Genomic DNA, 72,089 nt, shown 5'->3' with positions numbered 1-72,089 from the left:
TGAGCATATGTACCTGAACCCTGTGTGTGTGTTCAGTTGTGCGCACGCCTGCGCTTCTCAGCCTGTGAGTGTGTGTGTATCCAGCAGCCCCTCACTCCATCTTGCTGGCTGCTTAAGAATCCAGTCACATCTCTTGCTAGCAGGCAGGCAGTAAGGCACTTTCACTCACAGGTTTGCTTTGGTTGTCTAATAACCCCTCCTCTTTGCGTGTGTGTGTGTGCGTATCTGAACTTGTGCGCGTGTGATTTAACCTGTGTGTGTCTGCTTGTCTGTGTGTGTGTGTGCTTCTGTGTGTGTGTGTATTATCCCCACTCTTTGTGTTTTGGGCGGGGGGGGGGGGGGGGGGGGGGGGCTCCACGCCGGACTGATAAACCCACTTAGGCTTGGTCCTGATCCGTCAGCCCAGGGCTGGCAGCCCTGCTTTAGCTGGGAGCTGATCTGTGACGGCCTGCCACTCAAAAGCCAGCACCACTGAGACACAGCACAAAGGAGGAGAGGAGAGAGGGAGGAGGGGTGGAGGAGGGGAGGATGAGCACGAAGAGAGGGGAGAAGAAGCAGGAGAGGGTATCAGTGTTTTTCGTGAGCGTGCTAGCTCTCCCTCTCGCTGGCTGTCTCTTTATCTCCCTCGCCCCCTCTCTCACTCACTTGTTTTGCTTCTGTCTCTTTCTCTTTCCCTCTCCCTCTCTCTCTCTGGCTACATTGCAACATCTCCTCTCAGCTCTCCTCTCAGCTCTCCTCTCAGTTTGCTCTCTCTTGCACACACGCTCACGTCTCTCTTCTGAGAAGCAGAAAAAAAGAGGGAGGGGAGGAGGGAAAAGAGGATAGTATCGGTAGTCGGATGAATGACAAGGTTGTGCTGGACTGCTATCACAGTTGAGAGCCCCTGGGAAGGTGTGAGAGAGAGAGAGAGAGAGAGAGAGAGAGAGAGAGAGAGAGAGAGAGAGAGAGAGAGAGAGAGAGAGAGAGAGAGAGAGAGAGAGAGAGAGAGAGAGAGAGAGAGAGAGAGAGAGAGAGAGAGAGAGAGAGAGAGAGAGAGAGAGAGAGAGAGAGAGAGAGAGAGAGAGAGAGAGAGAGAGAGAGAGAGAGAGAGAGAGAGAGAGAGAGAGAGAGAGAGAGAGAGAGAGAGAGAGAGAGAGAGAGAGAGAGAGAGAACAGAGAAATGTCATTCTTCATATTTGTCTGCAGAGGCTGTATCTCTGGACTGCAGCTACTCAACACACACACACACACACACACACACACACACACACACACACAGCTATCCCTCTGCTGGTATTTTATTTGAATCTACATAAGTTTAGGCATGGTCTGTGAAAATCAGAATTCTGGTGCTGGAGGGCCAGTAAGGGACACTTCCTTCTGGTCGGAAAGCTGACGGGGATACTTCCCTGCAAGGGGTGCCGTCCTGTGGGCAATGTTACACCAAGGACCTCACTCTGTTAATACATGGGAACTAAATGTTCCATGACACTCGTGGCAGTGTTAACCCCAGTGTCCTGGCTGAAGTCCAATTCACAGTACGTCACCTAATTATCCCCAGCTTCTTGTTGGCACAACCACTGTTCGGCTCGCCACTGCCTGTGTGTGGTGAGTGTTCTGGCACAAAATGGCTGCTGTGCCTCACCTGGGTGGGCAGGTCAGATTGATGTGGTTGGTAGGGTGAGTTACTTGCATGCATCAGCCGGGCCTAACTCAAAAGCCTGGGAGAGTGAGGGGGAGACAGGAAAACGAGCAGAGAAGAGAGAGTGAAGGGAAGTGATCCCGAAAGAGACGGGAGAAAAAACAGATAAGAGAAATGATATAAACGGAGTTGAAGAAGAGATGAGAGGGAAGGGGGGAGGAAGCCAGAGAAAAGAGGAAGAGAGAGAGAGAAGACTTTAGAGCCAACTTTGCTCGGAGAAAGAGTCAGCTCAGCAGTATAGAGTTAGCCCAGGGTTACTGCATAGGGTTCCTCATCAGCATCTTCTGCTATGAATATCAATGGCGCATCACTGCTACAGCACACCAACTCCTTCATCCTCATCATCCTCATCATCCTCATCCTCAGGACCTAACACATAACCTCTAGATGATCATCCCCATCTTCCCCAATGCACTGGCCCAAATACTTTGAGTAACCTCTTCTTCTTTACCATCTTCTTCTTCATCCTCCTCCTCATCCTCACCAATGACAAAAGACAACGATTAGCTTGTTTCAATACAGTAATTTTCATCAATTGCTAGGTGAAGTTCACTTGGCAAATGGCAAGGTTTATTGGACTTCTCTCCCAGACCTATACACATCTGCCCCTGAAGCAGAGTAAAAGGGAGAATAACTATGCCTGCCTGCCTGCCTCTCTCTCTCTCTCTCTCTCTCTCTCTCTCTCTCTCTCTTTCTATCTCTCTCTCTCTCTCCATTTTTAATTACAGAAAAGCAAAGAACTGCATAAAACCTGCTACTAATTACACAGCCCCTGCCTCTCTCTCCCTTTCCCCTCGATCTGCATCTCTTCTCTCTTCCTCTCTTAATTCCATCTCTCTCCTCTCTTTCCTTTTCCCTTCTGAGCTCCATTGGCTCAATGCCAACAGCCTGTGGAATCACTCACTCGCTGCTGAGATGAGGACACACTCTCACACACAAACATACACACACACTGATGCCACACAAAAATAAAAGCTCAAGCATATGTGTGTGTGTGTGTGTGTGTGTGTGTGTGCATAAGCGAGCGTGTGTGAGGGGGCAGGCACGAGGCTGATCAGCTCCCTAATGAGAGAGAACACTAATCATATTTCACACTGACACAAAAACAATCACAACATCTGTATCTGCTGCCTGCGACCCTCCTCCTCCCCTCTCCACCTCCCTCCTTCCCCCCCTCTTCACCTCCCTCCCTCCTTCCCTCCCTCTCTAGGATAGAGAGTCTTGGGAATGATGATCACGATGCCTCCACTGAACACCTGAGACAAGATCAACTCTGAACAACATACAAACTCCTTTTTCCCAGGTGGCCACACTCCCGCTCTCCCTCCCTCTCCCTCCTTCTCCTTCTCCACCTCCCTCAATCCATCTCCTTATCGCTCATTTTCACTCTTCCCTTCTCTCTCTTCCTCTCCCCCTCTATCCCTCTCTTGTCCTCCCCATGTCCCTCCTTCTCTCTCTCTCGATCTCAATATAGAGGAGTGTTTTTATTTAAGCTTGGGGGTGGAGGCGACACACTGTAATTTACCCATGGGTAGTCCTATCCATCACACAGACAATGTACACACTCTACTGCCATGCATCACTTGGGTCTGCAGGAGAACTGTATAACGGTGTGTGTGTGTGTGTGTGTGTGTGTGTGTGTGTGTGTGTGTGTGTGTGTGTGTGTGTGTGTGTGTGTGCGTGTGCGTGTGTTTGAGAGAGAGAGAGAGAGAGAGAGAGAGAGAGAGAGAGAGAGAGAGAGAGAGGAAGGGGAGGAGACAAATGGAAGAAAGGAGAGGTTGTGAGTGAATGAGTAGAGAGAGCTTTAGAATAAAGGGAAAATACAGAGATAAGTTGATGGAGAACACAGAGACAGTATAGAAACAGATCCAGGGAGAGAGTAAATAGAGAGCCCAGAGACAACAAGAGGAGGGATAGAGAAGTGATAGAAGATAGAGGAGTGTAGTTGGACAGCAGGAGTGGGTGGTACGCAGAAGCCCCTCTGCTGCAATCAAGGCTCTGTCACCATCTGGACGCCATTTTAAAACCATCAGCTTCAGCTCCCCATATAAACAAGGGCGCGACCTCAAACATGGCCTCCTTTCTAAATGGCTCCGCTTTTCTGTAATGGACCCGAAATGGCTGACTGTGCTGTACAGGGGTTAGTCTATAATGGAGCCAACATGGCCGACTGTGAGGTACAGGGGTTAGTCTATAATGGAGCCAACATGGCTGACTTTGTGAGATAGGGGTTAGTCGATAATGGATCCAACATGGCTGACTGTGAGGTACTCTGCACAAAACAGAAACTTACCTCATTGGTTAAGTTTAGGAATTAATTCCGAGGCTTTGGTTAAATTTAGGCAACAGTGTTAAATGTAGGCATTCATTCTGAGTGGTTAAGGTAAGGGTTAAAGTATGGGATAGGGTTAAAACTCATCTCGCTCACCCAGAAGTAAAATTATTTAGGGAAAGTTGTCATTTCCTGTTTTACAAAGATTGTTGACATAATATATATAATATTTGTATCTAAAAGCATAATTGAGAAATAATTGATCATATTTTGCATATTTATGACATTGTGGCCTTACCCACTACCCACTACTCCATAATGTTTCAAAGCTAAAAGTAAAACTTGATGTCATATAAAGCTTTACTGCTTGTTCTGTAATATCAATAGTTTTTTTATTTCAATGCCAATTTTCTTACATTAATATTGAACAATTATAGACATGAATAATAAAAATGAACATTTTTGATGTACATTTGTTTCAAGTTTCAAGTTTTTAATGTCACATGCACGAGCACAGTGAAATGACTTTCTTGCATACTCAAAACCCAACAATGCAATAATCAATTAAATGTAATACTAGAAAAAACACACAAAAAATAAGAAGAAATATTAAGAACACAGTAAGTAAGTAAGTATACTATATACAAAGTCAGTTCCATTACCATATTTACAATGTGCAGGGACAGTAGATCGATAGATGTAGATACTGTATATAGAGGGGTGAGGTGGCAAGGCAACAGGAAATAAGATAAACAGAGTAGCAACTGCTTGTGTTTGAGTGAGTGTGCGTGTGTGTAGAGTCAGTATAAATGTATGTGCATATTATGTGTGAGTGAGCAGATGATGGAATGAGTATATGTGTGTGTGTGTAGGGCCCTGTGAGTGTGTAGGGCCCTGTGAGTGCGTAGGACCCTGTGAGTGTGTAGGGCCCTGTGAGTGTGTAGGGCCCTGTGAGTGTGTAGGGCCCTGTGAGTGTGTAGGCCCTGTGAGTGTGTAGGACCCTGTGTGTGTGTAGGACCCTGTGAGTGTGCACAGAGAGTGCAAAACTAAAACTAAATAATACAGATACAAAGTTAACTCAGATAGTCTGTGTAGTCTTATTGCTTGTGGATAGAAGCTGTTCAAGAGCCTGTTGGTGCCAAGACTTGATGCACCAGTACCGCCTGCCGTGCGGAAGCAGAGAGAATAGTCTATGGCTTGGGGGGTTGGAGTCTTTAACAAATTTCCAAGCCTTTCTTCCACACCGCCTGATATAGATGTCCTGAATGGCCGGCAGCTCAACCCCAGTGATATGGGGGTGATATAGCCATGCCAGGCAGTGATGTACCACCCTCTGTAGCGCCATGCGATCGAGGGCGGTGATATAGCCATGCCAGGCAGTGATGTACCACCCTCTGTAGCGCCATGCGATCGAGGGCGGTGATATAGCCATGCCAGGCAGTGATGTACCACCCTCTGTAGCGCCATGCGATCGAGGGCGGTGATATAGCCATGCCAGGCAGTGATGTACCACCCTCTGTAGCGCCATGCGATCGAGGGCGGTGATATAGCCATGCCAGGCAGTGATGTAGCCAGTCAAGATGCTGTCAATGATACAGCTGTAAAACCTTTTTCAACCTGCTGAGGCCATTTGAAGTCTAAAGTCATTTGGACACAGAGGAACTCGTAGCTCTCGATCTGCTCCGCTGCAGCCCCGTCGATGTGGAGGGGGCGAACTCGCCCGCCCGTTTCCTGTAGTACACGATCAGCTCCCTGGTCATACTGACGGCCATGTTGGCTGATGATTTTGAGGATGTGCAATGAGACAATTAAAAGGGAGGCTGTGAATAGTTACATTGACTAATATGACAATGTATCTGTATAAAATCGACCATAACTTTAAAACTAGCAGACATCCCACGCTGGGACTTTGATATGCCCGTAGAGTATATATATCCAAATCACTTTAGACTGAAAACGGTCCAAACACACACCTCAGGAGGTTGAAAAAGGTTCTACAGCTGTACCATTGAAACCATCTTGACTGGCTACATCACTGCCTGGCATGGCTATATCACCGCCCTCGATCGCATGGCACTACAGAGGGAGGTACATCACTGCCTGGCATGGCTATATCACCGCCCTCGATCGCATGACGCTACAGAGGGAGGTACATCACTGCCTGGCATGGCTATATCACCGCCCTCGATCGCATGGCGCTACAGACGGTGACCATTTTGAATCCATTTTCACATTCATTCTGTTGGTAATGCTTACAAATTGGATCATCAATCTAAAAGTAGCAGAGGTCCCACTCTGGAACTTATGCCAGTAGAGTATACAGTATTATGTTCAACAATATATTGAATAATTAGACAAATAAAACATTTCGTTTTTTTAATAATCATGTTTATATGTAAGGAAATGATTATTGAACTCAAAATACTACTCATATTACAGAGCAAGTGGTAAAGCTTCATATGGCACATATGTAGCACCTACAGATGAAACATTATTACGAGGCCTGTGTAAGGCCAAAACGTCATTAATATGCCAACGTTGATCAATTATTTTTCAATTATGCGTTTAAATACAATAGTCAAATATATGGCAACAATCCATACTCCAAAGGACCATTCTATTGATTAAATCTTGTGGAAATCCCAAAAGTCATGGTTTCTTTTTGTCCTGGTTTCTTGAGAAATCACTCCATTTCAAACATGCATTATTAGCTCGTAATCCAATAGAGTCTGGCTTGATAAACCAGCAAGTATACCTGCTTTAACAGTCAAAAGTACAACACAGAGAATGGATTTCTTAGGTCCATCCATCCATTAAAAATAAGTGGCCATCATGAAATGGACATTGCACTAATGGGAAAGTGCTAATTGCTGTTATTTCAATTAGCATACTGGCATTATCAATGTCACAATACTATGTTTACATGAAAAGAGGAGAGACAATATACGAAAGAGAAAAAGAGTGTCAGAGAGAGAAAGAGAGAGGGGGGATAGAGATAGAGAGAGGGAGGGAGAGGGAGAGAGAGAGATAGAGAGAGAGAGAGAAAGAAAGAAAGAAAGAAAGGGATAGAGAGAGAGTTGATGATCTGATACTGAGTCCACACACACCATCACAGGCAGCGGTAAGGTAATGACATGGAAATTATATGGTAATGATATGGTAATCTGGCAGAGTTATTCTACTCACCAGAGACAGAGAGGGAGAGGAACTGCCACACGCTGTATACACACACAGACACACACAAGCATACACACACACACACACACACACACACACACACACACACACACAAGCAAGCATACACACACACACACACACACGCACGCACGCGCACACACACACACACACGCACGCACGCACGCACGCACACACAAACGCACGCGCACGCACGCACGCACGCACACAAACACACACAGAGCACAGAGCACAAACTAACTGACTGAGAGAATAAAGAGACTATAGGGACGGGAGGTAGGGGAGGTGTGCTATCAAGTTGTAAGAAAGGAGAATGCTGAAAGCTGGGGTAGTGAGGATAGTTTGAATGCTCTTCTCAGCAAAGAAGTCAGTGGACTTATAGCCAAACAGTGTGTGTTAAGACGAGGGAGCTTTAATGAAAAAGTATTGTTTTCAACACAATACAACACCATAGCCCACAACATGAACCGCAATACCAGAATGTAGCCTTACCCATGAGCTTGAACTGAAAAAGATGTTGACCTGCAGGGTTTCCTCTAGTTACCATAGCCACAAATAAAAAAATAGTCCGTATCGTAAAAATTGATGAAAACAAAAAAATGTTGGTCTTGCTTTAAGGTTAGGGTTAGGCATAAGGTTAGCAGTGTGGTTAAGGTTAAGGTTTAAAATCAGATTGTAAGAAGATAAATTGTGCAAATGGGCGGGGTTTAGGACTTTGTGGCTGTGGTAACTAGTGACGACCCTACTCAAGAGCGCTCTTCTCTCGTATTTTCTCGTATTTTCTCTCGTATTTTCCTCTTCCTCTCTGAGGATGGCGTGGAGCATATGCCTGTCAGTGCAACAGTGCCACCCTCTGTTCAACTTACACTACTGCAGTGTAAGAAGACATAAAGTGAGTAAGATCATCAACTGAGAGAAGTGAGAGAAGCTGTCCACATTCAATGATAGATCTTTCTGAAATAGACCAGACACACTCACATATGAACATCGCCGTCATGACCCCATAATATTGCTGCCTTATGTGTAGAAAAACAAGGTAAATACTTGGTACGTCCTGTTTACTGAGTAACATTTTATAATAGCTGCTTGTGCTTTTCATTTGAAAATGTACCCAAGTTTTTGAAGCATAAAGAACTGAAACATGTATGAATAATTCCAAACAGACAGAAAACCAAAATGCAACGTTGCCATGCCAGCACCACCGTTCCTCCCAACCAGCCAGCCTCCCAGCTCCTCTAAGTGTGTCTGATTGACAGGTGGGCTATATCCATTCAATATCGCTAGACGCACGTTCCTATTCCCTCCCGGTCGCTCCATCCGACGGCCAAATTAACCTTCCATGCCGACGGGAGGGGTTGTTCAGCGAGGGCCAATCAGCAGGTGATTAGGGCGGGGGTGGGCGGGGTGAAGGGTCACGGCGGTGGGGCCATCGCAAGCTTGATTGGTTTCAATCAGTGGCCGGCCGCAGGGACAGCTGGGAACTGAGCCACAGCGGGGCACTAATCAATGCATCCCACAGCGAGGCATTAACGGTCACACACACACAGAGTAGGTCGCGCACACACACAAACAGATACACACACAAGGCGAGATGTGAGGATTGGAAATAAATAAACAGTCAAAGATGAAAATGGATAAACAGAAAATTGGGTAGGCGAACAACCACACACGCACACATGGTCAGGCATACTGTATATACATGTCGCACACACACACACACACACACACACACACACACACACAGTATGAGTGTGGCAAAATGAACAATCAAGCAAAATAGACACAGACAGAGCGAAAGAGAGAGGAAAAGGCATTGGGGGAAAGAAAGAGAGAGAGAGAGAGAGTGTCCTACACGCATAACTCTGCAGTAACTCTGTGGTAAAGAGAAGGCCTCAGTAAATTGGAGGAGTAATTTGATTAGACTTGTTAATTTGTCTACTACAGGAGCTGTTACTGGACCATGTCATTGGGTGGTGTCCTCTGTCCCGTAGCCTGCTCTGACACAATGCCCGCGTTTCTCTACAAGTGGGATAACACACGTTCTCCTTGCTATTTGCCACACTGAAGTTCTCAGAAACTCCACTATAGTTCAGATCAAGCGACTCCTCTTGGTTGATCGTAAAGAGGCTGTGTAAGGGCTATTTGACCAAGAAGGAGAGTGATGGAGTGCTGCGTCAGATGACCTAGCCTCCACAATCACCTGACCTCCAATGGTTTGGGAAGAATTGGGCCGCAGAATGAAGGAAAAGCAGCCAACAAGTGCTCAGCATATGTGAGAACTCCTTCAAGACTTTTGGAAAAGCATTCCTCATGAATCTGGTTGAGAGAATGCCAAGGGTGAAAAAGCTGTAATCACAAGGCAAAGGGCCTTTTTTGATTTGTTTAACACTTTCTGGTTACTACATGATTCCATATGTGTTATTTCATAGTTTTGATGTCTTCACTACCATTCTACAATGTAGAAAACAGTACAAAAATAAAGAAAACCCTGGAATGAGTAGGTGTGTCCAAACTTTTGTCTGGTACTGTATATCTAGCTCACAACCACAAACAAACAGATGGTGTGTGAAATGAGGATAACTGACGCCCCCCATGTGGCATGTGTGTCAATGTGTGTGTGGAAGGTGCTCCTTCAGAGTCAGTCAATCACTGACAATGCCATCGTTGTGATGTGACGTGATCACATTCCCAAGTAACAGGTATTCTAGAACTCTTTTGAGTTCCATGGAAAGAATCCTTGAGGAAATGAGGGAGGATCTAGACGGGTATTTAAAAAGCTTGTTTTCTTCTGGGGGGCTCAGTTAGTTTAGTGACAACCTGCAGAGAAGGAGAAGTAAATGGAAAGTAGTCATACAGTGCCTGTGCGAACGTATTCACCCCCCTTGGCCTTTTTCCCATTTTGTTGCCTTACAACCTGGAATTAAAATAGATTATTTGGGGTGGGGGGGGGGGGGGGGGGGGTGGGGGGTTGTATAATTTCATTTACACAACATGCCTACCCCTTTGAAGACGCACATTTTTTAAAATTATTAAACAAACAAGAAATAAGACAACAAAAAAAACTGAAAACTTGAGCATGCATAACTATTCACCCCACCAAAGTCAATACTTTGTAGATCCACCTTTTGCAGCAATTGCAGCTACAGGTCTCTTGGGGTATGTCTCTATAAGCTTGGCACATCTAACCACTGGGAGTTTTGCCCATTCTTCAAGGCCACACCACTCCAGCTCCTTCAAGTTGGATGGGTTCCGCTGGTGTACAGCAATCTTTAAATCACACCACAGATTCTCAATTGGATTGCGGTCTGGGCTTTGACAAGGCCATTCGAATACATTTAAATGTTTCCCCTTAAACCACTCGAGTGTTGCTTTAGCAGTATGCTTAGGGCCATTGTCCTCCTGGAAGGTGAACCTCCGTACCAGTCTCAAATCTCTGGAAGACTGAAACAGGTTTCCCTCAAGAATTTCTCTGTATTTAGCGCTATTCATCATTCCTTCAATTCTGACCAGTTTCCCAGTCCCTGATGATGTTCTCTAGGTGATGAGAGGTGTTGGGTTTGCGCCAGACAAAGCATTTTCCTTGAGCCCAAGCTTGAGCCCAAGCTCCATTTAGTCTCATCTGACCAGAGTACCTTCTTCCATCTGTTTGGGGAGTCTCCCACATGCCTTTTGGCGAATAACAAATGTGTTTGCTTATTTTTTTTTCTTTAAGCAATGGCTTTTTCCTGGCCAGTCTTCTGTAAAGCCCAGCTCTGTGGAGTGTACATCTTAAAGTGGTCCTATGTACAGATACCCCAATCTCCGCTGTGGAGCTTTGCAGCTCCTTCAGGGTTATCTTTGGTCTCTTTGTTGCCTCTCTGATTAATGCCCTCCTTGCGTGGCCCGTGAGTTTTTGTGGGCAGCCCTCTCTTGGCAGGTTTGTAGTGGTGCCATATTCTTTCCATTTTTTAATAATAGATTTAATGGTGCTCCGTGGGATGTTCAAAGTTTCAAATATATTTTTTTAACTCAACTCTGATCTGTACTTCTCCACAACTTTGTCCCTGACCTGTTTGGAGAGCTCCTTCGTCTTCATGGTGCCGCTTGCTTGGTGGTGCCTCTTGCTTAGTGGTATTGCAGACTCTGGGGCCTTTCAGAACAGGTCTATATATACTGAGATCATGTGACAGATCATGTGACACTTAGATTGCACACAGGTGGACTTTATTTAACAAATTATGTGACTTCTGAAGGTAATTGGTTGCACCAGATCTTATTTAGGGGCTATAGCAAAGGGGGTGAATACATATATATGCACGCACCAATTTACTTTTTTCATTTCACTTCACCAATTTTTTAATATATTTTTTTTACCCCTTTTTCTCCCCAATTTCGTGGTATCCAATTGTTTTTAGTAGCTACTATCTTGTCTCATCACTACAACTACTTCTTGTCTATGGTGGGGAAGACCTGAACACAGGATATGACGTCACACTGTGGCACAAGTTGCCGTCTCAGCCTCACGCGGTGGACGTGCATTACATCGTGGCTCACTACAGCATCAAGAACAACAGCCTCTCTTTCTTGTCACAAGAAGCACAGCAGAATGGTAAGAAAGGTTCTCACACTGCACTCTCACTCTCTCCTCCTGCACTCTCTCTCTGTCTCTCCTCCTGCACTCTCACTCTCTCCTCCTGCACTCTCTCTCTGTCTCTCCTCCTGCACTCTCGCTCTCCTCTTGCTCTTGCAGTATTGAGTAACTTGGATAAATAAGGTAGCCAGAGTAAACTACCTGCTACTCAGTCCCAGTTGCTAATATATGCATAGTATATTTGGATAGAAAACACTCTGCACCCCAAAAACGTATTTCTTTGGCTGGAATGAAATCTATGCCAACGTCCTGTTGGCACTGGCTGTCCTGGGGGCCCTGCTAACCCTCATAGGCACTGTAATCTCCGTGGCGCGCTGGAATACCCGAATGGTGCGAGCATCCGTGGGCCCCATCTCCCTCCTCATCCTACTCTCTTCTGGAAAGACTTTACTCCCCCTACGTTATCATCAGTATTTGCATGTCCCTGTAGGTTGTCATCTGCACCTTGTGGCTATCCATCAAGCCCCCGCAGACCAAGTGCGAGGGTCTTGAGCACAAGCAGGAAAGACAGTTCTATTACAACAAAAGGCCCTCGCCGGATTTGCTTTCACCTACAAAGGCAGGAAGCTGCCAGGCAGCTACAACGAAGCCAAGTTCATCACCTTCAGCATGCTCATCTACTTAATCTGCTGGGTCATCTTTGGCCTTGTCTACACCAACACCCCGGGACAGTATCATCCTGCCTTGGAGATGGTGGTCATCCTCATCTCTTCCTATGGCATCCTGTTCTGCCACTTCCTGCCAAAGTGCTACATCATCCTTTTCAAGAAGGAAGCAAACACACAATGTGTCTTCCAGAGGAATATTTGGAGCTTTAAGGAATAACTCCCTGGGGGGGATCAGGAGGGGTGGAGAACCTGGGCTTGCAGCCGGAACGCCCCCTCGCTCCTTATTCTACCTTGCGAGGAAAATGTTACGGAGCCTTTTTCTCAAATGAGTTGGAGAACACATTGGGATAGATCTTAGACCATTCCTCAATGCAGAATTTTTCCAGGTCCTTGATATCCTTCGTCTGCACTTATTGATTGCCCTCTTCAATTCAAACCACAGGTTTTCTATGGGTTTCAAGTTCGGAGACTGAGATGTTATCATCATCATCATAAGGAGAAGGATTCGGTGAACGCCCCCTCACTCATTATTCCTCAGATGGTACCAGAGAGCAGTCTCATTCCAAGCACACCCCGGAACAATGAGATCAGGAAGCTAAGAGAGGTCCATAAGGTCTGTAAGAGGTGTGACAGTGTGCCGTGATGTGTACAATGGGCTGAAAGTGCTGAGGACCTCGTTTTGAAGTATGAAATCAGCAACAAACAAAAAAACATTTACATGTGGGTGAGCTTTTCCTTTAAGAGAATCATAAGCTCAGTGGGGTCTAAAATGATTGACAACCTTGATAAAGGTGAGCAAAAATGACTGTATAAATTAAATAATTCAAATAGATATATTGTATGCTAAAGAAATTGGGAAATTATATTATTTTATACTAATACAATTGCTCAGAGAAAGATTTTCTTTAACATGTAATAAAAACAAATCTCAATAAGGTAGGGATCAAAATTCACACACACTAAGGTATTTCAATACCTTAGAATACCTCACCTTGCGAGGATAACAGCACTGAGCCTTTTTCTAAAATGTTTTAAGAGTTGGAGAACACATTGAGAGGGATCTTAGACCATTCCTCAATGAAAAACCTTTCCAGACCTTTTCCTTTGCCTGCGCTTATGGATTGCCTTCTTCTGTTCAAGCCACAGGTTTTCAAGGGGTTTGAAGTCCGGAGACCAAGATGGCCATTGCAAAATGTAGATTTTGTGACCAATTAACCATTTCTTTGTGGATTTTGATGTGTGCTTGGGGACGGTTAATGTCTTGCTGGAAGATCCACTTGCGGCCAAGTTTCAGCCTCCTGGCAGAGGCAACCAAGTTTTTTGTCAAAAATGTCCTGGTACTTGGTAAAGTTCATGATGATGTTGACCTTAACAAGGGCCTCAGGACCAGTGGAAGCAAAATGGCCCAATATCAAAGATCCAAAACCATACTTTACAGTAGATACGGGGTTCTTTTTTTTAGACTAGTTGAGGATCTGGAGCATCAGCATTACAGGCTCAAAATGGCCAGAAACAAAGAACTTTCTTCTGAAACTCGTCAGTCTATTCTTGTCCTGAGAAATTAAGGCTATTCCATGCGAGAGATTGCTAAGAAACTGAAGATCTTGTACAACGCTGTGTACTACTCCCTTCACAGAACAGCGCAAACTGGCTAATCAGAATAGAAAGAGGAGTGGAAGGCCCCGGTGCACGACTGAGCAAGAGGACAAGTACATTAGTGTCTAGTTTGAGAAACATACGTCCTCATTTGGCAGCTTCATTAAATAGTCCCCGCAAAACACCAGTCTCAACGTCAACAGTGAAGAGGCGACTCAGGGATGCTGGCCTTCTAGGCAGAGTTCCTCTGTCCAGTGTCTGTTCTTTTGCCCATCTTAATATAAAACATTTTTGGCCAGATATATGGCTTTTTCTTTGCAACTCTGCCTAGAAAGCCAGCATCCCGGAGTCGTGTCTTCACTCTTGACGTTGAGACTGTTGTTTTGCGGGTACTATTTAATGAAGCTTCCAGTATACGAGTCATATCTCAGATTTTTTAAAGTGTTGGTAATTTATGTTGGAATCATACTGCCTTGGGATCTCATTTTGGCATATTCACTGTTATATTGTTTTAAAATAATTACCATTGTTCATGTTTTGAGGGATTGTAGACAATAACACAGACATAGTCAAAGAAGCCAATATTACCTAATTGGAATAGTTTTTTTAGAAGGGACATTTTGTTTATTTTTAATAAAGATACCTATGAACTATTTGACATGTCTATATGAGTCATTTTTAGTCTTCCGAGAAAATGTCATTACCTTTAAATGCATTATCTGATCCTAGGACTCTCTCAGTTGGTTTATGGTTTCATGTTCAAAGGATGAAGAGGTTTGAGGAAGAATTACTTTAGTTATATCTTCCTTCTGTTCCTTTGCAGATAATTATACCTAACACTGGTCTATCCAGTTCCACTGAAACTGATATAGTAAACAGATGTGGAACTGTTATTTGATTACCCTGTTGCAGGATAACTTTCCTGCAATGCAGGACACGTAAAAGTTTAGAAATTTATAGAATTACAATCCACATAATAATTAATATTTCCCGGTCACTGCAGGATTGTTTTCCTGCTGTAGCACACTTGCTCAAATAAAGATCCTGCATCTGTTCAGGGTTTCTCTCTCTCTCTCTCTCTCTCTCTCTCTCTCTCTCTCTCTCTCTCTCTCTCTCTCTCTCTCTGTCTCTGTCTCTGTCTCTGTCTCTGTCTCTGTCTCTCTCTCTGTCTCTCTGTCTCTCTGTCTCTCTGTCTCTCTGTCTCTCTGTCTCTCTGTCTCTCTGTCTCTCTGTCTCTCTGTCTCTCTCTCTGTCTCTCTGTGCACACTTTGCTCAGAGCGTAGAAGGCCAGTGCACCAGACCGGTGGACATAAATACTGTGCTTTTGAAGATGTTTCTGGTCAGGAAACTACAATACAGGCTGGATGCCTAAACAAATTAAATGTGTTTGTCAATAGATTTTTTGATTAATTCCCATTAATGACAACATTCTTGAACTGAGTTATCACTCATCAAATTCTGGGTATTCGGGGTAATTTGGTTAATGATTATAAAATTGATTATGTGGCTCTTTCCTTGTTGACAGCTTTATATAACACATTGTATTGCTATGCAAACTTAACTTGATAGCTACACTCACCGACACGGGATAAACTTTATCCATCATGTTGGCCTTGACCAAACCTGTCACTTTGGTATAAAGGGATCGGGAGACAGGCGCAGGAATGTGTAAAAGGGTTTTTTATTTCCCAAATTACAGCGTGCCGTGTAAAGGCACGGAGACGAAGACCAAACAAACACGTATACAAAACACAAGGTTGAAACCCAAACAAAAGAGCGAGGAGTACCTCAAATAAATACACAAGCGCACAATGATACTACCACATGGGATGAGACCTGTAATCATCTGCACAATACACGCGGCATGAAAGCCAAAACAACACAGCACAGGGACACCCACGACCAAAGGACATTGGAACAATAATCAACAGCCCAATGGTGAACCAAAGGGCACATTTATACAATTACAATCAGGAAAAAATATGGGGACCAGGTGTGCGTAAAGACACAGTTCAGTTCCTAGAGGCCGGTGACATAGACAACCGAAACTGGTGCACGGAATGAGCAACAGTACCAGCCAGACTTATAGTGGTCTACCCATCCCTTTTAATGCTCTTATGCTCATCCTTTAAAAATGCCATAAGGTCTGAAATGGACACCAAAGTCAACTGTAGAAACAATTATCTAGGCTAAGTAAAACAAAAGTATTTTTTGATCTATTTCTCTGCTAACTAGCTACCTAAAGTGTATTTAGTGGCAAGCTAAGACAGAGAAAGGGGACATAAGAAGTTCATGGATTGGACACAGAAGGTCTCAGATCGTGCTGGTGAACTGTAGCTGACAGTGACAATTTGTAATCTTTCTAAGGCCGTCTCAGTTGCTAATTAGCATTTAAGATTTTTTAGAGAAAATTGAGGCTAATATTGATCAAACGCATTTTGTGCAAGAGAGTAGAACAACGTTATCATAACATTACGCCAGGGTAAGCCTACACCAAACACAAACCTTATATGAAGTAGTTCTAAAATCCCAGATGCAAAAATGAACGGTGAAAAAAATATTATTGGGTTTTACCACTAGGTTTTATGGGTATTATGACAAGTCCACTGTGCTAGACTATTGTGGTCTTGAAAACACAAACCATGATATTGAAGTGCCAGAAGTCGGTATTTTTGTTTATCGGTTTATCGGCTGTGTAGTGCAACCAGTTGGCAGATAGCCTAGCGTTTAAGCGTGTTGGGCCAGTAACTGAATGGTCACTGATTCGAATTCCTAAGTTAACTAGGTTAAAAATCTGTTGATGTGCCCATGAGCAAGGCACTTAAACATAATTCCAATTTGTTGTGGCTAACTTTAGCTGGTGGCAAGGTGACTAATGCTATTGTTAACTAGGGGATATGGTTAGGGCTAGTGGAAGTGTTAGCTAACATGCTAAGTAGTAAGTAGTTGCTCTATAGCAAAAATGCTAAAGTTGTCCGGGATGAGATTCGAACTCACAACCTTTATGTTGCTAGATGTTTGCATTTTACGCATACATTAAAACCAGTATTTACAGTGCTGTCATCATCTACATATTCTTATGGAAACTCCCTATGGGGCATGAAGCCGGAAGTATTTGAATTTTAAAGCGTGCCATATTGCTGAATGGGGCTGAATGGCCCCAAAAAATCACTAAGGATCATGGTCAAAGTGAGTTACATTGTCTACTAGCCTATTATACCATTTTGTCTGCTCAGCTAACTTAATGCACCCGTGTCATTCTAATTTGATCTATTTACACAGTAACATTTTTGAAAAAAACAATACTTAAATGTTTTGTCTACCAAAGGTTTCTGCATTGTCATAAAAGGTGAAGTATAAGGCTTATAGCCAAGTTTACAACTATGCTACTAGATCGTAGGCTATTAGATGCACTAGACCAGAACTATAAGTTATATTTAAACCATAACCACATTATTACTTTGTCATCGAAACCAAGATGACCCAATTAAATTAACAAAATCAGGCTAGGCTAGGAAAAACTCCCTAGAAAGGCAGGAACCTAGGGAGAAACCTAAAGAGGAACCAGGCTCTGAGGGGTGACCAGTCCTCTTCTGGCTGTGCCGGGTGGAGATTATAACAGTACATGGCCATCAAGGCCAGATTGTTCTTCAAGATGTTCAAACGTTCATAGATGACCAACAGGGTAAAATAATAATCACAGTGGTTGTAGAGGGTGCAACATGTCAGTACCTCACAAGTAAATGTCAGTTGGCTTTTCATAGCTGAGCATTCAGAGGTTGAGACGGCAGGTGCGGTAGAGAGAGAGAGTCAAAAACAGCAGGTCCGGGAAAAGGTAGCATGTCCAGGTCAGGGTTCCATAGCAGCCGGCAGTACAGTTGAAACTGGAGCAGCATCATAACCAGGTGGTCCTGAGGCATGGTCCTAGGGCTCAGGTCCTCCGGGAGGGGGGGAGAGAATTAGAGCGAGCATACTTAAATTAACAAAGGATATCAGATAAGACAGGAGAATTACACCAGATATAACAGACTGACCCTAGCCCCCTGGCACATAGACTATTGCAAGGGGGGGGGGGGGGGGGGGGGGGAATACCCCCTGACAGGGACTACCAGGCAGGATATAACCCCACCCACTTTGCCAGAGCACAGCACCCACACCACTAGAGTGATATCAACAGACCACCAACTTTTTACCCTGAGGCAAGGCTGAGTACATCCCACAAAGATGTCTTCCGCCTCGCGCGCCAGAGGGGGAGCAAAACCGGACAGGAAGATCACGTCTGTGACTCAACCCACTCAAGTGACACACCCCTCCTAGGGATGGCAGGAAGAGCACTGGTGAGCTAGTGACTCAGCCCCCTGTAATAGGGTCAGAGGCAGAGAATCTCAGTGGAGAGAGGGGAGCTGGCCAGGCAGAGACAGCAAGGGCGGTTCGTCGCTCCAGTGCCTTGCACCCCTTGGCCAGACTACACTCAATCATAGGACCTACTGAGGTGATCGAGACCGAGTCTGCGTCTCTCACATGGATAGGCAGACCCTTCCATAAAAATGGAGCTCTATAGGAGAAAGCCCTGCCTCCAGCTGTTTGCATAAGAATTCTATGGACAATAAGGAGGCCTGCATCTTGTGACCGTAGCGTAAGTGTAGGTCTGTACGACAGGACTAAATCGGAGAGACAGGTAGGAGCAAGCCCATGTAATGCTTTGTAGGTTAGCAGTAAAACCTTGATATCAGCCCTAGACTTAACATGAAGCCAGCACTGGAGTAATATGATACATTTTTTTGGTTCTAGTCGAGATTCTTGCAGCCGTGTTTAGCACTATCTGAAGTTTATTTAGTGCTTTATCCAGGTAGCGGGAGAGTAGGGCATTGCAGTAGTCTAATCTAGAAATGACAAAAACATGGATTAGGTTTTCTGCATCATTTTTTGGACAAAAAGTTTCATATTTTTGCAATGATATGAAGATGGAAAATAGCTGTCCTGAGCTACTGAGAGGGTTATCACACAGTCATCCAGAACAGCTGGTGCTCTTGTGCATGCTTCAGTGTTGCTTGCCTCGAAGCGAGCATAAAAGGCATTTAGCTCATCTGGTAGGCTCGCGTCAGTTAGGGATCATGTTATTCACTGAAAATAAGCAAATGTTCTTGCACTCTGAATTTTTGCAGCGTTTCCGTTAAAAAAGCTTGCATCCTTGGTATCTGTAGGTGAAGAAGGATGAGGATGCCGTGGATGTATCGGCAGACAGCAGCATGGTCAGTAACAGCTTTATTCCTTCATCATTAATTTATTTAGGGAACCTCAAATCTGTTGAAGGGGAGAAACAATATAGTGTAAGCCATCTCCTTGTTCTGCCCAATTCTTTCACAAAAATGAGGAAAAGCCCATTTAAGAGTTTCAGAACACTTCTCTCTGTGTCCACAGGTTTACATTCCCAGGGTGCTTAGAACTGACTCCCCCGACTTGACGGCTGCATCACCAGATAGGTGTAAAACCTCTCAGTTGTACGGGACCACAGACAGCAGCCCAGTCTGTCAGAGCCCGGTAGCTGATGAATTGTTAGTGAAACCCTGAATCTGAGACGCTACCCTCTGGTGGGGCACCCCAGAACTGAGGTGATGGCATAGGGGATTAGATCCCTAAATGTATTGCTGTACCATCCAACAGAGTTTACCACAGACCGTTCCAATGATCTTGAAAATGCATCCTTTCTTTCCCCTTTCATTGAACTTAGCATGTATCTTATATCAATAGATTGGCCTTTGCTCTCACTTATTCAATAGTGCTCGATCAGTGATTCTTTCCAGGAAGGGAGGAGAGAAGAAGTGGTTACGGGGCTCCGGCGACAACTCTGCCAAGGCACCACCAAGAGCTGGGAGCCACTCAGAAGCAAAGCCGTCCGTCAGAATTGCCCTAATAGACAAACCTGCCAGGCTTGCCTTAGCATAGATTATTTTCTGAAGACCTGCATATAAGGACCGCCTCGGCTGAAAAGTGCCTTTATAGCATAACATGGTTTAGAAATGACATTTTAAAGATTAACCCAGAGTGCATTTCCAGTTTGCTCTTGATATCCAGGTTGGCAGAATCGAAGGCATTTTGTTTCTCTGACCGACAGAGGGCACTCTTGTTGCACACTAAACCAGGGCCTTTCAAATCTGGACCTCAAGGTTCGCAGTACTGCTGCTTCTCATCCTTCCACTCTAATAATTACCTGAGTGCCCCAGAACAAGACTGAGCAACCTTTCTTCTACAGCAACCTTATATTTGAAACCAGAAACACAACATTTCAAATGTAGAAAATCCTACCATAGTGCAGCTGTGATTGATTATTTATTACATCATTGTTACTGTAGTTAAGAAGCTTAATTTGCCCGTTTAAAGGCATTATGCATAGGATAAGAATGATACTGTCAAGAATTTTGGGAATAGCGAACCAGTAGCTTTTCTTCATACTTTGCACATACAGTAGGTACTGTACATGGAAATCACGTTTTAAAGTTTAAAAAAAATAAAATACAACCATGCAGTACAAATACGTTTTTGTATTATTTAACAAGGACCTTTTTATTTCATTGACTGAATCATGTTTTACAAATGTTTATTACTAATCTGATATTGAACATAACATTTATTTGACATTTCTATTAGACTTTTGACCCTTGACAGAATATGTCATGAATTGACAGATGACAATTGATTCTAAATGAGAGTATTTGTGTGCAAATAAACATCATGGAACTTTTCAGTGTTAAATAGAATGCTCTGAACTCTTGGAAAGGTCAAATGGTTAATACATTATGAGCTTGTGTTGATAATTGAAGAGTTCTTTCCAAAACGCTATATCCACCAATTTTTCACATTTCTGTTTTTTTATCAGACATTATTGCTTATGTGTTCCTACATGAGTGCGTAAGATATGACTGCTCTCAGATTTTTGTATTAATAGATTTTAGATGTGAATGAAAATATATACTGTATGTATCCATTGTTCGTATCCTGTATCCTGTACACTGAGGATACCAAACACTAGGAACACCTTCCTAATATTTAATTGATTTTCAACAAATAAATGTCTGTCACTGAATAACCCCATGTCATGACTAGATAGTAAAAAAAGTATATATTTCATAATTTATTTAACCCTAGAAATGACCCAACCTAATGGTTTTTGTTGCTGTATTGATCCCCCCCCACCCCCCCAATTGTTATCATCTAATATTCCAGGAATTCATAAATAATGTCTTTAATGTTCTAACATCCTAGTTCTGTTTTTTTATTTCTTATTTTTTAAGTAAAAATAGTTTTTGCATCACTACCCCAAGTTTTCATATGTGGGTCAAATATGACCGTATGTATTTCCTATGGAATTCACCGCATTGCACTTGTTAAACTGACTTAAAAAAAAAAAAAAAATGTAGGTATCCAATTCAGATGACACACACTATGTGCCTGTGGGTCAAGTTGGAGTTGTGGATGCACCTGGTAGTCCAGCTGTCTTAGATGATTCTACAGATGAGGAGGAGAGTGAAAACCAGTCAAATAGACTGAGTAAAAAGATGTCTTATTGGAGTAAACCCCCCCCCCCCCCCCCCAATCTTGGTTTCATCAGACCAGGGAATCTTGTTTCTCGTGGTCTGAGAGTTTTGTAGGTGCTGTCATGTGCCTTTTACTGAGCAGTGGCTTCCGTCTGGCCATTCTACCATAAAGGCCTGATTGTTGGAGTGCTGCAGAGATGGTTGTCCTTCTGGAAGGTTCTCCCATCTCCACCGAAGAACTGAGGCAATGGAAAGATGTGGGGTGATGAAAGAGAGCCATGCCACCACCACTCAGAGCAGCCAGGGCCAGAAGAGGAAGAGGTGCCAGCTCTGCTCACCACTCAGAGCAGCCAGGGCCTGAAGAGGAAGAGGTGCCAGCTCTGCCCAAGCGCAAAGGATAGAAAAGTCAGCTGCTGGTGTTCTCATTACAACACACCCGTCTGCAAAGAACACAGTCACAGGCTTTTGGTTTGTAACAAATGCATGGACTAAGACAGCATAAGTAAGCATCACACACACTTTGCTCCTTTTAGTGTTCATGCTTTCTAAATTCACAATTGTTAGTGTTGTCGTTTATATTGATGATTTTCAAATAAACATTTTGAAATATTATAAAACATGCTTACAGTGGTTTTATTTTTGTTCTTCACACTAAAAGGGTGAATGTGAAACTTTGATTGTAAGATTGACTGTAAGAAAAATATGCTAACATTTTCAATAGCCATTATGAATTTTCATCATGTGTTATCATTGAAATGAGTATCAAACTGTTGAAGAGCTGCTAAAAACATTTCAAACAATAAAATAATTATTGAAAGGTCCAAATCATCACTCAAAATAATTTTGTACCTCAAAATGGATAATGTTTTAGACCAATAGAAATAAAACACAGATATTACATTATCGGGTTATTTTGACCCGGCATATGCATGCTTGGGGGCCATGTTTACTATACATTCTATGTACCTTTTCAGAATGAAACGTTTCAATTATTAGTGTTTGAGCTTATGTGTCAATGAGTTATTGATGTATGAGTTATTGATGTATACTGTAAGTAAGTATCCATAACAACAGGGGGCACTGCCTGAGATATTGTTCTATTAGTATTTAACATTATCTTGAACAGTGTCTTGTAACCACAGGAAAAAATAATTCCCTTGCTTTCTGCTCTCTCTCTCACCAGGGTGTGTCAAGTTTTCAAAAGGCCTCTTTTAGGTCATATGTTTTTTAGAACATGAGATTAGCCAAGTAGGGTTAATGAAGTGCTAAACATGCCAGATATCTGGTTGGAGGCTTTTCACAGAGCAGAAAGAGAAAGTTTTGTTATTGGATTGGGATCCGTGTAAGTTCACCTTGTTTTTGGGGAGGAATGAATGGAACATATCAGGAACAGTAGCGAGCTGCAGAAGTGGGTCTTATTGGCTTACTACAAATGAGTACTTCCTGGTTTTGTAGTTTGGCAGAACGTTTGGCAGTATTAAGAACGTTTGGCAGTATTAACCTTAGACACCATCTCCTTACCCCTATCACATGTACACACGTGAATATTTACACACATACAGTACATACAAACAAACCTGTAATTGAGCATACTTAAATTTAGGGGGCCCTTAAGACATACTTTTCCTTCTCTTGCTGTTGAACGCTCAAGGAGCTCATGGGTCATATGGGTATAGGTTTGTTTGGCCATTGTTGGACCGAGATTTTCAGTTGCACAAGAAGTGAAACTCTTTCACTTTTTATGTTAAGGTTGTGTGTGGGTTGGTGTTTGTGAATATGAAAGAGGGAGAGTGTGTGTGCAGCATGCAGTGTACAGTGTGTGTGTGTGAGAGTGTATGCTTATGTATGTGCCTGTGCGTGCGTGAAGTCCGTTAATAAATGGTAGATTTCATCAGAATGGATTACTGTTGTCAGCCTGTACCTCCCTGGAGTGTGTATTGGGTAATTGGGTAGCAGAACACCCAGAAAGCAATTAAAGAGTCATTGAGACTGCAGGCAATAATCTGCACCAGCAACTCATAATGGCAAATGTATCAACTACTATTCAAATCTCTATGCCTGTGTATGACACACACACACACACACACACACACACACACACACACACACACACACACACACACACACACACACACACACACACACACACACACACACACACACACACACACACACACACACACACACACACACACACACACACACACACACACACACACACACACAAACACACACACAGACAAAACATGAGAGTGTTAGACAGTGAGTGTCTGCGGGGGCTCTAATTGCTTGCAGGCATGCTGGAAGCTCTAAGGATGAGTCAGGAAATAGATGTGTGTGAGTGGGACACCTGTTGTCTGGTGTGTGTCTATCTCTCTGGGGAGGTGATGGAATTGTTGAATGCTTGATACACTATACAGTACCAGTCAAAAGTTTGGACAAACCTACTCATTCAAGGGTTTAATATAATTTATTTCTTATTTCACCTTTATTTAATCAGGTAGGCTAGTTGAGAACAAGTTCTCATTTGCAACTGCGACCTGGCCAAGATAAAGCAAAGCAGTTCGACACATACAACAACACAGAGTTACACATGGAATAAACAAACATACAATCAATAATACAGTAGAAAAAGTCTATATACAGCATGTGCAAATGAGGTAGGATAAGAGAGGTAAGGCAATAAATAGGCCATGGTGGTGAAGTAATTATAATATAGCAACTAAACACTGGAATGGTAGAATGTGCAGAAGATGAATGTGCAAGTAGAGATACTGGGGTGCAAAGGAACCAAATAAATAAATACATACAGTATGGGGATGAGGTAGTTGGACGGGCTATTTACAGATGGGCTATGTACAGGTGCAGGGATCTGTGAGCTGCTCTGACAGCTGGTGCTTAAAGCTTGTGAGGGAGATAAGAGTCTCCAGCTTTAGTGATTTTTTGTATGTATATGGACATCCCTTCAAATGAGTGGATTCGTCTGTTTCAGCCACACCCATTGCTGACAGGTGTATAAAATCAAGCACACGGCCATGCAATCTCCACATACAGACATTGGCAGTAGGATGCCACCTTTTTAACAAGTCAGTTTGTAAAATGTATGCCATGCTAGAGCTGCCCCAGTCAACTGTTAGTTCTGTTATTGTGAAGTGGAAACATCTAGGAGCAACAAGTGCCAAAGCGAGTGCTGAAGTGTTTGTTTTGGCTGGAGTGGTGTAAAGCTCACCGCCATTGGACTCTGGAGCAGTGGAAACGCTTTCTTTGGATTAATGAATCACGCTTCACAATCTGGCAGTCCAACCGACGAATCTGGATTTGACGGATGCCAGTAGAACGCTACCTGCCCCATGCATAGTGCCAACTGTAAGGTTTGGTGGATGAGGAATAATGGTCTGGGGCACAGGAGGTTGGTGACACTTTAATTGGGGAGAACGGGCTCGTAGTGTAATGGTATCCAATACATCAAGAACATAGGTTCCATATGTTTGATGCCATTCTATTCCAGCCATTATTATGAAACGTTCTCCCCTCAGCAGCCTCCACCGGTCTGGGGCAGTTTTTCATGGTTCGGGTTAGGCCCCTTAGTTCCAGTGAAGGGAATTCTTAACACTACAGCATACAATGACATTCTGGATGATTCTGTGCTTCCAACTTTGTGGCAACAGTTTGCTGAAGGCCCTTTCCTGTTTCAGCATGTGTTACAGGTCCCAGTTTAGGGACTGGTGCAGTAGATAATAATTAATTTAACACAGGATAAATGATGGAACAGGAGAACGTGGCTTCTCTTTCAAAGGTTCTCAATTATTTAATTTAATATTCCCTCAAGTGCAAATCATATTTTTCTGTCTTTTCATTGTGTTTACTAAAATTGTGTTTACTAGTGTATTTACTAATTTGTCTCAGAAATCCCTGACATATTATTTAATAAACATATTAAAAAAAAAATACAAAAATACATAAATTTACACATAAAAAAATATTAAATTCCAATTAAATTCACATCCTAAAATTCTTTGCATTTATACCCCAAACACATTTACTCTTAACTTGAATTCACCTGTTTAGGTTATAATGATGTAGTTGGCTGTTGCCCACTATAGGAGACTCTAAAACATGAAAGCCTTTAAAGACTGGTATCATTTATTTGAAGTTACTTCATACCCATGATCAAAATACATTCACCCAGTGTACGAAGGGCTGATAGAAAGACCAGACTATTACAAATGACATTAATGCTAAATATTGGAAAATTACTGAACAAGCTAGCAAAAACCTAACAAGCTAGCATCCAACTGACCGGAGTTAGCAAACAGCTAACAGGAGTTAGCCAAAAGCTAGCGGCTTTTCTAACATTTACAGCACAACAATTAAAAAGTTCTTAAACATCACAATTACAACATTATGTTCTCTAAACCCTTAGGATATTGTCAGGAGTGTCTTAAATATAAATGGTCATGAGTTAACTTAGTTTTTTCCTAGATCAAAGGAAAGCACTGCCATCATTTCATTTTACACTCGACATGCGTTTTCTGTATAGTACAAAGTTTTACAATTACTATGTTTTTCACAACCATTACATTCACTTCATCAGGCAAGTTACAAAAGTATATTTTTGTATTCAGCGTTATTTTGCACTTTACTGACCTGTAACAGGATTAATGATGAAACAGGAGAACGTGGCTCCTCTTTCTAAGGTTCTCTCAATCATGAGAACACACAGGTGCAGAATCACATATAGTCCCAGTGTGAAGTGAACATGTGTCACTGTCCCCTACTGGCCAACAGTAGAATAAATGTATCGCAATGGCAAAACCTTGGAGGACTGACATTTGAGTAAAAGGATTCTTCCCCAATACAAAGAAACAATACATAAACACAAATGTGACCATACATTTTGTGTGCATCACACATGACAATGCCCTCGTGCACAAAGCGAGGTCCATACAGAAATGGTTAGTCGAGATCGGTGTGGAAGAACTTGATAACTTGACACAAATGTGGGAAGCATTGGAGTCAACATGGGCCAGTGTCCCTGTGGAACACCTTCGACACCTTGTAGAGTCCATGCCCTGACGAAATTAGGTTGTTCTGAGGGCAAAACGGTGCAACTCAATATTAGGAAGGTGTTTGGTATACTCAGTGTGTGTGTGTGTGTGTGTGTGTGTGTGTGTGTGTGTGTGTGTGTGTGTGTGTGTGTGTGTGTGTGTGTGTGTGTGTGTGAGTGTGTGAGAGATAGCCAGCACTGCTGGTGAGCAGTGGGAAGAGCACCAGTTTGTTGCCAGCTCAGTAGAGCATAATTAAGCTGGAGTTAAGAGCAAAGGAGCCTGGGAACCTGCCTACTCCAGACCCAGCAGTCGAGAAGCAGTTCAAACCTCACAGTGAAGCCTGACCCTGACCTGACCAGCGGTCAGACTGCAAACACAGTGGATCTGTTCTGACAAAATTGGGTTTGGGCTGCAGTGGAGGGGTGTGAGAAAATGTGTGACAGTTTCAATAAATTAGCCTATCATAATGAAGTGGGATATGGACCAATGCACTGAGTCAAAAGACCGCTACACCAACACACAATCCCTTTGGAAATGAAGCCATAGATTTAGAGTACTGTGATTGTGACACAGCCCATTGCTGTGTTGAATATGTAGGTGTTGGGCAAGGCAGAATCATTCACCATGTAAAGGGGATAGCGGATCAGTTGAGACTGGGATCCAGTCCTAGTCTGGATCAAGACATTTATCCACTGCTAATCCAGACTTCACTGCTGCAAGGAGTATGTTTATCCACGTATGTGCAAAGATGTGTGTGTACATTCACACACTATGAACGTGTGTGTGTGAGAAACCCATCGAACCCAGGGCTCTCACCACATTCTTGGCATTGTGTCTCAGCGCTCCATTACACCACAGACACTTCTTTATTAAGTCATCTCTCTCCCGCTTTCTCTTTTCTTGATCTTTCTGTCTACTCTCAGCTCAGTGCAAATAACTTACCCATGGCCTATCGCAAGATGAAGGGGTGGTGTGAGTGTGTGTGTGTGTGTGTGTGTGTGTGTGTGTGTGTGTGTGTGTGTGTGTGTGTGTGTGTGTGTGTGTGTGTGTGTGTGTGTGTGTGTGTGTGTGTGTGTGTGTGTGTGTGTGTGTGTGAGATGTGTTGAATGGGTATAAACCAATTATGTACAGTACCAGTCAAAAGTCCGGACACACCTACTCATTCCAGGGTTTTTCTTTATTTTTACTATGTTCTACATTGTAGAATAGTAAAGACATCAAAACTATGAAATAATACAAATGGAATAAAGTAGTAACCAAAAAAGTGTTAAACAAATCAAAATATATTTTATATTTGAGATTCTTAAAAGTAGCCAACCTTTGCCCTGATGACAGTTTTGCAAACTCTTGGCATTATCTCAACATGCTTCTCACCTGGAATGCATTTAAATTAACAGCTGTACCTTGTTAAAAGTACATTTTTGGAATGTCCTTCTTAATTAATGAGTTTGAGTCAATCAGTTGTGTTGTGACAAGGTAGGGGTGGTATACAGAAGATAACCATATTTGGTAAAAGTCCATATTATGGCAAGAACAGCTCAAATAAGCAAAAAGAAACGACAGTCCATCATTACTTTAAGACATGAAGGTCAGTCAATGCAGAACATCTCAAGAACTTTGAAAGTTTCTTCAAGTGCAGTCACATAAACCATCAAGCGCTATGATGAAACTGACTCTCATGAGGACTGCCACAGGAAAGGAAGACCCACAGTTACCTCTGCTGCAGAGGTTAAGTTCATTAGAGTTAACTGCAGCCTCAGAATTTGCATCCCAAATAAATGCTGAGAGAGTTCAAGTAACAGACACATCTCAACATTAACTGCTCAGAGGAGACTGTGAATCAGGCCTTCATGGTTGAATTGCTGCAAAGAAACCACTAATAAAGGACACCAATAAGAAGAAAAGATTTGCTTTGGCCAAGAAACACGAGCAATGGACATTAGACCGGTGGAAATTTGTTCTGACACGGTCAGTGATTTATTTAGAATTCAATTTAACCTGTCACGATCGTTGTAAGAATTATCGGACCAAAAGGTGCAGCGCGATATGGTTTCCACATGTTTATTAACGGAAACGCACAAAAACAATAACGAATTACCGAAACGTGACGACGATGAGTGCTCACAGGCAACTACACATAAACAAGATCCCACAAACACAGGTGGGAAAAATAACTACTTAAATTTGATCCCCAATTAGAGACAATGATACCAGCTGCCTCTAATTGGGAATCATACAAAACACCAACATAGAAAAAGAACATACATACATAGACATAGATATACTAGATCACCTCCTAGTCACGCCCTGACCTACTACACCATAGAGAAACAATGGCTCTCTATGGTCAGGGCGTGACATAACCAGCATGGCTACCACAGCATTCTGCAGTGTTACGCCATCCCACCTGGCTTGTGCTTAGTGTGACTAATATCATTTGTTTTTCAAAAGGACAATGACTTAACACACCTCCAGGCTGTGTAAGGGCTATCTGACCAAGAAGGAGAGTGATGGAGTGCTGCATCAGGTTACTACATGATTCCATATGTGTTATTTCATAGTTTTGATGTCTTCACTATTATTCTACAATGTAGAAAATAGTAAAAAATAAAGATAAACCCTTGAATGAGTAGATGTGTCCAAACATTGGACTGGTACTGTATATAAACTCTGCATTGCCAATGCGATGTATTAGCCATTAAGAGGCTATGAAGCCACTGTTTGGCCATATTGTCACTCCCCAGTAGGAGCAGTCCTCCAAAGGAATTAATGAAATTCTACAGTATTTCAAAGACAGAATTACATGTATTTAAGTATGTTTGTTGTTGTAGGTGGATAGTAACAGTACTCTCAAAAAAGAACTTTAAGGAAAATCTTTCTATACATTTGTTCATTTTTTCACTTTCATTTTTATCTCACTTAATATAATTTCAAAGTATGCATTAAGGTGTCTGTAATATAATAAATGTGTCAAAAACGAATGTAGACATTAATAAATGCATTTCTATAGCTTCCAAAATCTTTTTTTTTTTACACTGGAGGAGTACCGAGATGGCTGCGTGGTGGTTTCAATACAGCCCCCCTGTCAGTCATCCAGGGTTTAAACACATAATTGGTAGAAATCATGTTTTTAGTTCCATGGGGGTCACTCTTACTCCATGTCACTGCCATGATCGATGGATCTGACCTCTGACCCTGTGAGTTTGTTCCAGCTAATCAGACGATTGCGTGGCCCAACGCCAACCAATCAGATGCTGTAGAGCAAGGTTTCTCTCTGATTTTATTTGGCCCTCCAAGTTTTCAGAGAGTTTTTTTTCATGGTTGTTCATAAAATACTGTAAAAACACCAACAAATCAGCTTCAAGTGATTTTAAATTTGGAAATCTGTTCTAAACTATTCCCACACATAATAGATAGATATACGTGATCGTATACAAAGGTAAGCAAGGTTTGAAATTGTGATGTTTTAGTCAAATATTATATCTGTTTGGGCAGTCAAATTGCAGTCTAAAAAATTATAATTGTAATTATGTTACGGCCCTGTGACCAAAAATCAGCCTGCAGCTTAATCTAGTTGATGATCCCTGCTATGGAGGCATCGTATTCCACCCCGTTCCCACCTTTTGTCCCTCAGGATTAGTTCCTTGGCAACGCTGGTCGCCTGGGAGGTGAAGTACCCAGAGGAGTGGGACCACAGCCTACCAACTCCAACATCAGGGCGGTGGGGGGTGACAAAGCCTTCTGTGGGTGTAATAGGGAGACATATGTTGAAAGTGTTTGAGCATTAGTGTGTTTCAGTATGACTGTGTGCGAGTACATGCTCATGCGCATGTAGAGTATGCAGAAAGTAAACATGAGCTGCACCTGTGTATATGTTTGTGTATTTGTTTGTGAGAAGTGTGTATACACAGGAAAAGTCACCCCACTCGGTCTCTTTGTGTTCTCTGGCTGCAGTCAGGGCCATGGGGAGGACAAGGGAGGGAGGGAGGGAGGTAGGTAGGAAGGTAGGAGGATGAGTGAGGGCGCTGTAGTCCCCAGTTTCCACTGAGGCAGTTGCACCTGATTCCCGCCGGAGGCAATTACACTAAACAAACAGAGCCTGGGAAACAGTAAGGTTCTGGTGCCCTGGCGGAAGGCATGGGAATAGCCAGCCAGGACAGAATGGGTAGAGAACACAAAGCAGGATTTATGAGAACCGTTTTACCTACTGGGCCTTAAAGGAGTAGTTCACTATTTTACAACTTGATATTAGATGGTTCATCACACTGAAAGTAGTCTATGTACCAGGAGAAACTGTAATCCATGGTTCAGTTCTCTTTAAGTAGTCAATACAAACTTCAGCTAACTTTAGTCACCACAAGCTAACACTGAATGGAAGTGATGGGGACATGTGAGCCTACTTCTCTTCCTCCTTTCTGTTGCATCCACTCTGCTCTCTTTCCGGTCCCAAATCCTCCTTTCATGAGATCTCAGACAGACAGTAGGCCTAAACTGGTAAATGCAATTAAATAAACCAAAAGTTCTTTATCACAAGTAATGTGCAGTTTGTGAGCTCATGAAACAATTCTCCAGTTGGAGAATGAGAATGCTATGAATGTATATTATATTGAATGAATTATCAACATTTACAGAATCCAACATTCTAAATGAATGGGGGGATATTTTGTGATTAACAGTAACTTCATTGATGAATATGTATTTCACGGGGCATTGATAAACATTGACAAACAATTGGCACAGTGAAACAAAGAGCGCGCACAAATAGGTGGGAGTCAGTGAGCAATAGCGGAGAGAGAAGTGCCTATCTTCGCCACACACCCTTCCCCTTTTTTATCCAAGCCTGGGGAAAGGGTCAGAGCACACCCTCCCCTCCCCAGTATCCGGCAAAAAGCTCTGTCATAATCAATTCAGTGTCAGTCAATGTCGGGATGAACACACCTCACACACCCCATCATAGGGCAGACATTTCTGCAGAGTGCCCCCCACAGGAACAGTAGAGGAGCAGGATAGTTTGGCATCCAGCCCTGCTTCCTCACCAGAGCCTGGTAATCTTGAACCTGCCCATATAAATCAACATCTAATGTTACAGTCGGACTCATATCACGTTATTCACTTCGCCTACCACAGAGACAAGTGTTTTTTTCCCGCTTTTTATGGAAACCAAAAGGAGTAATACCTAACCGCCCCAGTGGTTTTTCACCACCCAACCCAGCCTCCATCTGCTTGGGCTCTGCTTTGTTCGGTCAGGGGGATTGGCATACCATGTTCTCTGCCTGTTATTATTACATTTTACATGATGTATGCTATGGCAGTGAGCTACCCGTGAAGGAGCAGAGCATAGCGCCAAGACTAATGTACTGCATGTAACCTTCGAATAACTGGTTAAACGAATATGTGACGTTTCCTGTATGAATATGTCAACATTCCATTCAAACAATACAGTCAATCCACAGCCATACACTGTCTGAAGTCAGTTGATGATAGGACTTAGACAAGTTTTAAATGCAACAAGTACTGATATGGTATCATATAATAACACTCACAGCTTTCAAAGGAAACAAAAATGTATACATTTGTGGTCTGTTTACATATATTTTAGAGAATATTTATACAGAAAATTGGTATAAAACCCTTATAAACTGTATTTATAATTGTTTGACAGTATTTTATGTTGACAATATTTCTATTACACAATTTCTCATACATCACATGCCTTACTTTTATTTTCTGAATAAGTAAAATCAGGAAATAATCACCTGCTATTCATTCCAATTGGACTGGTTTAGGTTTCTCCCTGACCACAACGGCTGCGATTTTCAGACCATTGTTGAACTTTAAAGGGTTAGGAATTAGGATCTCTATGGCGACTGCTTTGTACGCGGTCTGGAACGCGGCCTCCTTTTGGGGGAGCAACCAGCAGTTGCTGTGACTAAACGTAACTAAGGAGATTTGTTTACATTGGCAAATGGGCCTGCTTAGCAGCTGTCCCCTTCTTTATTTTATAGAAATAAAAGTATTTACTTTTCAGTGATACAGACTGTATATATGCAATGGAATCCAAGACGTTATTCTACTCTCTGGGCCTCGTTTCTGGCAACGGTTTAACTTTGAGCAGTGAGCAAAAAGCTGCCCTGCAGACTTCCCTGGTCAACCTGAGGAACTATCTATACATTCTGGGCATACAGGGTGACTATTTCATTGCACAAGGGGTCTCAGATGACGAGATGAGTCATAAAAATAGCCTTTTCATGTAAGGGGTGCAAAGGAAATAGTTTAGAACCTCTCTCACTACAATATTTATAACCAGCTTGCTTTTATCAAGTCACTCTTGTGGCTTTGGGGTTGTGATCCCTTCTCCTTTTCAGATGTTCTCTCTTGATCTATATATCTCTCTCTCTACTTTCTCTGTGTGCCCTGTTGTACACATGTGTTTGTATCCTCTCCCCCCTCCAGTTTCAACTGTGTGGACTGGCACCGGCTTCCCCCTGCCGCGCTGAGGCAATGCTAGCGGAGGTTTCTTCTGCAGCAAAAGGTCGCTACGTGGGAGACTCCTCACATAAGTATGAGCACACAGAGACAAGGGGAGGGGGGCGAGGCTATGGAGGAGGACGTCATGGTGAGGAGAAGTATGTGACAAATTATGTTGTTTGAATGTTGAACTAGGCTAATGGTGTTTTGCTTATTAATAAGTGATGAATGTGCAGTGACTTGATGCAGATGACAGTGGTGACTGTGTGTGGTATTATTGCAGAGTGATGAGTAATGGATGTTGTGACAGATGTTTGGTAATGGTTGTTGTTTGGTTTGGGTTGCAGATCAAGGTGAATGAGGAGAATAGGCTGCCCACCACTGTCCACACCATTGATAAGGAGGTGTCTGTGGTCCTGCCTCCATTAAGAGTCTCCATGGTCTGGTGCAGAGGGTAGCGCTATTGTTCAAAGTAGTTAATGAAACGGGTGGCTCCACGTAGAGTGTGGTGGGTACCAGTTGAGAATATGCTCAGTCTTTTGGGAGATGGGACACAGCTGTGTGTGTTTTTGCCTGGAGATGATGACTCAGCTGTGTGGTTTTTAGCCCAGAGTGTGTTGGAAGTTGGAACCAGAATCCAGACCATCATATATTACACACTGCACATTGTGCATCTGTAGTGTACACATACTGTAAGTTGTACTGTGTTTTCACTCTCATACATGGACAGAATCATATCATGCTGTCAGTGACTGGGTGAGGGAATGAGTGATTTTGTGTGTGTTCTGTCTATCCTGCAGGTCTGTCCTCCTCAGAGATGGATCAACTCAGGTGCTTCCTGCACTTCACTGAGCCGAAAAACCTGAAGAAAAAATCCATCCTGGACTTGGCTGACCTCGATCCCTCCATCAACTTTGTGGACCCTCTGAGTTAGGACATCCCAAAAGTAACAGAGTGCCAAATCTCTCACTACACCACTTCTCTACCAGGGCCATTCTAACAGGTACAGTCGGTCTAACTTTCCCCCCATGGGAGGAGTTTCCTTCCAATAAATTGTCTGTCTTTACAAATAGATCCAGTTCCTTGAGTTCCTTGAAAAGCCCTTCAAAGAGTCTTTGTGGGAGACAAAATGTAATATGAACATGAGGTTACTTCTGTTGGACATGCTCTGGTGGCCATGCACTATTATACTAAACCAGCCTTGTTATTGGCGCTGACAATGATTTGGGTTGGCAGTTGAGAGCCCAGTCTTTCTGTGAGGAAACTATCCAGGCATCCTCTTCTGGATCTTGACTCCATATTTTATTGTTCTGCTCTGTAAAGCTGGCTGTTTTGGCTAACACATCGTATAAGACAGCTGTAGGTCTATCTGCTGACAGCAGTTCCAGTCGTGGGTCAGTAGCGAGGACGTGAGCAAGGCTGAATGGATAAACTCATGAGTCTGCAAAATGGTCAATGGAAGCCTTGCTCTGCTGATTGTGGATCTTCACCAGATGGAATATACATTCTAGAACATGGTTAAGTAATTCCCTGGGTAGTATTCAAACTGGTCTTCAGTGCTCAATCTGGGATGGAATTGACAGAAAGATGACAGCCTTTTCCTTTAGATAGTTATATTTCAGGCCAAGCCTTGGGCACACCACCCACTGTTAGTCTAGCCTTGAGTTTTAGAATGATACATTTCAGACAATATTATATACAGTCACCATATTTTTCACAAGGGAAGCCAACATGATTCAACCAGAAGCCAAAACAGAGGGCCAGGGATAAATGTAATACAGTATATCTGGATGTAGTTAGTCTGAACATGTTTCAAAATGTGTTTGTTGCATGCTCAACAGAATGATTGTTATGGACAAGTGATAGTGTCCTGACCCTGTGTCTAAATCATCTCACAGCTGTTCATTTAACAGGGATGAGTGTCTCTGTGGTGTGTGTGTGTGTGTGTGTGTGTGTGTGTGTGTGTGTGTGTGTGTGTGTGTGTGTGTGTGTGTGTGTGTGTGTGTGTGTGTGTGTGTGTGTGTGTGTGTGTGTGTGTGTGTGTGTGTGTGTGTGTGTGTGTGTGTGTGTGTGTGCGCGGTGGTGATTTTAGCATGTAAATCTGCATGCCAGCAAAGCCACTACACAACACTAAACAATACATTAATTGGACTATAACAGTGACAAACGGTGCCCACAAACTGTTAGGGCCTACAGAAAGCTGTCCCAACAGCGGTACCAACACCTTACCACTGTTACATCTGGCTATGAGCGAAGCCATGTCTGGAAGAAAAATAGTTAATTCAACCTCATTTACAGCCTTTAAAAAAAACAAGGTCGAGTCATGACATTAGTGATCTTCAGGTCGGAGCTCTAGAAAAAGGCCAGAGTTCCCGAATTGGAATTTCGAGTTGGATGACCGTTCAAAACATATTTTCCCAGTCGGAGCTCGTTTTTGTCCGAGTTCCCAGTTTTCTTGAACTCACTGAAGTCTGAGATTTCCCAGTTCTGAGTTTCCAGGTGTTTTGAGAGCGGCAGATGTCTTGCTGGATTGACAGCATGGCCAATGTTGAATGTTTACCTTTTAAACTTAGAAAAGAGACCCTTAAACCCAGACTTGGACCACACATCTACTCCACTGAGTAGCAGACTAGTGATTGCTTTGCAATGCTTGCAGTTAGACACTGATTCCTTCCAAACCAAACCACTGTTGTGTAATGTTTATGGCTGATGAGCACTGATTCATTTTATCTATAATTTCTCTTCATAATTTCTCTTCATATGACAAGGATTGAAAAGTATTTGCCAGTAGATTGTCAACTTGATTCATGATGATGACTTCTAGCTTGCTAGCTAAGATTTTGAAAGTATGATGTTGACATGATCAGTCCAATCAAAGCTACAGTAGATATAACATGATTTGAAGTCATTTTATCTATGACCAATGACCTTGAGCCTTCTTGGATGGGCGCTTCTAATGTAACTCTATGGCAGCACCCAAGGGGCTTGAATTTTTTTGCTTCTCCCCGTAGATTTTGCGGCGACGTAGTGTCCCCATGAGTGACAGAACACTGAGCCAATCACGGCACAACTAGAGAACATTACCAACCACTACGCTCCCAATTTTCCGCTGGCTGCCCCACCACCACAGAAAGCACTGAGCTAGGCTGAAACGCCTGCATTTTGGAGCCTTACTCAAGAAAGCAAAAAATAGACCATATTTGTATGCGGCTTTATTAACTCAATTATTATTATTATTATTTTTTTTTTACATTGTTTGCAAACTGACATGTGACACATATTAATGCAAAAATAACATGCAAAACAGGCAATAACAACAAAATATATATTTTATCTGCCCCACCTGCCCTGAAATGACGGGTCGCCACTGCAAGTGTGTATAGTTTTTCCAAATCAGCTTACTGTTCATTACACCCCACCGGGGAAAAAATGGTTTAATCAACGTTGTTACCACATCATTTCAACCCCCAAAAATCTATGTGACGACATTGAATCAACGTGGAAACCTGCAAAAAGTAATCAACAAAGGCATTTTGTATTTTTTCAATCAACTTTTAACCTAAATCCAATTAAATTGTTTTTTTTTTTGGGGGGGGGGGGGGGGGGGGGGGGGGTGGATTTCACATTGAATTCATGTTTATTGACAACTCAACCAAATGTAAATCAAAACTAGACATTGAACTGACATCTGTGCCACGTGACAGCATCACCCTCACTGAGAACTCGTTATTGGCCAGACCTCCAGCTTTGCAGAATGGGAGAGAGTGAGACCCATGCTGATGACAGTCTCTAGGGACAACGTGGTAGATCTCCACCCAATGACAGGTGCTTTCCTCTGGGATTCCTGAGTAAAGCTCCCCCCTCACCAAATAGATCCACTAGACTTGCCTGGAAGTATGTGGCAAGTTTCTGTAATCGACTCCACATTTATGCTAATACACCAGCCATGCCTGTCCTCCTACCAGGTTCCTCCCTATGCCTCGAGTATGGGACATCCACACGCTGAGTTTGAAACCACCTATGTGAGTTCCGGTGGAAAGTAGTCACCATCGCAGAGCGGTTTCTCTGAAAAAAGTTGTAATCAATAAGAATTTTTGGCCCTTGACTCAAACTGAATTGATGAAATCACATCAACCTGGCTGGAGAGTTTATGTTGGGCATGGAGCTGCAATACGTGATAAGTATATTATCAACAGAATAACAGACCCAATTTACTGGAACAGCTGTTCATAGATACAGTGCCTTGCGAAAGTATTCGGCCCCCTTGAACTTTGCGACCTTTTGCCACATTTCAGGCTTCAAACATAAAGATATAAAACTGTATTTTTTTGTGAAGAATCAACAACAAGTGGGACACAATCATGAAGTGGAACGACATTTATTGGATATTTCAAACTTTTTTAACAAATCAAAAACTGAAAAATTGGGCGTGCAAAATTATTCAGCCCCCTTAAGTTAATACTTTGTAGCGCCACCTTTTGCTGCGATTACAGCTGTAAGTCGCTTGGGGTATGTCTCTATCAGTTTTGCACATCGAGAGACTGACATTTTTTCCCATTCCTCCTTGCAAAACAGCTCGAGCTCAGTGAGGTTGGATGGAGAGCATTTGTGAACAGCAGTTTTCAGTTCTTTCCACAGATTCTCGATTGGATTCAGGTCTGGACTTTGACTTGGCTATTCTAACACCTGGATATGTTTATTTTTGAACCATTGCAGATTTTGCTTTATGTTTTGGATCATTGTCTTGTTGGAAGACAAATCTCCGTCCCAGTCTCAGGTCTTTTGCAGACTCCATCAGGTTTTCTTCCAGAATGGTCCTGTATTTGGCTCCATCCATCTTCCCATCAATTTTAACCATCTTCCCTGTCCCTGCTGAAGAAAATCAGGCCCAAACCATGATGCTGCCACCACCATGTTTGACAGTGGGGATGGTGTGTTCAGCTGTGTTGCTTTTACGCCAAACATAACGTTTTGCATTGTTGCCAAAAAGTTCAATTTTGGTTTCATCTGACCAGAGCACCTTCTTCCACATGTTTGGTGTGTCTCCCAGGTGGCTTGTGGCAAACTTTAAACAACACTTTTTATGGATATCTTTAAGAAATGGCTTTCTTCTTGCCACTCTTCCATAAAGGACAGATTTGTGCAATATACGACTGATTGTTGTCCTATGGACAGAGTCTCCCACCTCAGCTGTAGATCTCTGCAGTTCATCCAGAGTGATCATGGGCCTCTTGGCTGCATCTCTGATCAGTCTTCTCCATGTATGAGCTGAAAGTTTAGAGGGACGGCCAGGTCTTGGTAGATTTGCAGTGGTCTGATACTCCTTCCATTTCAATATTATCGCTTGCACAGTGCTCCTTGGGATGTTTAAAGCTTGGGAAATCTTTTTGTATCCAAATCCGGCTTTAAACTTCTTCACAACAGTATCTCGGACCTGCCTGGTGTGGTCCTTGTTCTTCATGATGCTCTCTGCGCTTTTAACGGACCTCTGAGACTATCACAGTGCAGGTGCATTTATACGGAGACTTGATTACACACAGGTGGATTGTATTTATCATCATTAGTCATTTAGGTCAACATTGGATCATTCAGAGATCCTCACTGAACTTCTGGGAGAGAGTTTGCTACACTGAAAGTAAAGGGGCTGAATAATTTTGCACGCCCAATTTTTCAGTTTTTGATTTGTTAAAAAAGTTTGAAATATCCAATAAATGTCGTTCCACTTCATGATTGTGTCCCACTTGTTGTTGATTCTTCACAAAAAAAATACAGTTTTATATCTTTATGTTTGAAGCCTGAAATGTGGCAAAAGGTCGCAAAGTTCAAGGGGGCCGAATACTTTCGCAAGGCACTGTAGCTCTGGCACAGAGCAGGTTCATGCTTTACATTACAACATATGTAGAGTACAACCATACCTGACACAGGAAGCGGCACAGGTCCTAATCCAGGCAGTTGTGATCTCCCGTCTGGACTACTGCAGCTCGCTGTTGGCACAAGCGGGGAGCTCCTGCAATTTATCCAAAACGCTGTAGCCCACATGGTGTTCAACCATCCCAAGTTCTCCCATGTCACCCCGCTCCTCTGCACACTCCACTGGCTTCCAGTCGATGCTCACATCCACTACAAGACCATGGCACTTGCCTACGGAGCAGCAAGAGAAACTGCCTCTCCCTACCCTCAGGCTATGCTCAAACCCTACATCCCAACCTGAGTACTCCGTTCTGCCACCCCTAGTCTCTTGGCCCTCCACCCTTACGGTAGGGCAGCTCCCGCTCAGCCAGGTCCAAGCTCTTCTCTGTGCTGGCACCCCAATGGTGGAATCAGCTTCCCCCTGAAGCTAGGACAGCAGAGTCCCTGCCCATCTTCAAAGAGTATCTTAAATAATCCCACAGCACCACTACCAATTGATGGGAACAAACACTAAATTGGTAGTTAAATATGCTGTATATGCTTATTACTTACAGTCGCTAACAATAGTGGCTAATAATATTGAACATATACCCTACAAATTAACAGTCAGGGCAAAAAATCTAGAGAGCACAAAGGTTACATTTGGTGTCAGTCTGCCTTGTCATCCCATTTGGTTTGCATCTCCAAATTGGATCCTTGCAAGTAGGCCATACAATTACACTTTGGTATAATGACACAGCATTTCATACTTCACTGTGGTAAAGGGGCATAAATACCTGTCATGTTATGACATGCCTTTCAGATTCATGCCATATAACTGGTTTCCCGTTCTTCTCCAGCGATCATAAGGTAAAATAGACCTAAAACAATAGTAATGTAGCCTATTTAGTGCCTTCAGAATGTATTTATACCCCTTGACTTATTCCACATTTTGTTATGTTAGAGCCTGAATTAAAAATAGATTAAATCGGGGGTTTTCTCACACCCATCTACACACAATACCCCATAATGACCAAATAAAACGTGTTTTTAGAAATGTTTGCAAATTTATTGAGAATGAAGTACAGAAATGACTCATTAAAGTAAGTATTTACACCCCTGAGTGAATACATGTTCGAACCACATATTACAGCTGTGAAACTTTCTAGGTAAGTCTCTAAGAGCTTGGCACACCTGGATTGTACAATATTTGCACATTATTCTTTTTTAAATTCTTCAAGCCCTGTCAAGTTGGTTGTTGACCATTGCTAGACAGCCATTTTCAAGTCTTGCCATAGATTTTCAAGACAATTTAAGTTAAAACTGTAACTAGACCACTCAGGAAAATGAAATGTCATCTCGGTAAGTAACTCCAGTGTATATTTGGTCTTATGTTTTAGGTTACTGTCTTGCTGAAAGGTGCATTTGTCTCCCAGTGTCTGTTGGAAAGCAGACTGAACCAGGTTTTCCTCAAGGATTTTGCCTGTGCTTAGCTCTATTCCGTTTATTTTTACCCTAAAAAAAACACAGTGATCTGTTGTGTTGGATTTGCCCCAAACATAACGCTTAGGGCTCCATTTCTGGTGAGCGTTAAGGTGGTGCTAGTGTCAAACGCACGTTAGTTTGCAATTTCATCATGCAAAAACTGGAGCACCGGCATTTTCAAGCCCTAACGCCAGGTTTGGCAATTTACCTGTCTTATATCAGCTTGCTTGTGCTCAGATGGGAGGGATGGAAATATTTTTCGTGTGTCCTTAAAAACATGATCCAAAGTGCTAATTAGGATATTTAAGACCAACCAAAAGCTGGTTTTATCGGTAACGCAGTTGGTTATGGCATGCATTTTGACAGTGGAAACAGCCTATCCAAGAGAAGCCTAATGTGCTTTTGGTGCCTGTGTACTTCGCATCTAGGTTACAAATAAAGCATAGCCTCCCCTCCTCTCAATTAAGGCTTTTTTCTTGTCCTGCCCAATGCAATCGCATAGTCAAGACAGTCAACAAAGGCTTTGGCTCCTCCACTTGGAAATTAATCTTACTCACCAAAGCTTTATTAAAATATGAAGTTTGAGCAGAGTAAAACAGTGAGCTGACATTCCCTTTTTATCTATGAATTGTAGGCAGGCCCTACATTATTTTAGCCATGCAGGTCCCGTTTTGAACGTGTGTAAAACCCCTTCCATGATGTAGGCTACGTGTCCATGCCCATCATTAAACCAGAGATGAGAACCTTGGTGAAAACAACTGAACCTCGTATTTAGAAGTTATCTGTAACCTGTAATAATTGCTTGTTTTACGTTTCATTTGTTCAAAACCCAAGCCCTCCCTTAACAAAGGCTGGTTCAAAAGCAATATGTGGCTTTTTTTTTAATCCTGTGGATTTTACAGTATTACATGTATTTATTGTTGTCGTTTTTTAAAAACAGATCGTTGAATTTTATTATAACCAATCTTATTAGAATGATTGAACTTCCTGGATTTATGTTCACTACGTCTGTGGCGCGCATGCACTGCAACTTCTGGAGATAATGTCAATGCGATCTGATGTGTAAGATGGTTCCGGTTATGTTCGTAAAACATAGGCCTATTTGGGAGCAGTATAATAGCGAGTGTTAAGAATTTAATTTAAATGATTCTGTCACTTTTTGGGCCGTTTTAATAATCCAATTTACAGTAAGACTTTCCCCTATATCAGTGTGAATGCTATTGAAGCCCTGCAATTACTTAGAACAATGTGGACAACTTGAAGCAATCACATATTTTGCCATGGAGCACGTTCTGATTGACAAGTGAGGGGCCAGGCCTCGACCCACCCACAGCTTGTTAATTCATCAAAACCCAGCCCTTTTGCGCCAACACCAGCAAGTGCGCCGATAATTGTGATACTGAAAATAGCTCAAATATTTCTGACACACCCCTGAACCAACAGTATGCCTGTGCTTCTTAGACTTACCATTGCATTAGGTTTGTTAAAATAGAGTCCTTCATATTCAGGACAAAGTTAATTTCTTTGCCACATTTTTTGCAGTTTTACTTTAGTGCCATATTGCAAGCAGGATGCATGTTTTGTAATATTTTCATTATGCACAGGCTTCCTTATTTTTACTCTGTAATTTAGGTTAGTATTGTGGAGTAACTACAATGTTGTTGATCCATCCTCAGTTTTCTCCTATCACAGCCATTAAACTCTGCAAGTCTTTTAAAGTCACCATTGGCTTCATGGTGAAATCCCTGAGAGGTTTCCTTCCTCTCCAACAACTGAGTTAGGAAGGGCGCCTTTATCTTTGTAGTGACTAGGTGTATTGATAGACCATCCAAAGTGTAATAACTTCACCATACTCAATTGGATATTCAATATCCGTGTTTTTTTTTACACATCTACCAATAGCACTTTGCGAGGCATTGGAAAACCTCCCTGGTTTTGTGATCGAGTCCGTTTGAAATGTAAATTGAACCTTTATATAACTAGGCAAGTCAGTTAAGAACAACTTCTTCTTTATAATGACAGCCTACCCCGGACGACGCTGGGGCAATTGTGTGCCACCTTTTGGGACTCCCAATCACGGATGGATGTGATACAGCACTGCTCAACTGAGGGACCTTACAGATAATTGTATGTGTGGGGTAGAGATAAGGTAGTCCTTAAAAAAATAATGTTAAAATACTATTATTTCACACAGTGAGTCCATGCAACTTATGTTAATCACATCTTTACACTTGAACTTATTTAGGCTTGCCATAACAAAGGGTTGAATTCTTACTGACTCAAGACATTTAAACTTTTCATTCTTGATTAATTTCAAAAAAAATTTAACTCCACTTTGACATTATGGGGTATTGTGGATAGGCCAGTGACACAAAATATAAATGTGAAATTCAGGCTGTAACACAACAAAATGTGGAAAAAGGGGTGTGAATACTTTCTGAAGGCACTGTATTTAAAATAGTTTTATCCAACCAGATTGCTCATATACCTAGCTCTTATCAATGTATAAATTACAGTGCATGGAGAAGGCTGTTATTTATATCTAAAAAGAGAAAGTAGAGGTTTTTCCACTTGGAACAGACAGGTTCACTTGACCTTATTCATGATTTCTTCACGTGTAAAGATGGTAGAATTAAGTTAAGGTCAGAATAAGTATATCAGTAGACAGACCTCTGCCACACCTCCATTTCTGTGATCTCCACCCCAAACAAATAGCTGCCTGGTACTGGTTTCCTCATGCTTAAGTTCGAGGTCAGAATGTGCAGTGAGAAAAAGGAATACGTTCCATTTACACCTGCGTATCTTGGGACTTGATTCCCCCCATTGGGAATAGCGGAATCAGTAATGGGAGTAATGTGAGACCTGTACGTGGTCCCGATTTATGAAGAGTCATTTGAGGAGCAGCAGATGGGGGTTATAAAGACTTTCAAACCATCAGTGTGTGTGTAGGGTTGTGGATCTAGCAGTTTGAGCACAGCAGTACTGTGTGTGATCAGCAGCATGCTGTGGCTGTGCCTGACCACCTTTGAAGAACCCTTGACACCCTAGCACAGATTCATCTACATTGGCGACAGTCTCAAAGAACCTGGGCCTGCCCTTCATGTTTTAAAAGAGCCAGTGAGACACTGGAAAAAAACAAAAACCCATCAACCACTCATCTGAGAAAAGCAGTGTTTCATCTCCACCCACACTGAAAGCAGCCAGAACTGAGATATTTATGCAAGAGATGTTTCTTTCCTGTTATTTAACGTAAATAAACAGAAACAAAAATCATTCAGTTTACTTCTACATGCACTTGGCTACTTCTGCTAATAGGCCCAGTAAATGCTTACTCATGCAATCACACACAGTATACAGCTAGTGGAGGGAGAGTAAGCAGATCTGTTTTATTTGCACATCTGTCTTGAAGTACACAATGTCAACATACCACCTACATTGAAACAGTTGTTCCACTGGCCCAATTGCTCTTGGGATAAATTTAGTTTTTCCAGAGTTCATTTTCAGGGCATCTTCAAAGGCCGAATGACAGAATGGGTGTTGTTTCTGGGTATTGCGCCGAATGACTTGTTCCAATGGGTAACAGCCACTAAATAGGTTGGACAAATACAAATGCTCCCTCAGCTGTTCAAAAGGCTAGTTTTCAAAGTCAATGGACGAGTCCCAAATGAGGCAGGAGTTCCATGGGGATAGACATCCGATAGATGGGGTGCAGCAATTCTATGTCCCGCCCACACCGACTCCTACTGCTGTGGGTTGACATGCCCCCATGTCGTCAATGTTTCAGGTAGAGGATTTTCTTGCCGTATTGTACATTGTTTCTGAGAGCTGGGTGGCCGACAGAGATGCGATTTTTACACCACTTCAGCCCTGCCCTATAGATGGGCTTCACCGAATCAATGGACCAGCGAGTCAGGTATCTGTGATAAAACGACACAGGTGTGAGTTGGCCAGAGACAACAGAAGGTTAGCGAAAGACGACGTACAAGTGTTAATGTTAAAGGTAATGTTATGAGAGGTCTAACAAGAAACAATACAGGTGTGAGAAGGTACATTCGGAGACACTTCAGGAGTCAAAAACACACGCACTAGTTACCTGTTGAGCTGGGGCTTGGGCTTCTTTGGTACGTGTCCCTCTGGGAGAGGTGGTTTGTGATCGGGGAGAAGACCTGGAATAGAGTACGTTTACCATCTTGAAGAAAATACATGTCACAATAGTAGAGTATCCAGAGCTGACACACAGAGTATCGTACCTGCTCTATGCGCCATTTGCACACAGATGGCGATCTTGCGGTGCTCTTGGGCACAGAGACCAGTGACTCTACGAGGCAGCATTCCTCCATCAGACCTGATGAACTGACTGAGCAACAGGACATCCTGACAAAGACAAAACACAGGGAATTACTGTAGGTCTGAGCTCACAGAACAGGCACACATATTGCTAGACAGAAACACAGGCACACATACTGATATAAAATGCATGAGACACATAGGAGATGTGAGTGTGTGGACCAGCACTGATCATGGCCACCGTATTATTTCTGTGGAGCTGTCGAGAGGCAGTAGCTAAGTATTCAGTCAGGTGTCAATGAAAACACTTACTGTGTAGTTGTATTTGTTCTGCAGGTTCCATCGGTAGATGGGGCACTGGGCTGTGGGGTTGGGTGGCTGTGGTCCGGTTGGAGTATCCTGTGTTAACCCTTCAATCTGAGAAAGAATGCAATGACAGTCAATAACTAAATAAGCACCGCACAAATACTTCCAATCTACTGTAGACATTTACTAGCTAGACAAGTGTTGATAGCTAACATGGTATAGAGATGGTCTTAAATATCTTGAAATGTGTGGACACCATATTGACTAGTACTATTAAGTTAAAACCAATACATTGACATAGCTAGAGAAACGCAACACATCACCACAGAAACCACAAAATGAGTAGTGTGCAATGAAGAACCAACAGGTATGATAGCTTATCACTTACTATTGTTGTTTTGCCTTCTTTCTTTTCCACGACTGAAAACAAACAAAATAGGCAGTCACAGTTAGTACAATTCCAGGCCTCCGTTTCATAACAAACAGGTGTTGTGCCGAAAATCACCCCACCTCCCTTCGCGTGAACGCGCATACATAAATTATTAATTGCAAATTCTTCACTCCGTTGTCAGTTTAGCCTACATTTCACTGATCTTAGTAGCAGAGAGTATGTTTTATGTGTGTCCTTCAAGGCAGCTGTCAATGATCACGTTAGGCTGAGTTTAATTTTAGTATGGCGGTGTAATCGCGGGGGAGGCACTAGTAATGTCTGCAGTTTGGCTGTTTCAAGTGTATTAGTCTAAATAAATCTCTTTGCCAGAATTCGTGATCTCTCCCATGTCTTATTCGACTAGTAGTTGTTCTGAATGTTTATTGCTTGCCTACATTTTACTCCCTATGTTTAATATAACACACATACATGAATTATTAATTTCGGTTGCCTATCCTGACATGAAGTTTGTTCTATAGAAAGTTGACTATGATGTGTGCCTCAGAAAGTATTTGACTCTAGCCACAAAAGTAAGGAAAATAGAAAGTGGGTGTGGTGTTTCGGCAAGGCCATTTTCTTGCCTGCCGAAATCCTAAAGGTAAACTGACAACGGAGTGAAAAGCAGAAATCTTACCTAGCAAGCAAGTCGAAACAATGAGGGAATCGAGTGTGCGCGTTCTCGCGAGGGGGGATTTTCGGCATAACACCGGCAAGCTAATTTAGCTTGTGCTTCTAGTGAGTTTTAAAAAAGAAATTAAACTACAACGTGGTCGTTCAAATGATTTTATTATTATAATCAACTACCACAACTATCTTTAACGCCTAAAATAACCCTTATCGAAGGGCAAAGCTTACCGAATGAATGCACTACTGCTAGCAGCGCGAGCTGTCGTATGGCTACAACAGGATTCAAGGAGAATCTCACCTTGTCGAATTCCTCTACTTTGAATAATCCCAAAAACCGAGAGTTGAGGGTAATTGGTTATACTCTGAAAGACACTCATATTGCTGCTGCTGGCCACACTTTTAACACCAGACAGAGAGGTCCAAATAGACCCCAGCACACAGCGCGCTGCCATCTTGGAATTGTGACCTTCTCTTCTTCCTGCTTTTTCTTTGAAGGTTTATTGGCAGCCTACACCCAAAAACTTGTATTGCTGCCAGGTACTGTAAGGGATGAAAACAAAACGTTCCCAACTTTATAACTGAACAAAAATATAAACGTGTTGGTCCCATGGAGTTTGGTCACCAGATGTACTGTGTTTCCTCCGACACATTGGTGCGGTTGGCTTCCGGGTTAAGAGTGCAGTGTGTCAAGAAGCAGTGCAGCTTGACGGGGTTGTGTTTCGGAGGACGCTTGGCTCTCGACCTTCGCTTCTCCCAAGTCCGTACTGGAGTTGCAGCGATGGGACTAGATTGTAACTACCAATTGGATATCACAAAATTTGGCAGAAAAAAAGGGTAAAAAAATAATAAAAGTTTAAAATCCAGGGTTACTCCAAGCAGTTTAGTCACCTCAACTTGCTCAATTTCCACATTATTCATTACAATATTTAGTTGAGGTTCAGGGTTTAGTAAATTATTTGTCCCAAATATCTAAGAATGGCGCCGGAGAGGATGGCTGCCGTTTTATGGGCTCCTAACCAATTGTGCTATTTTGTGTTTTTTCACATTGTTTGTAACTTAATTTGTACATAATCTTGATGCTACCGTCTCTTCCGGGTATCAGAACAGTAATTACTAAACTCGAACTGGACAAAGATTTTTTCTTTAATCAGTCTGACGCAAAGGATATAATGTTACTCCCAGACAAAGCCCAAATCCACGTCGGCGAGTGGGTAACCCGCCTCTACCATCTGTTCTATTGGTCAACGTGCAATCACTAGAGAATAAATTGGATGAGCTCAGTTCGAGACTATCCTACCAACAGGACATTAGAAACTGTAATATCTTATGTTTCACCGAATCATGGCTGAACAATGACACAGATAATATACAGTTGGCTGGGTTTTCCGTGCATCGGCAGGACAGAACACTTATGTCCGGTAAGACGAGGTTTGGTGGTGTGTGTCTATTTGTCAATAACAGCTGGTATGCGATGTCTAATTTTAAGGTAGTCTCGAGGTGTTGCTCGCCTCTCATGATAAGCTGTAGACCACACTACCTACCAAGAGAGTTTATCCATATTTTTCGTAGCTATCTATTTACCACCACAAACTGACAATGGCACTAAGACCACACTCAACGAGCTGTATATGGCCATAAGCGTACAATAAAATGCTCATCTAGAAGCGGCACTCCTAGTGCAGGCAAACTTAAATCCGTTTTACCTCATTTCTACCAGCATGTCACGTGTAACCAGATGAAAAAAAAAACTCTAGACCACCTTTAATCCTCACACAGAGACATGTACAAAGCTCTCCCTCGTCCTCCATTTGAAAAATCTGACCATAATTATATCTCCTGATTCCTGCTAACAAGCTAAAACTAAAGCAGGAAGTACCAGTGACTCACTCAATACGGAAGTGGCCAGATGACGCTATAGGACTGTTTTGCTAGCACAGACTGGAATATGTTCCGTTATTCATTCAATGGCATAGAGGAGTATACCACCTCAGTCACGGGCTTCATCAATAAGTGCATTGACAACGTCATCCCCACATTTGAAGTCGGAAGTTTACATACACTTTAGCCAAATACATTTAAACTCAGTTTTTCACAATTCCTGACATTTAATCGTAGTAAAAATTGATTCCCTGTCGTAGGTCAGTTAGGATCACCACTTTATTTTAAGAATGTGAAATGTCAGAATAATAGTAGAGAGTGATTTATTTCAGCTTTTATTTCTTTCATCATATTCCCAATGAGTCAGAAGTTTAGTGTTTGGTAGAATTGCCTTTAAATTGTTTAACTTGGGTAAAATGTTTCAGGTAGCCTTCCACAAGCTTCCCACAATAAGTTGGGTGACTTTTGGCCCATTCCTCCTGACAGAGCTGGTGTAATTGAGTCAGGTTTGTAGGCCTCCTTGCTCGCACACACTTTTTCAGTTCTGCACATACATTTTCAGGGGCTTTGTGATGGCCACGCCAATACCTTGACTTTTGTTGTTCTAGGATTGATTTGCACTTTTCGCACCAAAGTACGTTCATCGCTAGGAGACGGAACGCGTCTCCTTCCTGAGCGGTATGATGGCTGCGTGGTCCCATGGTGTTTATACTTGTGTACTATTGTTTTTACAGATGAACGTGGTACCGTCAGGTGTTTGGAAATTGCTCCTAAGGATGAACCAGACTTGTGGAGGTCTACAATGTTTTTTCTGAGGTCTTGGCTGATTTCTTTTGATTTTCCAATGATGTCAAGCAAAGAGGCACTGAGTTTGATTTTCCAATGATGTCAAGCAAAGAGGCACTGAGTTTGAACTTAGGCCTTGAAATACATCCACAGGTACACCTCCAATTAACTCAAATTATGTCAATTAGCGTATCAGAAGCTTCTAAAGCCATGACATAATTTTCTGTAATTTTCCAAGCTGTTTAAAGGCACAGTCAACTTAGTGTATAGTAACTTCTGACCCGCTGGAATTGTGATACAGTGAATTGTAAGTGAAATAATCTGTCTGTAAACAATTGTTAGAACAATTACTTGTTTTATGCACGAAGTAGATGTCCTATCCGACTTGCTTAAAATATAGTTTGTTAACAAGACATTTGTGGAGTGGTTGAAAAACAAGTTTTAACGACTCCTACCTAAGTGTATGTTAACTTCCGACTTCAACTGTATATATCACAACCAGAAGCCATGGATTGCCGGTAACACCCGCACAGAGCTAAAGGCTAGAGCTGCTGCTTTCAAGGAGCTGGACACTAATACGGACTTTTATAAGAAATCCCGCTATGCCTTCAGGCGATCAAAGGCAAAGCCTCAATACAGGACTAAGATTGAATCCTACTACACCAACTCTGACGCTCGTCGGATGTGGCAGGGCTTTCAAACTATTACGGACTACAAAGGAAATCCCAGCTGCGAGCTGCCCAGTGACGCGAGCCTACCAGACGGGCTAAATGCCTTTTATGCTCGCTTCGAGACAAGCAACATTGAATCATGCATGATAGAATCAGCTGTTCAGGATGTCTGTGTGATCACGCTTTCCGTAGCCGATGTGAGCAAGACCTTTAAACAGGTCGACATTCACAAGGCTGCATGTCCAGACGGATTACCAGGACGGGTACTCAGAGCATTTTCAACCTCTCCCTGACCGAGTCTGTAACACCTACATGTTTCAAGCAGACCACCATAGCCCCTGCGCCCAAGAAAGCGAAGGTAACCTGCCTAAATGACTTCCGCCTGTAACACTCGGTAGCCATTAAGGGCTTTGTAAGGCTGGTCATGGCTCACATTAACAACATCATCCCAGAAACCCTAGACCCACTCCAATTCACATACCGCCCCAACAGATCCACAGGTGACGCAATCTCAATCGCTCTCCACACTGCCCTTTCCCAGCTGGACAAAAGGAACACCTATGTGAGAATGCTGTTCATTGACTGCAGCTCAGTGTTCAACACCATTGTGCCCACAAAGCTCGTTACTAAGCTAAGGACCCTGGTACTAAACACCTTCCTCTGCAACTGGATCTTGGACTTCCTGATAGGCCGCCCCCAGGTGGTAAGGGTAGGCAAAAACACATCTGCCACGCTGATCCTCAACACGGGGGCCCCTCAGGAGTGTGTGTTTAGTCCCCTCCTGTACTCCCTGTTCACTCATGACTGCGTGGCCAAGCATGACTCCAACACCATCATTAAGTTTGCTAATTATACAACGGTGGTAGGCCTGATCACCGACAATGATGAGACAGCCTATAGGGAGAAGGTCAGAGACCTGGCAGTGTGGTGCCAGGACAACAACCTCTCTCTCAATGTGAGGAATACATAGGAGCTGATCGTTGACTACAGGAAAAAGAGGGCCGAACACTCCCCCATTCACATCGATGGGGCTGTAGTGGAGCGGGTCGAGAGTTAAGTCCCTTGGTGTCCACATCACCAACAAGCTATCATGGTCCAAACACACCATGAAAGTTGTGAAGAGGGCACGATAACATCTTTCCTCCTCAGGAGACTGAAAATATTTGACATGGGTGCCAAGACCCTCAAAAAGTTATACAGCCAAGCGCCTTCTTCACCACACTGTTTGTGTGGGTGGACCATTTCAGATTGTCGGAGATGTGTATGCCGAGGAACTTGAAGCTTTCCACCTTCTCCACTGCGGTCCCGTCGATGTGGATAGGGGGCGTTCCCTCCGCTGTTTCCTGAAGTGCACGATCAGCTCCTTCGTTTTGTTGACATTGAGGGATAGGTTATTTTCCTGTCACCACTCCACCAATGCCCTCGCCTCCTCCCTGTCTCATCATTGTTGGCAATCAGGCCTACTACTGTTGTGTTGTCTGCAAAGTTGATGATTGAGTTGGAAGCGTGCATGGCCACACAGTCATGGGTGAACAAGGAGTACAAGGAGGGGGCTGAGTACGCCTTGTGTGTCCACTGTGTTGAGAATCAGTGAAGTGGAGATGTTGTTTCCTAACTTCACCACCTGGGGGTGGCCCGTCCGGAAGTCCAGGACCCAGTTGCACAGGGCGGGGTTCAGACCCAGGGTCCTGAGCTTAATGATGATCTTGGAGGGTACTATGGTGTTGAAGGCTTAGCTACATGACCCGCTAAACCGCGCACTTTAACACCCGCCGGCTTAACCCGGAAGCCAGCTGCACCAATGTGTTGGAAGAAACACTTTTCAATTTAAGACCAAAGTCAGCTTGCAGGTGCCCGGCCCACCACAAGGAGTTACTAGAGCCCAATGAGCCAAGGAAAGCCTCCCTGGCCAAACCCTCGCCTAATCCGGATAACGTTGGGCCAATTGTGAGCCGCCATCCTGGGATTGAATCCGGCTCTGTAGGGACACCTCAAGCACTGCAATCTTGCCACCCGTTCTGAAACTAACTGCAGCTCTTTGTTAATTGTTGCCGTCATTTCAGTCACTGTAGTAGCTGACATGTATAGTGTTGAGTCATCCGCATACATAAACACTGGCTTTACTCAAGATGTCGTTAGTAAAGATTGAAAAAAGTAAGGGGCCTCGACAGCTGCCCTGGGTAATTCCTGATTCTACCTGGATTATGTTGGAGAGGCTTCTGTTAAAAACACCCTCTGTGTTCTGTTAGACAGGTACATCTTTATCCACATTATAGCAGGTGGTGTAAAGCCATAACACATACGTTTTTCCAGCAGCGGACTATAATCGATAATGTCAAAAGCCGCTCGGAAGTCTAACATAACAGCCCCCACAATCTTTTTATCATCAATTTCCCTCAGCCAATCAGTCATTTGTATGATAGTGCATTGATCAGTTACAGTTTAAAGACACTTTTTGTTTTTTTTTTGCCCAGTTGACCTTTTAAGGGCTACCTATCTGTTGTCTAATGGACACAGGATCACAAGTTACAATGACGTTTTTTTCAGAAACACTTTGGCCAGCACATTACTGGAAGACCCCTCAGAATGGTTATCCCTAAAAGCAGCTAATGGATTGAACATTTCATATTTGTGGTATGTACTGTTGGATGTGAAAATGGGTGATGTTCTCATTCCGGACTGTGGTATTGTGGTTGTCCAAGACCATTGTTTAGCCAATACAGATGGCCTAGTGGGAACAAACATAATAAAAAACTGCCTGGACACCTTGACAAAAGACAATTTGACTGTGCCTTTCTAGTGGACTTGTCTAGCAGTAGGTGTGGTAAAGACCACGAAGGTGTGCACCAAAGTTTGCAGTCACCAATGGGATTACAGGGTATGTACGTACCATTAATTGCTATCCTCTGAAGACTCCAGGTTAAAAGTGAAATCCTGGTGTGGGGTCGGACCAGAGCGGGAGAAGAGGGCAAGAACTACCAGTGTCTAGTGGAGCCAATCATTGAGAATGAGTTGCTCATCACCCAAGCTGTGTTCAGAGTCCAGCAGGGAAGGCTGCCTATCCGACTGAGGAACATCGGAGACTGCCCTACGTCGACACCAAAAACTTGCCATGGCCTTCATAGTGAACCCTGCAGACGTCATACAGGAGAATGATGTGAGTATATCCAGGGTGGGGGAACAAGCTTTGCAAGACAGTTTAGCACATGTATAACAACCAACAACAGACAGCCTATACAACAACCGACTACAGAACAGCCTATACTAGTTGACCTGACAGGTGTAGACATTTCCCCTTAACAGAGAATGAAACTGCAAGCACTGTTACAAAAGCACCAGGCTTCATTTGCTGCCCATGGTAAAGATTATGGAAGACAACCATAGTGCTGTTAGGCGGGGCAGAGCAGGTGAACCCAAGTGCAGACTCAGACGAGGAGACAGGAATAAGGTAACTAAGGTATTTATTGAAAAGCAGGGGGGAGATGGGGTTGCAGGCCAGGGGAAACTCAGGCGGGTAGCAGGGAACCAGGAACTGAGGCGGGGGCAAGGGGAGTAGGGTCAGGGTGACCAGGTCCGAAGTGGAATCCAAGGAAGCAGTAGAGCGGGGGTCCAGGGCAGGGAAGCAGGACTGACGAGACGAGGGACTGGAGAAAGGAACCAGAGTCAGAGCGTACTGAACTGTAGCAGAGAGAAAAGCAGCGTCAGGCTAGGGAAAAACTGGCACAACAGGATAACAAGATCTAAGCAGGAACAAACGGCTTGAAATGACGCAAATGCGCAGAGGCTACGATCTGGCAGTGTGGAAGTGGTGGGGCTGAGTATTTGTAGAGGTCTTGATTATGGAACAGGTTGCAGCTGGTGGGGATACGCTCAGCCTCCAGCACACCTGTCTCTACTCACACAATCACATACACCCACAGAGGGAGAGAGACTACTGGGGGAGTGGCGGCAGGTTAGGGAGACATGATGAGAAGTAGAGGGCATGGATGTAACAAGTGCAGCATGTGATCTCCACTGGAGATATAGCCCCAGCCAGAGAGCGCCACAGACAAATCCCTCCCAAAATGTACCAAGAAGTGAAAACTGTCACGTCTGCTCCCGCTCCCCCTCTCTGGCGCTCGAGGTCACCAGGCATCTCAGCATTACACACACCTGTCACAATTGTTAAGCGCACCTGCTCTTCGTCAGACTCACCTGGACTCCATCATGTCATTGATTGCCTCCCCTATATCTGTCACTTCCTCTGTTTCATTCCTGTGTCTGCATTGATGTTGTTATGTTTCTCCTGTCCAGACGCTGGTCTTGTTTTGTTTCATTGCTATTAATTATTAAATACACACCCTGTACTTGCTTCTTGTCTTCCAGCTTCTGTTGTTACAGAATCGTTGCAGAAAGCATTGATTCAAGGTTTCCATCCAGAAAACACAGTCCCAAACCAGCTGGAGGACTGAGACCCGGCATTCCAGGAGATACCACCCAAAGTGGTAAAGGCTTGTGTGTGGGGGTGGGGTGGAGGACAAACAAGCCATCAGAAGACCAGGATGCAGAAGAAGGACACGGCAAGCCACTCATACCAGAGATAACTGGCTCAGAGGAAGAGCCTTCAAGAACCGCACTGTGCTTTCTATCTTCTCATACTTATAAGAGAAAAATGGCATGATCATTAAGGCTACACTTTTACATGATCTCCATCAGAGATCCATTCCTATTACTGAAACATGGTATAGTACTTTAAGAGTTTTAAATGAAAATATGAGATAGTTACAAAACTGAAATGGTTGTTATATGGTAGGCCTAGTTTACATGTACATTCAAAAACCTTTCCATTAAAAGTAGATGTCTAAATGTGTGCTGTGTTAACACAGGTCAGGCAAGGTTTCCATAAAGGAGTCTTAAACACTCCCACTGGACACACAGTGGTTGAATCAACATTGTTTCCACATCATTTCAATTAAATTACGCTGAACCAACGTGGAATAGACATTGAACTGACGTCTGTGCCCAGTGGGCTGTGACTTCTGGGAGAGGATGAGGGCAGCCACCTGACAGACAGGAACAAGAGTCGAAAGAGGCCCTAGATGTGCTCCGGGAATGGAATCATCTTACATGGAAAGAGGGTGTGTTGTGTCGGACATTCCAGGACCTCAAAGAGGTAGAGATTGTCCAGCTGGTTGTCCCTACTGGTGGGAGACAGCTGGGAACTGTATCATGGGAGGGCAGGATACTGGGAGTCAGAAAAGGCCACAGCGCTAATCCATGCCAGATTCTATTGGCCAAACCTAGCCAGAGACATTCCAAATTGGTGTGCCACTTGTCAGCCTTGTGTCTTACGAAAGCCCCAGTTTGTCTGAAACAAGCACCTTCAGTGCCAATCAAAATGTCAGCCCCTCTTGAACTAATGTCTATAGACTACCTGAGCATAGGTCATCCAGAGACCCTCATCACAATGTGCTGGTAATGGTAGACCATTTCACTAAATATACTTGGGCCACCCCTACTAGGGACCAGACGGAGACTACTACTGCAAATGCACTGTGGCAGAAGGTAATTCAGCCTTTTGGTGCTCCCTGGCGCTTATTGGACATTTTGAATATCAGTTAAAAATAATCTATGTGTATTGTATGGAATAACCAAAAGTCACACTACTCCTTATCATCCATCAGGGAACGGCGGGTGTGAAAGATTTAATAGAATGATCATAGGTTTGCTGGGGACGCTTGGAGTGGAAAGACGGAAAGACGGCGCTGGCATTTCTTGCAGGTAATTATTGAGATATACAACAACACGTTGCACAACACTACAGGATGTACTGTACACCTGCTGAAGAATCCCCTCTACTGCCTGGGGAGTAGACACTCGTGAGAGACATTAGAGCAAGGGGCCGGGGTAAGCTTGCAGACAATTTGGAGCAGCTCCCTCATGTGGTAGTAAAACAATCTGACCCAGAACTGCCGGTCTATGTGGTCAGACCAGAAAAAGTCATGGGAGAGGGTTTTGCACCGTAATCTTGTTCATTTCTCCCAGTAGAGAGACCAGCACAACCCCCGAGTGAAGTTGCTCTCCCTTTTAGACTAAACAAAGCCCCCAGCCAACCTCTGACTAACACGCCATTGAGAGATACAATTATAGCCCCTGTTGCTGTCTCCTGGATTGGGTTTTGGGTCCCTACAGGTGCTGAGCCGGAAGCTGGAGATGGGTGCCATGGTGATGCAGAGAAACCACGAGCAGGAGATGGGTGCCATCGTGCCACGGAGAGACTGCAGGTGGGAGATGGGTGGCCATGGGACTCCAATCTGAAGATGGGGACCGCTGTGGCAGGGCTGAAAATGGCCAATGTAACCTTCATGAACCAAGAGATCTACAAGGACCACCAAGGGAGTTCACCCCATAAGAAACAGAGACTTAGGTTGGGTTATGTTATGGCCATTGGGGACACTGACCTTTCAGCGGGGAAGGATGTAACAGGGTTCTACAAACCTGCTCAACGTTATTACTCCTGTCACTAGTGTGGTTTGACTGAGCACATATTTTACTTCCTTCACTTGACTGTTTTCACATTTTGAATTATTTTCACGCTTGAGAATTCTGCACTTAACGATTGATTTTGCGCACGTCACCATAGTTTGCTGTGTTTCACGATTGATTTAAGGTGTGTACAGTGCTGATTACACCCCTCCCTCTCTTTCTCTCTCTCTTCCCTTCCTACATAATGATCTCCAGTCAGTTCTCTGGTAACAATGTCTGACACCAGGTGTTTCTGTTAAGGTTGGTCCGCTATCCTTTTCCTCATGGTTGTGTGCCCTATTGTATAATTATTGGAATGCTGTCTGATATCGGGTGTATGTGGCAAGGTCTGTGCTGGGCCGCAACTGGATTGCTAGAAACCCTGAGCTGCCCGTGAGCTATCCACGCAACTGTTGATGCTACTGTAGATACTGCCGCTGAGCAGCTACTGAGCTACTAAATGAACTGAGCTCAACTGAATGTGCGCAGTACGTGAAGCAGACTACGGTGGGCCGCTCTGCTTAAACACCCCAACAGCAACGGAGGAACTGAACTAGCCTACTGGACTGCTGGCAATCCTTTTTAATCAATAACCTTTTTTTGTGACTCCCTTTCCTCTTCCCTTAGAATATTTAATCAATATTGTTGTTTTGAATAGAGCGAGGGTGTGGTTTCTCTTTGTCATCCGGGTGTCAATGCTCAAACCTGGTTTATTCTGAAAGTATTTGCGTCTAGTCTCGCCCCGATACACACCGTTCCTTATAGAAGCACCTGGTTTAGTGATTGTTGTGATCAGTGTCTAGGCAGCAGAATCCTCATAACATATTTCCAAGCTCTTTGATATATCTGGATGATGGTTGGTTCTTAAGTGGAGCTTGTACAGACGTGCTCAAATTTGTTAGTACCCATCCACAAAAAAACGAAGAATGCACAACTTTCTCTGAAATAACTTGAAACTGACAAAAGTAATTGGCATCCACCATTGTTTATTCCATATTTAATTGAAATCAGACCTTGATTTTTTTATTCAACATTATATTGTAAAGAACAAACAAATGAAAATGGCATGGGCAAAAATGATGGGACCCGTAACCTAATATTTTGTTGCACAACCTTTAGAGGCAATCACTGCAATCAAATGTTTTCTGTAGCTCTCAATGAGACTTCTGCACCTGTTAACAGGTAGTTTGGCCCACTATTCCTGAGAAAACTGCTCCAGCTGTCTCAGGTTTGATGGGTGTCTTCTCCAGACTGCAAGTTTCAGCCCTTTCCATAGAGCTTTCTGACACTGGGCAGTACGTTTCACTCCAGAATGCCTTGATGGTCTTGATTTCATTGTGCCCTGCACAGATTCAAGGCACCCTGTGCCAGGCGCAGCCTCAAAACATAACCGAGCCGCCTCCATGTTTCACTGTAGGTATGGTGTTCTTTCTTTGAAAGCTTCTTTTTTTTTGTCTCTGAACACAGAGCTGATGTGACCTGCCAAAAATATCAAATTTTGACTCATCTGTCCGAAGGACATTCTTCCAGAAAGATTGTGGCTTGTCAATATGCGTCTTAGCAAATTCCAGTCTGGCTTTGTTTTTCTTTCAAAAGTAGTCCTCCTGGGTCTTCTTCCATGGAGCCCACTTTTGCTCAAAAAGCGACTGATGGTGCGTTCAGAAACTGACGTACCTTCACCCTGGAGTTCAGCTTGCATCTCTTTGGCAGTTATCCTTGGTTCTTTTTCTACCATTCACACTATCGTTCTGTTCAATCTGGGGTTGATTTTCCTCTTGCTGCCTTGCCCAGGGAGGTTGGCTACAGTTCCATGGACCTTAAACTTCTTAATAATATTTGTAACTGTTGTCACAGTAACATCAAGCTGCTTGGAGATGGTCTTGTAGCCTTTACCTTTACCATGCTTGTCTATTATTTTCTTTCTGATCTCCTCAGACAAATCTCTCCTTTGCTTTCTCTGGTCCATGTTCAGTGTGGTGCACACAATGATACCAAACAGCACAGTGACTACTTTACTCTGGTCCATGTTCAGTGTGGTGACCACAATGATACCAAACAGCACAGTGACTACTTTACTCTGGTCCATGTTCAGTGTGGTGACCACAATGATACCAAACAGCACAGGGACTACTTTACTCTGGTCCATGTTCAGTGTGGTGCACATAATGATACCAAACAGCACAGTGACTACTTTACTCTGGTCCATGTTCAGTGTGGTGACCACAATGATACCAAACAGCACAGGGACTACTTTACTCTGGTCCATGTTCAGTGTGGTGCACATAATGATACCAAACAGCACAGTGACTACTTTACTCTGGTCCATGTTCAGTGTGGTGACCACAATGATACCAAACAGCACAGTGACTACTTTACTCTGGTCCATGTTCAGTGTGGTGCACATAATGATACCAAACAGCACAGTGACTACTTTACTCTGGTCCATGTTCAGTGTGGTGCACACAATGATACCAAACAGTACAGTGACTACTTTACTCTGGTCCATGTTCAGTGTGGTTCACACAATGATACCAAACAGCACAGTGACTACTTTACTCTGGTCCATGTTCAGTGTGGTGACCACAATGATACCAAACAGCACAGTGACTACTTTACTCTGGTCCATGTTCAGTGTGGTGACCACAATGATACCAAACAGCACAGTGACTACTTTACTCTGGTCCATGTTCAGTGTGGTGACCACAATGATACCAAACAGCACAGGGACTACTTTACTCTGGTCCATGTTCAGTGTGGTGCACATAATGATACCAAACAGCACAGTGACTACTTTACTCTGGTCCATGTTCAGTGTGGTGACCACAATGATACCAAACAGCACAGGGACTACTTTACTCTGGTCCATGTTCAGTGTGGTGCACATAATGATACCAAACAGCACAGTGACTACTTTACTCTGGTCCATGTTCAGTGTGGTGACCACAATGATACCAAACAGCACAGTGACTACTTTACTCTGGTCCATGTTCAGTGTGGTGCACGCAATGATACCAAACAGCACAGTGACTACTTTACTCTGGTCCATGTTCAGTGTGGTGACCACAATGATACCAAACAGCACAGTGACTACTTTACTCTGGTCCATGTTCAGTGTGGTGACCACAATGATACCAAACAGCACAGTGACTACTTTACTCTGGTCCATGTTCAGTGTGGTGACCACAATGATACCAAACAGCACAGGGACTACTTTACTCTGGTCCATGTTCAGTGTGGTGACCACAATGATACCAAACAGCACAGTGACTACTTTACTCTGGTCCATGTTCAGTGTGGTGACCACAATGATACCAAACAGCACAGTGACTACTTTACTCTGGTCCATGTTCAGTGTGGTGACCACAATGATACCAAACAGCACAGTGACTACTTTACTCTGGTCCATGTTCAGTGTGGTGACCACAATGATACCAAACAGCACAGTGACTACTTTACTCTGGTCCATGTTCAGTGTGGTGACCACAATGATACCAAACAGCTCAGTGACTACTTTACTCTGGTCCATGTTCAGTGTGGTGCACACAATGATACCAAACAGCACAGTGACTACTTTACTCTGGTCCATGTTCAGTGTGGTGCACATAATGATACCAAACAGCACAGTGACTACTTTACTCTGGTCCATGTTCAGTGTGGTGCACACAATGATACCAAACAGCACAGTGACTACTTTACTCTGGTCCATGTTCAGTGTGGTTCACACAATGATACCAAACAGCACAGTGACTACTTTACTCTGGTCCATGTTCAGTGTGGTGCACATAATGATACCAAACAGCACAGTGACTACTTTACTCTGGTCCATGTTCAGTGTGGTGACCACAATGATACCAAACAGCACAGTGACTACTTTACTCTGGTCCATGTTCAGTGTGGTGACCACAATGATACCAAACAGCACAGTGACTACTTTACTCCATTTAAACTGGCTGGATGACTGATTACAAGATTGGAGACATGTGTGATACTAATTAAATAAACACATTTGTTTGAAATAACACTATAATCCAGTTATTTCTTTTCTAAGGGGTACCAACAAATGTGTCCATGCCATTTTGGAATATCTTTGTAGAATAAGCAATAATTCATCTCTTTTCACAGGTTCTTTGCTTTATTCCATGACATACCAAAGGCATGCAAGTATACATGATGAAATAGCTTTCAATTTCAAAACTTTTCAGGAGGAATGAAGCATTATTTCAATGAGCTGTAAGGGTACCAACACATTTGAGCACATCTGTTAGTGGACCTTGTTGGCCTAGTTAAATGTAGTCCATTTGCAGTAGAATCAACCTAGTGCATGAGCAATGGGTATTCAATAGGGGACGTACAAAGGGGAGGTATTTGCTGTTTTTCTGACGTTGACCTACCTTAAACTGATATGAATGATAAAAGGTCCATGTACTGCATGATTAGACTAGATACTAATGTTGATGCAGGAAACACCAGAGACTGGGCTAAAGGGCACAGATATTAGTTTTTTTGTCCTCAGACATTTAAGAATGAAACAAGTAGAAGCGGGTGTCTTGTCACAATAACTCCGCTGTAGCTCCATTTCACCATGTGTTGTACAGGAGGCCCATGTTATCTTCTGGATTGGATAAGAGAAAATAGAAGAGAAATAGGTTTTCTGTATGTATTTTCTATTTATCATGGATCCCCATTAGCTGAGGCAGGGTATTAACAGTACTGTATGTTTGTAGGAGCAAGGGAGTGATGTCATAGCAGTAACGCTAGGTTCCTCTGAATGGCAACAGTTCGTTGGCCTATTCCTGAGGCCTGAATAGGCTACTCTGTGATGATACCTTGAAATCGAATCGGTGACCACGAATATTTGCTCAGTGATAGCCATTTTTTATTTATTTAATTGATCTATTTAAGACCAGGCAGGGAAAAAACACCTCTACCACCGCACCGCAATATTTCAGTTTATGTTGGAACTTTGTCATGGCATTTTACTATTCAGTAAGCACAGCTGACTTTGCCAAATCTTTTTTTCAAGTGGACAATTTTTTTTTAGTGGACTACACTTTTATTTCTAAGTTATACACGCAGATACCTCTTGAAGGCATATATAACTTCTGATGAAATGCCATACACAGGCGTGAAGTGGGACAGGGTCTTGCATGTACTCAATTCATGCTACTCTTTCAGCATGAGCTAAGACTTCCTGCCCAACTTCACGTCCCTCGGAATTTACGATCGGTCATGTAAAGGAAACACAGCATTTCCAGATGTGTGCAGCACATGCACGCTGGGATTTGTACCCATGTGAGGATGTAAGTCCAGATTTCTCAGCATGTGCCGTTGCAAGGTATAGTTCTGTAATGTATACGAACATATAACATGTCTATTGGACCACAAAGTTCTCAACGCATTTGGTTTCTCCCGTTGCTGTTGTTAAGATTTACATCGTGTCGGCAAAGATAGGGATGTAGATATTGTTGCTATGCTCTAGCTCATTGTCAGATGAAACGATGAGGTATTGAGAAAGACAATGCAGGAACATGTCCTGACTTTGTTACAAAAAAAAAATAAAGATAGAGGTGGATTTGTTAAGCCCAGACAGCCAGATAAAGAGACTCAGCTGATGCTTGATAGTGTTATCAGACCATTGCATGCCTCTGCCTCCTCCTACATAAGCAGAGGACAGAGAGCATAAAAGCAGGTTGATGATAAACGTCACAGAAACCGCACAGAGATTAATTAAAGAAGAATAAAGACCATAGAACAGAACTGTTATGTTTTTTTTTTTCATTCAGGATTTAGATGGGTTCTGTCACTGGCATGAAAGAAACCATTCATTGTGGTAAGATCTGCTTATAGGCTAGAGGTATTTTGTTGTCAGGGGTCTGAATGAACTCAATGCTCTCAGCCAACTTAGTTTAACAACTAACTACATAAAATTGCATAGACTGCTGATTTACTCAAGTCTTTTCCCAGTGGAAGGGGAGGGATGGGCTGGTCACCTCTTCTGTGCAAGTACAAATGCATAAATCCAAGAATAATATTCTTGGCCTCTACACCCCTGCCCCTTGGTTTTACCATCCCTTTGATTTTTGACACCTTCAGTAGAATTATTCATTTGGGAATTTGTGAAAAGGAAACCATTGATATGGCCCGGAGCCCCTTTGAAAATATAGGGTGATCTCGCATGATTTACAGGTGTACCTCATTTTCAGGATCTGACTCAGAGAGAGGTCAACATAGCACAAATAGAGGAAAGAAAGAAATTCCAGGACAATGGCAATGCCTTTCTCCATTTTAGTGGAGATAAAGTCAGCAGCATAGCACCCTGCATCCTACTGCTGGCCTGTCTCTGAAATTAAGCAGGGTTGGTCCTGGTCAGTCCCTACATGGGAGACCAGATGCACTCTTCCCTCTGGTCTAAGGAGATCTTAATGCCCAAGGCAGTGAAAGGGAATTTGCCCGTGTAGAATGCCGTCTTTCGGATGAGACGTTAAGTGGGTGTAAAGATCTCATGGCACTGGTTGTGAAAGTAAGGGTGTTTTACCCCTGTGTCCTGTCACCATTCAATCATGGCCACCTAATCATCCCCCTGATTCCCAATTGACATATATCAGTTTTAACCATGATAGCTGATGTGTGATGAGCATTTTGGCACAAAATGGTTGCCGTGCATCACCCAAGTGGGTGCTACACATTGGTGGTAGAAGAAGTGAGTTTCCCCCCTTACTATGTAAAGCACTTTGAGCACCTACTGTAGGTGGAAAGGCCCTATATAAATCCAGTCAATTATTATGATTCATTTAATGCATTGATTGAGATGACACAACCTGTCTGGATGAATTCCTGGATTTTCACTGATATTGGATTGAGCTAGAGCATTGGAACACAGCATTGGAATTTAGCATACTCCTTGAAATAAAGGTTTCAACAAGGACAAGTCACCCATTTGTCAAACAGAGCATTTGATGTTTTGTTTCCTGAATGATTTACAATACTTTTTTCACCCATTTGTCTTTTTGCATTGTGACAACTGTCACCAGAGGCCCCAGTGTGTCTCTCTCCTCAGTATTTCCCATAGTCACCATGTACACTTTGACAGGAAGAACAGTATGGAGACTGAATGTGCTGGAATGTGACAAGGGGGCGTCAGAGGCATGTTAACACTCACAGCTTGTTGCACAAACTCTAGTGGTCTGCTATTCAACAAAAAAAAAAAAAAACTTAAAAGAGCTGTATACTGAGATGCAAATGTACATTTTCCGGTAATCGTCTCATCAATGGTGTGGAAGGTTGAAAGACAGAGATTACTATGGACCTGTAATGACAAAGCAGGGATTGTTTTGGTGACCCTCTCCTTTCGTCGTGGACCCTCAATCAGTTAAAGTTCTTGAAAGACACCCCCAAAAAATGGCATTTAAAGTGTCTGGGCACCTTCTCGTGGGCTTTGATATTCAAATGAAACACAGTGCTATACAAACAGGCGCCTCGGCAGAGGAACAGGGAGTAAATCATATAGGATTTCGCTCGGATGAAAAGAGCTGCTCTGACATTTTCATAGTGAGCACTGGGGGACACAGGCAATGTTGCTTTAATGGGCAACTTTGATGGGGGTGGGGGCCACAAAAAAATCTGAACTCACCGTGAGGGGCCGCAGTTTCTCTCTGGTCTGTGTACCCACATCCATAACCCCCCCCCCCCCCCGGCACACACTGCGAGCAAAACATTTTAGTGGCCCCTCTCTTGACAGCAGAGATACATTTATTTACATTTTAGAGTTAATTTCATGCAATTCTACACATTTTGCCATGGGCTGGAGAAAATTGCAAAACATTCTCTAACTCATTTCATGCAATTCTGCTCATTTTGCTATGGGGTGGAGATGAAAATTTGCTGTTTTACACATTTTGGGGTGGGGGGGCTTCAAAAGGGGGTACTGGTTGCCCTTCCCTGGCTTAATGTCATGGTGGGAAGTTATGACTGTGTGGAAATTTTACCTTCCTAACCCTGCTCCTCTGGAAAAACTGCTAAGCACAACATGAAATGGTCAGAGGAACCAAAATAGAGAGAATGACGCCACACGCAACCCTGTTTCGTGATCCACCCATCACTACTTAATGTCATTGTGGGAAGAAATAGCATAATAGTTTGTTTTGCAATCAATGTTTTGCCAATGGGGATGATCTATTGGCTGTTACCCCAAGGAAGAACCCCAAAATATAAGAGATTGGCATGACTCCAGGAATAAATTACTAGGCCCATGTCTATGTTAAAATTGAACCAATTCTTCAATGCTCATGATCCTATCTCGTACTTGAAGCACGGCAAAGCTAGTTAATTTCATTCCCATGCGGTGGAATGCCTGGATTTCTCCAAATTGATGGGCAATTAAGGTGTAGCTGTCACTAAGAGGCTTTCCAGGGTGAGTAACTTGTAAGGACTGTTGCATCCAATGAAGTCAACTGGACACAATTAGCCTATTTGGAGAAAAGGGGCTTTGCAAAAAGGCCCCTTTCTGTAATATTAAGTGTGAAATAAAACTAGCAAAGCACACAGACAAAGATTTACTAGAACAGCAGTCCTCTCAGACTCTGTCCTGTCAGTCAGCTCCAAGTCTAGCCTGAAAGAGAGAGACATGACTGAATGATGACATTCACAATATCCACAGTGTGTGTTCATCGCTCATCTTTTGATGTGATGCCAGGCGGTGCCTTGATGTGCCAGCGACGTGAAACTTCACCCATCTGAGCACCAACAAGGGTATCCCCCCTTTCACTGTCTTTCTCCCGCTCTCTCTGCCCAGCCAAGCACCCCTCCCTCCCTTGTCTGCCAAATGAAGGGGCCTGTGAAAAATCAATGCTCTTTGGAGAGGTGCTTATCCTCTCCTTCCCCCTCCGCTTGGCTCTCCCAGAGCGCCAGCTTCTATCCTCACGTACTCCAATGTCGCCTTTGTTTCTCACACACACACACACACACACACACACACACACACACACACACACACACACACACAGACATACTACTCACAGAAATACAAATGATCTCACACACAAACACAAACTTTGTGCTTTGCGTGCCACCAGCAGCCGGCTCCTGGGTCCATTAATGTAAATCCCATGCAGGACACATCGCCTGTGATACAATGACGCTATAGGCTCCTGAGAGCTCTCATTTAAATGTTTGAAAACTTTTCAACTCTTCCTGCAGCGGGGGTGCGTTTTTGTTTTAGTTTGAAGCTTCTGGAGTATCTCCTGAGGTCAGTATTATTCTTTGGTTGAGTTGTGTTTGTCTGACCTTTTTAAAAGGGTCACCCCCGGGAGGTGGCCAGTGAGAAGACCAATTTTTGTAAAAAGGAAAATATTATTAAGAGCCTGAGGTATACAATGATAAAACGTTTCCATATTGGCTGAACCGAAGTGCTTGTGTATCCAAATGTTCTTGTGTCTATTTTTGCTGTGTATTTAGTTTAAGTTCGTGCCTCTGCTGAGACTTGATTAGATTTCAGTAGGAGGGCTGGCCAGGAAGGAATAACAATCAAGCTTCACCAAAGGTCACATCGACCTGGCACAGGACCGTCACTACATCTTCACCAAATGGTTTCAGGGACAACAAACATAACCGATGATTCAATTAAGTTGCAAGAGGTCTCTGGTATGATGTCAGGGTTTCTCATGCTGTGCAGATCTGTGAAGCACTACCCAGATTAGATTCCCACCACTGCTGTTGTCCCTTTGCTGTTCACTTCCTCTTTGTGCGTTGCAGAGGTGCCCCAGAGCGGCATTCTCACACAGACTAGATGGTTTCCTGACACAGTTCTCCTCAGTGGTGAAAGCTACCCACAGGTGGCTAACAGGTGGTCATGTGACCTCAGCGCTGACCAGCACCATTAAACATACAGGAACTGGCACTTTAATCTTTCTCAGCACAGCGGGGATAGCCAAGATTACTTGCTTTTAGCCTGCACTATAGCAAATATGCCAGAGTCTTGCTCGATGAAGCATGAGCTATTCTACCCTTACAGTGCCTTGCGAAAGTATTCGGCCCCCTTGAACTTTGCGACCTTTTGCCACATTTCAGGCTTCAAACATAAAGATATAAAACTGTATTTTTTGTGAAGAATCAACAACAAGTGGGACACAATCATGAAGTGGAACGACATTTATTGGATATTTCAAACTTTTTTAACAAATCAAAAACTGAAAAATTGGGCGTGCAAAATTATTCAGCCCCCTTAAGTTAATACTTTGTAGCGCCACCTTTTGCTGCGATTACAGCTGTAAGTCACTTGGGGTATGTCTCTATCAGTTTTGCACATCGAGAGACTGAAAATTTTTCCCATTCCTCCTTGCAAAACAGCTCGAGCTCAGTGAGGTTGGATGGAGAGCATTTGTGAACAGCAGTTTTCAGTTCTTTCCACAGATTCTCGATTGGATTCAGGTCTGGACTTTGACTTGGCCATTCTAACACCTGGATATGTTTATTTTTGAACCATTCCATTGTAGATTTTGCTTTATGTTTTGGATCATTGTCTTGTTGGAAGACAAATCTCCGTCCCAGTCTCAGGTCTTTTGCAGACTCCATCAAGTTTTCTTCCAGAATGGTCCTGTATTTGGCTCCATCCATCTTCCCATCAATTTTAACCATCTTCCCTGTCACTGCTGAAGAAAATCAGGCCCAAACCATGATGCTGCCACCACCATGTTTGACAGTGGGGATGGTGTGTTCAGAGTGATGAGCTGTGTTGCTTTTACGCCAAACATAACGTTTTGCATTGTTGCCAAAAAGTTCAATTTTGGTTTCATCTGACCAGAGCACCTTCTTCCACATGTTTGGTGTGTCTCCCAGGTGGCTTGTGGCAAACTTTAAATTACACTTTTTATGGATATCTTTAAGAAATGGCTTTCTTCTTGCCACTCTTCCATAAAGGCCAGATTTGTGCAATATACAACTGATTGTTGTTCTATGGACAGAGCCTCCCACCTCAGCTGTAGATCTCTGCAGTTCATCCAGAGTGATCATGGGCCTCTTGGCTGCATCTCTGATCAGTCTTCTCCTTGTATGAGCTGAAAGTTTAGAGGGACGGCCAGGTCTTGGTAGATTTGCAGTGGTCTGATACTCCTTCCATTTCAATATTATCGCTTGCACAGTGCTCCTTGGGATGTTTAAAGCTTGGGAAATCTTTTTGTATCCAAATCCGGCTTTAAACTTCTTCACAACAGTATCTCGGACCTGCCTGGTGTGTTGCTTGTTCTTCATGATGCTCTCTGCGCTTTTAACGGACCTCTGAGACTATCACAGTGCAGGTGTATTTATACGGAGACTTGATTACACACAGGTGGATTGTATTTATCATCATTAGTCATTTAGGTCAACATTGGATCATTCAGAGATCCTCACTGAACTTCTGGAGAGAGTTTGCTGCACTGAAAGTAAAGGGGCTGAATAATTTTGCACGCCCAATTTTTCAGTTTTTGATTTGTTAAAAAAGTTTGACATATCCAATAAATGTCGTTCCACTTCATGATTGTGTCCCACTTGTTGTTGATTCTTCACAAAAAAAACTGTTTTATATCTTTATGTTTGAAGCCTCAAATGTGGCAAAAGGTCGCAAAGTTCAAGGGGGCTGAATACTTTCGCAAGGCACTGTATGTATTGGGTTGACCCTTTAGAGTCCTATGAGTCTCAAGAATCCTCTGAGTGGTCAGAATGTGGAGGTGGGAGTGGATTGTCAATATGGAGGAAGACCATCGAGACATGAGTCATGAGTGACATTTTCAGTTTGACAAAGGTCTCTGCTCACTGCCTTGGGAAACTTAACAATTGCACTCCAAGTGCCTCTCATGGGCCTAACTGAGCAGAAGTCTAATAGGTGCTATACCAACTTTGTGGCCTTGTGGTTAGAGTGCCCACTCTGAAAATGAAAGGTTGCGAGTTGGATCCCCGGGCCGAGTCATACCAAAGACTGTAAAAATGGGATCCGGTACATCTCTGCTTGGCATTCAGCATTAAGGAGACAGAATGGAGGTAAGTCCCAGCGATACACTTGTGTCCCTCCAGGGGGTGTACTTGTGCATCAAGCTGGCTCACGCTACAGAAACAAGAGATAGGCTCCTGTTCCTAAAAGCCATGATAGCTTGCACCCGCCAATGCTCGTGCAAGGGTACTTACTACATATGTAGTGGGCAGTAATATTTGATATGTTAATATACATTAGATTATACAGTGCCTTCTTGAAAGTATTCAGACCCCTTGATTTTTAAATAAAAATCCTCAGAAATCTACACACACTACCCCATAATGACAAAGTGAAAACAGGTTTTTAGAATTTTAGCAAATGTATTAAAAATAAAAACAGATACCTTATTTACATAAGTATTCAGACCCTTTGCTATGAGACTCGATATTGAGCACAGGTGCATCCTGTTTCCATTGATCATCCTTGAGATGTTTCTACAACTTGATTGGAGTCCACCTGTGGTAAATTCAATTGATTGGACATGATATGGAAAGGCACACAGCGGTCTATCTAAGGTCTCACAGTTGACAGTGTATGCCAGTGCAAAAAACAAGCCATGAGGTTGAAGGGATTGTCCGTAGAGCTCCAAGATAGGATTGTGTCGCGGCACAGATCTGGGGAAGGGTACCATAAAATGTCTGCATCATTGAAAGTCCCCAAGAACGCAGTGGCCTCCATCATTCTTAAATGGAAGAAGTTTGGAACCACGAAGACTCTTCCTAGAGCTGGCCGTCCGGCTAAACTGAGCAATTGGGGGAGAAGGGCCTTGGTGAGGAAGGTGACCAAGAACCAGATGGTCACTCTGACCGAGCTTTAGAGTTCCTCTGTGGAGATGGGAGAGCCTTCCAGAAGGACAACCATCTCTGCAGCACACCACCAATCAGGTCTTTATTGTAGAGTGGCCAGACGGAAGGCACTCCTTAGTAAAAGGCACATGACAGCCCGCTTGGAGTTTGCCAAAAGGCACCTAAAGACTCTCAAACCATGAGAAACAAGATTCTCTGGTCTGATGAAACCAAGAATGAAGTCTTTGACCTGAATGCCAAGCGTCACATCTGGAGGAAACCTGGCACCATCCCTACGATGAAGCAAAGTGGTGGCAGCATCATGCTGTGGGGATATTTTTCAGCGGCAGGTACGAGGAGACTAGTCAGGATTTAGGCAAAGATGAATGGAGAAAAGTACAGAGAGATCCTTGATTAAAACCTGCTCCAGAACGCTCAGGACCTCAGACTGGGGTGAAGTGTCACCTTCCAACTGGACAACGACCCTAAGCACACAGCCAAGACAACAAGGAGTCTCTCAATGTCCTTGAGTGGCTCAGCCAAAGCCCAGAGCCCAGAACATTTCTTGAGAGATCTGAAAATAGCTGTGCAGCAATGCTCCCCATCCAACTTGACAGAGCTTTAGACAGGATCTGCAGAGAAGAATGGGGGAAAATCCCCTTCCAGTTCTCTGCTGCCAATGACTGGAACGAACTGCAAAAATTGGAACTGGAAACACTTATCCCCCTCACTAGCTTCAAGCACCAGCTGTCAGGGCAGCTCACAGATTACTGCACCTGTACATAGCCCATCTATAATTTAGCCCAAACAACTACCTCTCCCCTTACTGTATTAATTTATTATCTCTACTTTGCACATTCTTCCACTGCAAATCTACCATTCCACTGTTTATTTTTTATTTAATATTTATTTTTTACTTGCTATATTGTATTTACTTCGCCACCATGGCCTTTTTTTGTTTGTTGTCTGTACCTCTCTTATCTCACCTCATTTGCTCACATTGTATATAGACTCATTTTTCTACTGTATTATTGACTGTATGTTTGTTTTACTCCATGTGTAACTCTGTGTTGTTGTACGTGTCGAACTGCTTTGCTTTATCTTGGCCAGGTCACAATTGTAAATGAGAACTTGTTCTCAACTTGCCTACCTGGTTAAATAAAGGTGAAATAAAAAATAAACAAAAAAATACAAGTGTGCCAAGCCTGTAGCGTCATATCCAAGAAGATTCAATACTGTAATCGCTGCCAAAGGTGCTTCAACAAAGTACTGAGTAAAGGGTCTGAATACTTGTGTGAATGTATATTTCAGTTCTTTATTTGTAATATTTTTGCCCAAATTTCTAAAAACCTGTTTTTGCTTTGTCATTATGGGGTATTGTGTGTAGATTTATGGAGAGAAAAAAACATTTAAGCAATTTTAGAATAAGACTTTAACGTAACACAATGTGTAAAATGTCAAGGGGTATGAAAACGTTCTGAATATACCTCACATGCCTATTAAAACGTTTGTCTGACTCCATAAAGATAATTAGCCATATGCAAGAGACTATGGTTGAATTACACTAATAGACAATGAAGAAATGTCCGAGAATGGAATTTTAAATACAAGTGTATTTAATTACTTTGTAAAATGATTGGATTCACATTCAAGGCATAAAGCTTAATTTACAAAGCATTAACAAGCATTACAAGACATTATTCTTAACATGGTCTGAGAGAGAGAAAACATAGCCTGAAAAGCCCTGTCCAAAAGTCCATGGGGTGGAGAGAGAAGGAAATAATGTCTCAACACAGCAGGTCAGGAACAAATCACAGGAAGAACAATGAATCCAATACCCTCGTATAAGCATCTGAGTTGCTTGGATTCAAAATATGAATTGTTGACCAATAGTATTACTGTGAAGTTAACCTCCAATCAGGTATCAGACCTACATGATGTCACCTCTGCTTCTCAGAGGTGGGATAATGGGGGTTAGCAAGGTCAACACAGAGAATGGTGAATTCCTACAACAACACAGAGGAAATTCTTGGATGAGGTTGATAAGAAGAGTCACTTCGGGAGGTGCCCTACACATACAGTGCCTTCAGAGCGTATTCACATCCCTTGACTTTGTCCACATTTTGTTGTGTTTTCAAGGTGGATTTAAAATGGATTTGATTGTAATTTTTTGCAATTTTCAAGTCTTGCCATAGATTTTCAAGCTGATTTAAGTAAAAACTCTAACTAGGCCACTCACTCAGGAACATTCAGTGTCATCTTGGTAAGCAACTCCAGTGTATACTTGGCCTTGTGTTTTAGGTTATGGTCATGCTGCAAGGTAAATGTGTCTCCCAGTGTCTGTTGGAAAGCAGACTGAACCTAGGATTTTGCCTGTGCTTAGCTCTATTCTGTTTCTTTTTATCCTGAAAAACTCCCTAGTCCCTGTCGATGACAAGCATACCCAACCATAACATGATGCAGCCACCACCACGCTTGAAAATATGAAGATTGGTACTCAGTGATGTGTTGCGTTGGATTTACCACAAACAACGCTTTGTATTCAGGATATTTATTAGCAATTTTACTTTAGTGCCATATTGCAAACATGATGCATATTTTGGAATTGTTTTATTCTATACAGGCTTTCTTCTTTTCACTGTGTCATTTTAGGTTAGTATTGTGTAGTAACTGCAATGTTGTTGTTGGGGTGCAGGTAGCCTAGTGTTTAGAGTATTGGACCAGTAACCGAAAAGTTGCTGGGTTGAATCCCAAGCTGACATGGTAAAAAATCTGCTGTTTTACCCCTGAACAAGGCAGTTAACCCACTGTTCCCCACTAGGCTGTCATTGTAAATAAAAATAGTTCTTAACTGACTTGCCTAGTTAAATAAAGGTTAAAAAAAATAAAAATAAAAAATCAATGACATTGTTGATCCATCCTCAGTTTTCTTCTATCACAGCCATTAAAACTTTAAAGTCACCATTGGCCTTATGGTGAAATCCCTGAGCCGGTTCATTCCTCTCCGGTAACTGAGTTAGGAAGGACACCTGTATCTTTGTAGTGACTCGGTATATTAATACACCATCCAAAGTGTAATTAATAACTTGCTAACTGCTCAAAGGCCTATTCAATGTCTGCTTTGTTTTGCCATCTACCAAAAAGTGCCCTTCTTTGCTAAGCATTGGAAAACTTATCTGGCCTTGTGATTGAAACTGTGTTTGAAATTCACTGCTTGACTGAGGGACCTTACATATAATTGAATGTGAGGGGTACATAGATGAGGTAGTTATTCAAAAATCATGTTAAACACTATTATTGCACACAGAGTGAGTCCATGCAACTTATTTTGTGACTTGTTAAGACAATTTTTACTCCTGAACTTATTTAGGCTTCAACAACGGGATTGAATAATTATTGACTCA

General features: G+C 43.0%; 1 protein-coding gene, 1 long non-coding RNA gene and 1 pseudogene across 3 annotated transcripts; 2 read left to right on the top strand and 1 right to left on the bottom strand.

Annotated features, from left to right (window-relative positions):
- The first annotated feature begins 32,615 nt into the window (after window positions 1-32,615).
- Window positions 32,616-43,516, top strand: LOC110529219 (annotated as a pseudogene).
- A 252-nt stretch (window positions 43,517-43,768) lies between these two features.
- LOC110529698 (39S ribosomal protein S18a, mitochondrial) lies at window positions 43,769-46,803 on the bottom strand. Its single transcript, XM_021612144.2, has 6 exons — window positions 46,356-46,803; window positions 45,389-45,420; window positions 45,007-45,111; window positions 44,658-44,781; window positions 44,501-44,573; window positions 43,769-44,324 (listed from the first exon to the last, which is right to left on the bottom strand). Exons 1-6 carry the CDS (start codon window positions 46,507-46,509, stop codon window positions 44,180-44,182), a joined length of 633 nt encoding a protein of 210 aa, XP_021467819.1. The 5' UTR covers window positions 46,510-46,803; the 3' UTR covers window positions 43,769-44,179.
- Window positions 46,804-51,712: 4,909 nt separating this feature from the next.
- On the top strand, window positions 51,713-57,974 carry LOC110529697. 2 transcript variants are annotated; one of them, XR_005052847.1, is made up of 4 exons: window positions 51,713-52,549; window positions 53,758-54,936; window positions 55,056-55,152; window positions 55,564-57,974. It is a non-coding gene; the product is annotated as an uncharacterized LOC110529697 (long non-coding RNA). The 2 variants fall into 2 exon arrangements; XR_002474428.2 differs by lacking the exon at window positions 51,713-52,549 and having other exon boundaries at window positions 53,332-54,936.
- Window positions 57,975-72,089: the final 14,115 nt, after the last annotated feature.

The sequence above is a fragment of the Oncorhynchus mykiss genome, chromosome 8 (genome assembly GCF_013265735.2).
Source record: "Oncorhynchus mykiss isolate Arlee chromosome 8, USDA_OmykA_1.1, whole genome shotgun sequence".
NCBI classification, from domain to species: Eukaryota; Metazoa; Chordata; class Actinopteri; order Salmoniformes; family Salmonidae; genus Oncorhynchus; species Oncorhynchus mykiss.
The sequence above is the reverse complement of the archived record's forward strand: the minus strand, read 5'-3'. Positions and strand labels throughout refer to the sequence as shown.

Bases quoted from the DNA above. Each gene is read 5' to 3' on its own strand.
- LOC110529698 (XM_021612144.2), bottom strand. From the start codon at position 46,509: ATGGCAGCGCGCTGTGTGCTGGGGTCTATTTGGACCTCTCTGTCTGGT. The intron at 45,112-45,388 runs GTAAGTGATAAG...ATTCTTTCTCAG, and splicing joins AAGAAGGCAAAACAACAATA to ATTGAAGGGTTAACACAGGA. The intron at 44,782-45,006 runs GTAAGTGTTTTC...TGTCTTTGTCAG, and splicing joins AGAACAAATACAACTACACA to GATGTCCTGTTGCTCAGTCA.